Source organism: Microchirus variegatus (genome assembly GCF_963457635.1).
Source record: "Microchirus variegatus genome assembly, chromosome: 20".
NCBI lineage: Eukaryota > Metazoa > Chordata > Actinopteri > Pleuronectiformes > Soleidae > Microchirus > Microchirus variegatus.
In genome coordinates this window covers 5,910,123-5,972,820 of record NC_139821.1, presented here as the reverse complement: position 1 = coordinate 5,972,820, position 62,698 = coordinate 5,910,123, and the positions used below count along the sequence as shown (strand labels likewise).

General features: G+C 43.6%; 1 protein-coding gene across 1 annotated transcript; it reads left to right on the top strand.

Moving 5' to 3' along the window:
* The first annotated feature begins 11,040 nt into the window (after positions 1–11,040).
* btg1 (B-cell translocation gene 1, anti-proliferative) lies at positions 11,041–16,146 on the top strand. The gene is made up of 2 exons (XM_083906992.1): positions 11,041–11,465; positions 15,340–16,146. The coding sequence occupies exons 1-2, from the start codon at positions 11,321–11,323 to the stop codon at positions 15,747–15,749; spliced, it is 555 nt and encodes a 184-aa protein (XP_083763118.1). The 5' UTR covers positions 11,041–11,320; the 3' UTR covers positions 15,750–16,146.
* Positions 16,147–62,698: the final 46,552 nt, after the last annotated feature.

Here is a 62,698-nt window from a genome sequence, read left to right as displayed (position 1 = left end):
AGGAGTGTAAACACGCCCCCGCCGTATGGACGGAATTGACCTTCCTGATGGCAGGAGCGCAGATTCCTCATGGAAAATCCAGCTAACGTGTGAATCCCAGTGCGGCTTTCTCAACCTCGCTGCTCTGCTGTATCTCTGCAGGTCTGAGGGCGATGGCCGTGAACTCGAGGTCTTTAACCTCGTGGTCATCGCCCATCACTTTGTCCTGTGAAGACACAGCTTGTGTCATAAATGGCAGCTTGCAGTGAAATGACAGCCCGCTCTGACCGCGGCTGGTGTTGACCCCCCCAGCTGTTTGAGACTGTTTAACATGTGAGTCATATTCAGGGTTTAAGTTGCACAGTCAGTGACTGTTACTCACACATGCTTCTCTCTCTCTGGCTCGCTCTGAGGCCCAGTGGATCCAGGGTGACTGTACAGTCAGCACGTTTATATAATGTTTGAATAAATCAAATTATCGTTTTAATGGTCAAACCAAAACAGGACTTTAAAAGTACATATAAATATGTTACTTCACGTTAAATTTTAAATAAATTGAATTTCTTAAAGTTGCCAGCTCGAAGAATTTAATCTTTCAAAAGTTACTGGTTACAAACTGGCTGTTTTTATGTCTGTGACGTACAAAGGCCGACCAGAAAATGTTGTAGGCTATGCTAACAAGCTAAAAGATGTGTAGTGTAAGGCAGAAACGCTTCATCCAATAAATCGATTCTGTTTTGGTACTGGGACAAGGACAGTAGTCTAATTACACGTCAAACTTGAGCTAAAACTAAGTGTAGTTCGAGCTACAACATATCATGGGAAGTTTTTGAGGTTTTTATGCTAGGAACTGAAAAATTAGCATGGGGGATTGTGAATTTAGTAGGTGTGTGCACACTGTCTTAATTCTGTAAAAAATAACAAGTAACATTATTGGAATGAGGTGTCAAAGGAAATAGTTTAACATGTTCAGAATAGACAGCTAGCAGGCGGACAGTTAGCATAGCTTAGCACAAAGAAGAGAAATGGGGACTCCATAAAACTAACTGCCACTGCCACAATGTAAGATGTTTATTTGACCGAGAGCCGTTTTTCAAGAAGTAGTTTCACATTTTCAGGATTTTAAAGCGACGACTGCTACATTAGCTGATGCGTTAGCTTAGCGCAAAGACCAACAACAGGGAGAAACAGCTAGCCTGGCTCTGAATGGATGAAAATAACTCACATAAATGTGGTCTTCTACTGTTCTACTTTAAGCCCTGACCTAAAAAACTAAAAATACAGACACACGTTAACACCCTTGAATAATGCGTGTCAACATTCAAAATGTTTACATGCTTCGTCTGTTCGTTTCCATTTCAGCAAAACTATAATTAACGGCCTCTTGTCGAGCAGCAGAATGAAATATCCGCGTAGGCGCATAATACGATATGCCTTTAAGCTGCATCACAGGGAGGAGGAGCCTGCAGTCTCCCCGTCCTCGCACAGCACCAGAAACTCTCAGTATGTGTGAAAACACTGTCCCAGATCGAGCGAGAGGAACACGTAACATGTAATATTCATGGAGATGCTACATATTTATATGTCGCACAAATGTGCTGCAGTCAAACACACCATTCTGTGTGTGTCTGTGTGTGTGTGTGTGTGTGAGAGAGTGCAGAGTGTGGGTGTGTGTAATGACTCAGCCGCAGGGCTTGAAACTTGGACATTCCACCAGGGAAAGTCAGCAAGTCACTTAGAAGAGCGAGAGCAACAACGTGCAACACGCCACGAATTGATGAATTTACATCGGACATTCGATGCGCCGGTTCGAACACGACATGCAACATTTACAAGATGATACAACCTTTAAATTGGGGGGATCGCATGTGCGTTTACAGGCTGCTACAATTACACAAATGCTATCATATGACAACGATGAGCGTATAATAAACCCCACCAATTTCGCCAACTTAATGTAGCATGTTAGCACACGCCAACACAGTCATTTCCTGAGGCTGAGTCAGAACCAACAGCTGGAGTGAATACTGTTTTAGAAATGTCTGGTTTACTTGTTCATAATAATAATAATAATAATATTAGGTGTTATAGAAATACACACAGATGTGTTGGGTCACAATGGTTTGACACCAACACTCTTAGAAATAAGGGTTCCAAAAGGGTCCTTCTACAAGGGTTGAGGTTCAACCTGGAACCAATTTTTCAACAGCTCTTGGTATCACTAATGGATCCAGAAAGAACCATTTTGATCCAGAGAACCCTTTAAAAGCCCTTTCCTGAATAAAGGGTTTTAAAAGGGTTCTTGGTGGAACCCTCCAAAAGGGTTCCAGGTGGAACCATTGTAAAAAGGTTCTACCTGGAGCCAAAAAGGGTTCCAAATATGGTTCTACGTGTACACTACAGTTCAAGAGTTTGGGGTCACTTAGAAATGTGCTTATTTTTGAAGGAAAATCACTTTTCTTCAATGAATATAACATTAAATGAATCAATAATACACTCTATACATTGTTAAATGCTAGAAGGCTATTGGATGATTAGAAAACCCTTGTGCAATGATGTTAGCACAGCTGAAAACAGTTTTGCTGGTTCCTTGGTCAACGTCTTGACTCTGTTTTCTATTCGTTTTGCAACTCTTTTGATGAATAAAAGTGTGACTTTTAATGGAAAACACCCAAAAAATTGTATAGGTGACCCCAAAACACTGCTCTGAAACACAAAGCACATGTGATGTCATCAGCGCTGCATCGTTTAGTTAGTTTGGTAGGTACCATCATACGGCTTCCACTATTATGCAAGGGCCCTTCGCTGACCATCCTTAAAAGGCCACGGGCGTCATCAGCCCAATAGGTTATATGCAGCTAAGCGGGTTTATCTTACATCACCGTCTCGCCGGGTTTTGGAGCCCAGACGTCTTGAGCAAAGAGTGTGCGTTACGCCGCGTGACACCGCGCCGTTTAAACACACGCGGACTCTATTATAAGGTTCGACGTTTGAATTTTGGTGGATTTAAAGTAACGAAAGTGCGCCCGCTTAAACGTCTAATTTCACACCTGTGATTTAGAGCCACATAAAGGTGCTGAAGGGAACATTCAAAACTGTGCTTGACGGCTCTTGGCAGGGAACCTCGCCGTCTCAGATGTCACCGCTATAATTACACACACAGGAGCAAACACACACACTGACACACACACACACACACCTATATGTGGTTCATATTGTTCAACTCAGTCTTTCCTGCAGCTCCTTCAGCATTGGAGAACTTTCCAAGTACGAGTGGAAAAGAGGGAAGTGAATAATTTGTGCATCCCCGTGCACAGCTGTGGCCACGCTCCCTCTTTCCAGAACCCCGAGCTGAGTTTATGTGCGTTCTGTCTTGCCGAGCACGGAGCGCACGAACAAGTCGACCGTGCTCGTGGACAAAGAATGATGGGAAATCTGTGTCGCGACGGGGTTTTATCGTCGCTCTGCTGCAGAGGATGCATCTGGTCTTATAGAGCTCAAAATACACTCAGTGAATACAAGGGAAAAACGCACTTCAGGAAAGGAGGACGAAGGCGCTCTGTGAGCACGTTTTTGTGGAGCGAGTCAAGGCCAAGCGGCGGCTCGCACAGAGCGTACATCCAGTAGAGAGAGGAAGAGGAGTGGAGGAGGAGGAGGAAGAGGAGGAGGAAGAGGAGGAGGAGGAGACGGAGAGCATCATGGAAAGTTTGTGGCTTTCACACAGATGAGTCTGTTCCTGTTGACCGTGGATCAAAGAGGGCAGGGCGTGGAGTGTCTCAGTGACTTGTTTGTCTGAAAAAGGTGATTACTCTGTGTGAGCCACACACCCACACACACACACACACACACACACACACACACACACACACACACACACACACACACACACACACACACACACACACACACACACACACACACATTCACAACACACAAAAAAGTGACAGACATTTACTTTTTTTTTTTTTTTTTTTTAATCCACAGGTTGTTCGGCGTGTTCTGTGTTGACTTTAGTGACAACGTTCAGTGTTGAGCTCATCATCATCATCATCATCATCATCATCACCACCAGACTTCTGCTTGTTTGCTCAAACAAAAACAAACATTGACATGTTCTGTCTCGGTGATGTCACGATTATCTCAAAACGCAGTGTGAGTTTCGTAAGGTGAAGGACTTTGACATCGAGAGAATGAAAAAACAAAATTCTTAAAGCTGTAGTACGTAACTTTTATGGGCCTGGACGCAGTTAAGGAGAATCCGCGAGAGTTTTGAGTCGTTTTAACTTTTAATTAGTGCTGGGCATCTTCAGAATGGAAAAAGTATTACTTTACTAGAAATACAGCTAGCAGGCAGCCAGTTACCAGTTAGCATTAGCATAGCTTAGTACAAAGAAGAGCATTAGCGTTGACGCCATTTGCTCCGTTAATGGCGTCAACGTTAACCCATGCCATGTTTCCAAGATGCGCGGAAAGTTATGTTTACGCGACTCCCAATTGTTAGTCTGTAAAGTAACGCTAAACTTTAAAAACACACATACGCAGTACACAGGTACGCCGGTTATTGTAGCGCTGCTCTTTTTTCGTTTCATAAACAGACCGCTCCAGTTCGACTGCCGGCACGCTAACCGGCGCTAACGGAGCTAACTGGTAAATGGTGCATGGACTCCGGTGCCGCGGCACGTAAACAAGACGTCACATGCGCCTTTTTCTGGTCAGTAACGCTAACGCCGTTAGCGCCGTTAACATGCCCAGCACTACTTTTTATAAATGCACAAAACTGGCTTTTTCGGACACCCTTGTGGTTTTATGTGTACAACCTGTTGGGGAGTTTTCTGTTACCAAGGCTTTAAGCAGTACTACATATATATATATATATGCATATATATGCATAGTGAAACAAAACTTTAAGACCTAAAAAGTAATAGGGCATCTTTATAAATAAGTGTTTTAACATACTTAACATTATTACTGAGGCTTTGCAGAGTCGATGGTTTAATTTCAGTCCTGGTTTCATGTTTCCATACCTGGTTAAGTGGGTCACATATGGGCTACGTGTTATGTCACTGCGCATAAGAACATTTGACTGACACTGAAATGATGATCTGGATCACGTCCAAAGAGACTGATAATTATCTGCCAAACGCTGACAGTGTGTTTTTCCAGATCGAGCCTGTGTTTACACGAGGAGCGGCCGTCGCCGCCGCCGCCGCCGTTGTTTTGTCTCTGGTGTGGAATCGTACAACTCCTTGTTAGTTTTCCCCTTTGTGTGACCCACATGGAGGTGTGTGTGTGTGTGTGTGTGTGTGTCTCCGTGCCCTCAGGATGTGCACATACAGTACACGACGTGTGTGTTCACAGAGAGGGAGTTGCAGAAAGAACATGTTTGGAAAACTTTTGCCCACACGCAGCCAAGGTCTCTCTCTCTGTCTTCATTCCTGACCTGACATTCTTTCCCCTCCACTGTAGTTCACGTGTGGCTTCTTTGAGATAAAAGCCTCCATTCACTAGTCTATAACTCAGGGCCCAACATAACGACAGGATACCCCACCCTTGTCTGGCAACCAGAGCCATATTTTTACCCAGTGCCAGTGTGGCCCTCACATTTGAAAACAACCATTAGAGTTGTTAGAGGACACACTCTGCAGCGCGTGAGTGTGTTCCAGGTGTCCACAGAGTCCACGGAGCAGGGAGGTCAGGGGACTTCCATCTCTGTTCTGTTCTTTCTCTTTCTCTTTTATAACATTTAACTTTTATCTAACCCCCGCCCCCCCCCCCCCCCACACACACACACACAGAGCTGCCAAAATACAACCACACACCCCAACACGGTCTGTCAGTAATGAGGCATTTGTCTCTCCGCAGCTGTGTGTGTGTGTGTGTGTGTGTGTGTGTGTGTGTGTGTGTGTGTGTGTGTGTGTGTGCTGCAGATGCTGTTGCTGCAATAATCCAACAGGAAGAACAGGTACAGATGATTTCCACCTCGGCAGCAACGAGTCCACAAGCAGTACAGCTGCTCTTTTGTCTGTCAGCTGTGAGGGGCCTTTAAATCTCATCACAACTCCATTTTTAAACAGCCCGGAAATATAATACAGAGATTAAAACAGGCAGCAAAAAAAAGAAAAAGTGAGACCTTTAAACCCGATGATGCAGCTGAGTATCGGCTGATAGAAAAGCCCCTGCACATGCACTTTCACTTTCAGCTTCACCTTGAATAAACAATAATAATATAAAATCCCTGCTGTGACTTTTCACCGTTGTTGTTCTGCAGCTTTTTCACTGTCTTAATGGTCTAAAAATGTTCATTTTTACAAAAAGAAAATGCAGATTACAAGAGTTTTAAAATGACAGCAAGACATTACACTTCCAGGCTTGTGTTTTCCTCCATTGGCCAGAACCATTTTGCTCCTTTGCTCACTAATTGGTTGGCGAGTAATTAAAATTTTAAAGGGAGCAGCTGACCCCTGGGTAACTCAGTAAAAATCAGGATAATGATACAGGACATTGCTGTGGAAATATTTAGATACTTGACACTTTTGTGTCTCAGATTTGCATATTCCATTAAAGATAATGTGCACGGTAACGTAAAATTGGCCGTAACTTATTTGTGCAGTTGTGTGAATTGATGTCAATAATAATAATAACAATAACAAGTCTGAAGGCGATCGCACGGAAGCTCGAGGACAAGTTCGTTCAACTAGCATTGGTGCGAAATCGCACAAAAATGGCCGTTCAGCCCAAAATGGCGGCCTTCCTGTAGGACTTACGGCAAAGTCGTCATTGACTTTTTGGACCGCCCTGACATGATCAACACGTGCGCCAACTTTCGTTCCCGTACGTGAAACACTGATTTTCATATTCATAAGCCCCTCCCACTTCTAAATTTTTTACGCACATTCCCCGAATTACTTTCAGACGTAAATTTTCACCAGGCCTGATGCGGTTGCAAAAGTTTCGGTATACATTCAGGCCCTCAAAAGTATAATAATAATAAGAACTACGCACCTCGGTGCTCAAACCCTAAATAATAATAATGATAAAGCACATGTGGTGCTATAAATACATGCTTTAGCAACATTTACAAAGAAAACTCCCAATCCATCCATAACTCTCACACCCGCTCGGATATCACACTACACTGGGTCAGTAATACTTTGGCTCACAGAAACGTCATTCCACAGCTACAGTGTGTGCCGACGGCGAGAGCAGGAATGTGGGAGTCATGTGAAAAATTGCAGCCCGCGTGTGCGAAAAAACAAAAATCTCCAGATGATTTTCAAGCAGACTCGACGGCGGTCACTTCATTTAAATGTGTGAAAAATGACAAATCGCAACCGCAAAAAATGGTCCTGGTCTGGAAACCAGTTTCAGTTCACAGCAGCAGGTAGGTGTGCAAATGTGGCTGAAACTGTGAGGAGGTGGGAATTTACACTTGTCTGAACTTGTTCTTACCATCATCCGAGAGAGAGAGAGAGAGTCCTCGTCTGAGTGAGAGGACACAGTTATTCAACACGACCGGGGAAGTGATTATGGAAAGTTTGGAACTCCAATACGGCAAGTTGTCTTTGTCCCAGTGCAGAGGCACGAGCAGGGAATTGGTTTATTGGATGTAGAGCCCACACAATGACTCAATTAATCGCTTTGAAGCTGATTAAAACAAGATTTGTGATCGTTTTAGCTCCTTAAATGTGAATATTTTCTTAATTTCTTTGCTCCACACAACAAAAGAAATCATTAAAAGTGACTTGTGGACAAAAACAAGACATTCGAGAACATCGTATTTTCCAGGTTTATGGTCCAAATTATTACTCGATTAATAACCGACGGATTAATCAATGAAAATAACCGTTGAATGAACTCCGCTACACTAGGTGGCGATGTGTCCCCGTTTTGGACATTCATTACTGTGACCAGCAGTGAATGGATGTCTGGACAGCCTGTGGCCAAGAGGAAATGAATTGTAACTGAAGGGTTAGCTAAAACCATGGTACGGTACGGTTTGGAACGGTAAAGGCCTCGGGTCAGGATTGCGTTTGCGACTAAGGGTGCTTTCACACCTGCAGCATTTGGTGCGCACCCAAATGCTGTGGTTTGGTTCGTTTACGTAGGTGTGAATGTAATCTCGGTCCTTTGGTGCGCACCAAGTCAACTGGTCAAGGTGGTCTCGGACCGCTTTATCTGCCCTACTTTGGTACGGTTCCTCTGGTGTGAAAGCAACCAAATGGGATGAAACGGTCTAGTTTAATGCATTATGGGTATGAGATACCCCTGGAGATAACCCTGGATTTCCACCGGGCGCTCAGTTTTGCACCGTTCTCTGCCCAGCTACTGGCCTTGCGAGCCAGCCGTAATCACACAAGAAGCCGTGGTGTCCCCGGTGGAAATGCTCACATTGATTTAGAGTGGCAGCGATCAGCTCCGGTGACCGTGTCGCTAACGTTCCCGTGCCTGGTGGAAATCGGGGGTTAGTCCGGTTCTGGTGCCGATGATCTTCGCGGTCTATTTTGGTTAGTTTAGAGCTCTGCATATGTGAAAGCAAACCGTATCCACGTCTGTTTGCTATATTGTAACATTTTTCCTGACTGGTGCAGAACAAAGCAATCAAACTATAGGTGTAAAAGCGCCCTAAGAACAGCACTTATACTTGGTAGGAGGGGCCTGAGTTGTGCCGACTGACGACGACGTAGAACTAGACACAGCTCATGACAACATTTTGGTTTTTTTTTCCTGTGCTCGGTTTGTGGCTGTTTTTCCTCAACAAGACGCTTTTCTGTCGCCCAATCAGCGGACTGTCGTGGGTCTAGCTCCACCAATATCGTACCCTAGAAGAATGGAACGGTTGTGGCCAGTTATTATGGTACGATTGCGGAAAAAAAGGCAGAACAAGGACGGGTTGAATGCAGAAAACGGGTTCACAGGAGAAATTCATCAGCTTCTTATCCACACAGAAACAGCAGCACTGAAACACTATTTTTGGAGAACATAAAAATACCACCCGTGGTGGTACAAAAACACTTTGCTACTTTGGGAAAAAACGGTGATTTCATAGCCCCGACCTCTCTGGTGCTCTTGCGTTCGCTGTCGTGGTTGTCGAAGAGTTTTTAAAAGAACAACCTAACGACGTCCTTATGAGCGCGAAGTGTTCTATTTTACATTCAGAACATCATAAAACCACACATTCGTCTCTCGGGGCCGATTAAATCACATCTCGGCGTCGTTATCGCACACAGCCACTTTAGAATTTTATAAGTTGACGGTGCTAAAGCGTAAGATTAACGCGCGCTAATGTAACACGGCGAGCTCTCGAGCGGCTGCCGCGCGTGATCGGACTCTTTGCTGCAGATTTGTGTTGCTGTGTGTAGCACGTCTTGTGTGACCTTGTTCGACACAGCGAGGAGGCAACGGCGTGCCGGGGTTCTTTTGAGAGGTCAGCCTCGCTACGTGCTCATTAAAATCAGTGGAAAAGTACGAGCCGCTGTGCTTTGTGTGTTGCAGACACACACACACACACACACACACACACACACACACACACTGGTGTCCCGCCGAGTGCTCCAATCATGATGCAATCAAACAGGCGAGCGGCCCACTCACCGACTGCCTCAACAAATGGACCTAAAGGATGTAAACAGAATGCATCCGTGTGCGTGTTTTTCCCCCTTCTTTGCTACAGCGGCGTGATGCCGCGCTGCGTATTTTGTGCACAAAAAAACGTCGTAGCAACATAAACATCGACAACGATATGTGTACGACTGATTTTAGAGTGCAATTATTAATAAAAGAAGCTTCTAGGTGAGTGTGAGTGTCTTTATTCTCTTCATTAGAGCTGAAACAATGACTCGTTTGAAGCGTTTTTAATGATTTCGGATTGTTTTAGCGTCGTAAATGTGACTATTTCCTTCGTTTCTTTGCTCCGTATAGACAAGGAAATCATCGAAATGCAATCATTTTGACATTCGAGAACGCCACGATTTTCCAGGATTACTCGATTAATCGACTGCAAATAATCGTAGTTAAAATAATAATACATAGTTCTGTCGACTAACATAGAGCTGGGAATGGAACCCACAACCTCCGAGTTGAAAGACCACTTTCCGAGGTGGGAATTTTCCGATAAAGAACTTGGAAATTCAGACTTTCAACGACTTTTTAGTGTATGGAAATGTTCTTAAATCCCTATCCTTTTGTGTTCTACTCAATCAGTTCAACAGATTCTTTATGTAAAATCAACAGATTAGACTTGAATTATTTGAAGTAACTAACATTCGGTTGCGACTAACGATTATTTTCACGATTAATCGTTTGGTCTGTAAACCAAAACGATTCACTCTTGATGAGTTCTTTGTTCTGTGGAGCAAACAAACAAAGAAAATAGTCACATTTAAGAAGCTGAAACGATCAGAAATCTCGCTGTAATCATGAAAAATAGTTGACGATTCATTTAGTAATCGATTAGGGCCTCTTCTCTGTCTAGTTTTAAAATTCTTCTAAAAAACGAATTTTTTCTTTGGCTTTTAACACCACATAGAGTGTTGATCGTATGTGTTTTTATGTGTACACGTGCTTATATATATATATATATATATTTTTTTTTATCTCTATCTTTTATTTTTATCTCTGTTTTTCCATATTATGCAGCACTTTGGAAACCTTGTGTTTGTTAAACTTGTGCTATATAAATAAAGTGGATTGGATTGATAATCGATTAATCGCTTCAGCTCTAAACTAACGTAAAAAAAACAGTCCCCCCCTCCCCCCCTTGCTTTTGTTTCCTTGTTTTTTCCACAGTTGCAGTTTGTCCCACGGCCAGTGAAGGCAGCAGCAGCAGCTTCACGCTGTGTGTTCCCTTGTTTATTTTCAGCGGTGACGCGCTTCGCTCGCACTCCTCCCTATATGAGGCTCGTCAGACGCGGTGCGCGCTCCTGATTGGTTGGCCGTTGTTGCTGTAGCAGCTTGTGACGTTGCTGTGGGAAGAGGAGGAGGAGGAAGAGGAGGAGGAGGAGGAGGGGGCGCTATAAAAGCTCTCTCTCAGGCTGACGGAGCTTCACTCTGGAAGGTGGACAGTTGAGTCACAGGGCCGGCTAACGTGGCGACAAGGGACACTCCGCCCCCTCAAAACCCCCCCTGTATTTACCAACAACAGGCGTCTGTGAGCAACACGGAAGAAAAACTTCCCTTCTACCTCGACTAAATAAATGCAAAGATCAACAACAACAACACAATCAGCTACGGATCGCTGCTCGGACGCGGAGACGAACACGTAGACGAAGAAAAACAACAACAACGCAAAAGGAAAAAGCGCACGAATCGTCGCCGTTGCTCCCCCCCCATCTTTTTTTTCTCAATGCATACCCTTTGTGCCCGGGGAACGATGAAACCAGAGATCACCGCCGCCGTCGGATTTCTGACGAGATTTCTGCGGGTGAAAGGACACGTAAACGATCGGCAGGTCCAGACGTTCAGCCAGAGCTTACAGGACATTTTGTCAGGTAAGGACGAACACAAACGCACCACGAACGCGTCGTTTTTAGACCCCTTAAAAACTGCCGATGTGTGATCGGATGGTCTCGTTGTGTTAGATTGTGATTAAATGTGTTGTGTTGTGTGTTTGAGGAGGATCTGTAGAAGCGTTTCTTTGTTCTCGACTATCACTATCAGGCGCGACCAGCGCGCACCACGGTTTGCGCACGTCAGAGAGGTGGGGGTGGGAAAAAAAACACGCGCACACACACACGACAAAGTATCAATACAGTGGATCGTTTACGACGATTTCGTCGACAGATTAGCGCGTTTTGATCGTTTTTACGCATGAGATTGTTCGATTTGAGTCGTGAATTTCGACGCAGGAACGGAACAGGCGTCGCTGAAAACAAGGAAGTGCGCCTCGCTCGGTAAAAAGCGCTCAAAGAATGGAGCAAAAAAAAAAAAAAGCAGCCCCCACTGAGTTGGTCGGCTGCTCAATTACGTAATGCATCAGCGCAAATACGTTTATAACGAAAACGTCAAACTGGATTAGGCGCGCGACATATGGAACAGTGTTGTTTTTAAAGCGAGTGGTGCGTCTTTACGCACAGATCCGCGAGTATACTCGTATATTATGGTGCCATTTTGAAGGTTTATACCCTTTTAATGTTTTATTATATAAATAAAACAAATATTTTTCTATTGATTTCAATAAACCAAACACAAACTACTGGTTATCAGAGGAAAACATTATTTGTATACGTCATTGCGTGTGTTTATGGGTTTTTTCCTTTGTCTCTTTGGCTGTAAACACATTCATTCCCCTGAGCTCAGAGCCATAAGCTGCCATACATCTGCTTCAATCCAACAGCAGATGACCTACATTTCTTATACAACGACCTCAACACGCTTTACTTGTGTTTTCCCCTCTCTCAAAATGGTAAAATATCCAAAATAAGCAGGAGTAAATACATTAAAACGCTTAGGGAACCATTTAGCTCATTAGAATGGGTCAAAAGAACAATGGAGTAAAGTCAGGAGCCATTTTGTTTGTATGGAAAACATTGAATAAACGGACGGATTTTGTTGCGTTTAACCACATGTTTCCTTATATAATGTGGTCATAAAGGAATAATGCGGTGTGAGCTCTCTGTGCAGAGGCTGGTGTTTGTAAACAGACAAAAGTTAATGGAGTTTGTGAGTGTGTGTGTGGGGGAGGGGATGTTCTGATTGGTGGGCGCCCTATAGGAGGAGGAGGAGGACGACGTTAAAGATGAAGGCAGGAAATGAAGGGGAAATCCTACGTTTACTGGACACAGAGAGGAAAGTTTAGTTTGAAAATCACACGTGTGGAAAAATATAGGCTCATTCCCGTCAAAGTAAACAAAAGCTCTATTGTAAACACGACACTTCCTGCTTCTTGTTGTTGTGGAGAATCTCAGTGCCACAGGGCAGCAGCAGCAGATTAGACTGAAACTGTCCCAGTTGTGTAATTGCAGCTAATCTTGATTCTCTTCCCAGATTAGGAAAAAACATAAAGCATTTAGGCCGAATACATCGAGGTCAGCGACCACAAATAAACATAGCTTGTGTGTGTGTGTGTGTCTCGTCTGTGCCCTGGTTTTTTTTTTTAAAGAGCTGATCCCTGCGTGCCGCTCCAGGGTTCGTAGATGGTTTGTTCCGTGTCTTCTTTGTGGCTCAGTCCGAGAATATCCAGTGCCAGCTCGTCCATTAGCTCAGAAGAAGCACACAGCTGTCTGCTATAAGACACACGAGTAGGGGGAGGTGCTATTATTCCATGGATGCATACAGGTGGCCTTCGGGGGGGGGGGAGCCTTTCCTGGCCTACTTCATTTACCCCTTTATGCAGCCACCATCAATGGAAACTCAAGATGGACGTGGGTGAATTTGAAGGGGGGTTAGGTTTGTTTTTGTCAATGAATGGAATGGAACTTATTTATTATTGTTCGGTCAAATATGAAAAAAAACCGAAATGATTCGGGTTATAAGGATTTCTTTGTTGCGTGGAGCAAAGGAACAAAGAGAATATTCACATTTTAAGAAGCTAAAATGATCAGAAATGCACATTAACTGCAAACAAAAGCACCTTTTGGACAATTATTTTGAGCGAAAAACAAAGCTTCCTGGTTTTCTTTAAAAACAGAACGCCGAAATGTTTCCCCCTCGTCGCTGAAATGCCCTGAATCGTATCGCGAGTGGCGTCACCGTGAGTCACTAGTTTCACTGCTCTTCCAAAACTTCCACTCAGACGACGGCGGTGAGGAAGAGGAAGAGGGGGAGGGTGAAGGGGAAAAACACCAGGCTGTTTTCCCTTTAAGAGGCGGAGCTGTGCGTCTCAGATGGCCGGGCCCAGGACTTTCGACACTTGTGGTGTTTTTGTTCTGGCAGTCATGGGAGATTTCAGGGAGGGGAGGGGGGGTTGGTCTTTTTCTCTTCTTTCTTTTTTTTTTTTGTCACGTAGGCCCACGGTGCCGCAGGCCGCCTGTTTACAGCCTGCTTATCAGGCCTGGAACAGGTGGTGGATGTTTTTCTTTTCCCCTCCCCGAGTACAGTGACACCCTGTTCTCCAGTGTTTGAGTTCTTAAAAGTCAGACCGACTTAATCGATTAGGAAAATAATGGTTAGCTGCAGCTCGACGCTGAAAAGGAATATGATGTCCTGAGGTATAGAGATTATACAACAGATACTTTTATTACACACACACTCTCTGATAAGTCGACTTTATGGCCGTTTTAATTTACTGCCTGGCACTTAAAAAAAAAACCCCGACAAGATTAAAGAAGATGTACTTCTGTTAATTTACTGCGTCCTTGCTTTTAGTCAAATACTTGGAAACGAGCCGAAAGTACAAGTGAAGGTGATTTATTCAACCTTTAAGGTACATTTTAAATGTGTATAATGGGGATTTATCACACATGGTTATCCATTTGTATGCACTCGTGTTACAGTGTTGACTGACTCAGGTGTTATCTGTAGGACAGTCTGTGTTCCCGACCTTTGCACCCGCCTCGAGTTTCCACATCGCTATCACGTAGGAGATCGTCTGAGCTTTTATTTGCGCGTTATATGTCTGATTTTGATGGTTATCACTCCAGAGCAGTGTGTGAAAATATAATTGTAAAGGACAATAAAATATGGTAAATAACTTTAAAAAAAACATTACATTCTAAATAACTAGCATTATAAAAGTAGTTTAGTATAGAAGTTAAATAGCTTTCTTGGGTGTACTAAACCAACAGCAGGCAATTCCTCATTAGCACCTTTTCGCCACTGCATCTACTAGCGTTAGCATTAGCTAGCGTTCTGACGCTAATGTTAGCTGCTGTTCAAGTCTTCTACTAGTGAGTGTTCTGACAATAATGTTATCTGATGCTCCACACCTCTAGTAGTTAGCGTCAGCTAGCATTCTGATGCTATTATTATCTGCTGTTCAAGTCTTCTACTAGTTAGCCTCAGCTAGCTATCTGCTGTTCATGTCCTCTACTAGTTAGCGTCAGCTAGCATTCTGGCACCAATGTTAGCTGCTGTTCACGTCTTACTAGTTGGCGTTCTGACGCTAATGTTATCTGCTGTTCACGTCTTATACTAGTTAGCATTAGCGTCAGCTAGCGTTCTGACGCTAGTGTTAGCTGCGGTTCGAGTCTGTGTCCCCATTAGTTTGACAAAGTAACAGTTCAATAACAGCCGTCATTTACTGTTAATGTTATGATTATATCATTATCTGCACCAGCAGCGCCACTTGGCACTTTCTTTCTTCCTTTTCTCAATTCCTGATTGATATCTCGTCTTTATTTCCAACTTGCAGAATGATCATTTCACACATTGCGAATCTGAGTCTGAGCTTAACCCCCTCTCTCCTCTTTGTGTCCTCTCCCACAGAGCAATACAAGCACCACTGGTTCCCAGACAGACCCTGCAAGGGCTCCGGCTACCGCTGCATCCGCATCAACCACAAGATGGACCCTCTGGTGTGGCAGGCGGGCCAGCGCATCGGCCTCACCATCCAGCAACTCTACATGCTACTGCCCAGCGAGCTCACGCTCTGGGTGGACCCCTTCGAGGTGTCGTACCGCATCGGCGAGGACGGCTCCATCTGCGTCTTGTACGAGTCCAAGCCGGGCCCCATCGGGATGCCGATGAGCCCCGCCGGCGCCATGGGCTCGCCCTCGGGAAGCGGCGGCTCAATGAACCCCATGATGGACAGTCGCATCAGCTGCAAGGAGGAGATGATGGTGTTGGCCAGAACCAGCCCGTCCAAAGCCTACAATATGATGACTGTGTCCGGTTAAAGCGACGCACCGCCGTCAAAACACACATACACACAACCCCCCCTACAGCCTATTTTTGTTTTCATGGTCACGCCCACCACCCCTCACCCCCCGACCAGCTCAGGGCGAGCCTTTTTAAAAAAAAAAAAGAAGCTAAGAATATGAAATGAAAGAAGAGAAAATAAAAAAGAAGAAGCAGAGGATGTGGCCTATCAGAGCCAGGTGATGGAAACCTTGTCGGTTTTGATTTTTTTTTTTTTTACCCCCTTCCACCCCCCCTCACCCACCACCACCCCTCCTCCTCCTGTTATCATGTGTTCCATCGTGTCATTGGATGAGCCGGGCGAGGCTTTTGTGGAGATGGAACTGTGTCTGTGGGCAGCTACAACAACAACAACAACAACAACAACAACAACAAATCGACCATTCAAACAGGAAAACCCAACGGAGACTTTGCACTTTTCTTACTCGTGGTTACTATGGGTACACGCTCAACCGCAAAAAAACCCCCCAAAAACAAAACAAAAATAAATAACACGGATTACTTTGACTAGGAATTTACCCCCGCCCCCCCCTGCTTTATGAATTTTAAATTTCTTTTGGAGGAGGTGAGGTTCAGACTTCAGCTCAAGGTAAAGTAAACAAACCCCCCAAACAACATCTCTATTTTCTATATAGATATATATTCAAAAAAAAAGAAAGAAAAACACCTTTATGGACCACAGGGGAGTTAGAAAGTCTTCCTTATCTTTTAAAAGTCTCAACTTCTCCTCCTTTTCCACCAGTTTTCCTGGAAACATCATCTCATCAGCGTTTTTCAGGCCCCGTGTGTGTGTGAGTGTGTGTGTGTGACACCTGTTACCTATGGATACCAGCGTGTCCTCGTCGTCACCCATGCTTTATTCCACTTAAAAAAAAAAAAAAAGAATGTTGAAATGAAATTCACAATCGAAAGTTTCTTTCCCACGTCACCAAAAGTAGCAGAGGAAAAGAGGGAGGGGCCTAACTTTTCCGACTAACGTTGAACGCACTTTTTGACGTGAGATTGTGGGGGTTTTCACGAGCAAACGCGAAAGGAAGAAAAAAATTAAATAAATATCGCCTACCATTCCATGTCACGTTTCCATCATGACCCTTTTATGAACCAATCGCCCGCCTACATATCCTCTCCTATCCCTTGGCCCCGCCCCTTTCGCCGTTGAGTCATACTGTAGCTGACTGAGTGTTCTCTCTCTCTGGTTTTAAACACTGTATTCGTGGTCATTTCAGAGCTGTTTTTGTTGTCGTCGTTGTTTTTATGATTTTTTTATAGAACATAAAATGTCATCCGTTCACATGGCACTGTTTTGCCCCGCCCCCCCCCACCCCCTCACACACACACACGCACACACATAAAGATGATTTGTGTTGCTGATGGAGTGATGATGACTGTGAGACTTTGGCCTGAGGGGAGGTTCTGCAGCGCTCGATTCATTTCGACTTGAATTCTAAACTAAGACCAGGCCTCGTCAGCCTCCTGTTTTCCATTTATTTTGTTTAAAATCGTGAATTATGAGCCATATTTGTTCTTTTTTAAACCAGTATCAGGCGTATGTGAGCCAGCCTGGTGTCTTTTTTTTTTTTTTTTTTTACTGCCTCTTTTCCACCTCTGGCAGATTTTAGCCCCTCCCTCTCCTGGTGTTGGGGGCGGGGCCTCAAGTGCCACATATAGAAGCTCAGACCTCCTGTTTCGGGCCAAAAGCAAGCCAGCACATGCTGTGACGTCAGCGCGACACATATCGTCATCCGTTACTGTGCGGAGCTGGGTAAGGAAGGCAGGGGTTTGTGTGTGTGGGGGGTGGGGGGTTTGGTGTGTGAGAGAGCGAGAAGGAGGGGGCCCAGGGCCGGACTCTTTATTGTCCAGGGCAGCTAAAATCCCTCCAGCCCCCTCTTTCTGGACTTATTCAACAACACCCACCCACCCCCTGCTTCTTCAACCCCTTGACCAGAAGCCCTCAATCCTCCCGCGGCAGTAATGGAACAAGAAACCAGCACACACACACACACACACACACGCGCGCACACATGCTGCACTAGAGAGGGAGGGGAGGGGAGGGGGCGGGGCTAGTGAGAGACAAGGAAAACATGGAAGACGGAGATGATGAAGAAGGGGTACTAGGTCTTTCTGTTTTCATCTCAGTGGATTTTTGCTCTGCACTTGATTACGGAGTTCTTTTTGGAGTAGCAACTGTTTACATGCATATGTAAGGACGTGACGGCGATTGGCCGCCTCCCACTTTGTGCCCCCCCCAAAGCTCTGTGGCGGATCCTCACTCCTCGTTCAAAAGACCTATGGGTGTTGAAGGCGGTTAATAGAGCGATCGCCGTTGAGGCACTGCAATCCCCCCCCCATGTTCTCTGCTGATGGTCCGGCCCACTCTCAGCAGTCTGTGAAAAAGCAGTGGTTCCCCTCTCGGTTTCCATGGCGAACACCAGTTTTCAAACCACACTGCTACGTGACAGCATTTTTATGTCTTTTTGAGATTCGGTCGTCTCGTCTCGCATGTATTTTACGGTCACACTGGTAGATTTGTTCACTTTTTTGACATCCAAATTTTCCTTTTCCCCCTTTTTTTTTTTTAGCGAACTTTTATTTCGAAACAAAACTTAAAAAAAACGACTCGGAATCTCCCCCTTCAACACCTTCTCAAAATGGTTTCCAGTGCTCAACAATATTGATCATTTCAATGGCATCCATTCAGCTTGTGCACACATAGGTTACAGGAGTTATCGTGAGAGTGCTCGGAGGCGAAAATAGCACAAAATGCACTAAATATATCAAGTTGAAGTCGTGTGACTCTTGTTTTTTTTTTGTTTTTTTTTGCGTTTTTGAGACGTGAGAGAAGTCTCTCCTGGAATGTATTGCCAAACTCAGGCCTCGGACATTCAATAAAAACCCTTATGGAAAACGTCGTGCATGTTTTTAAAGACATGCTTACGGGAAGGGAACAGCAGTTTTGTTGTCGTCGTCGTCGAATATTGTCATCGGTTAGTAGAATTATTGCCACTTTCACATCGGACGGTGTTTTACATATTGTAGAATGTATTGTAACTGTACAAGAAACTGGTAGAGTGCATAACATTACACATGGGAAGTGCCAATAATTGCTATTCGGAGGTGTTTTTAGGTGTTTTTTTGACTTTGTAATTCATCTTTTTAACACGGATGACGCTTTTTTTTCCCGTAAGTGAAGCCATTTGTGACGGGAGTGTTGGCAAGGACCAAAGTTGTTTTGGTAAAAAAAAAAAGAAAAAAAATTAGTTTCCATGATCTGTAAGTGTAGACGTATCCTTTGTTTGTTTTATTTTTCTTTCTTTTTCAGTTTTTTTTCTTTCTTTTTTTCTATTTACTTACAAAAAACCCAGAAAAAAAAATAGACAAAAAAACCCTGAGCTTACCCAAGAAGAACAGCTGTCTATCTTGTGATCTCATGTCAGTACATCTTTATCGTGTTCAGTTTATTTTCCCTTGGGTATGTCGTGATGAACTGCTGTAAATTTGTACAGTTCATGTAAATTGATTGTGCGGAAGTTGTACAGATTTCTATATTTTGGAAGAAAAAGTTCTTTTTTTCTCTGTAATAAAAGATTTCCTATCTTGGCATCATATTCCCCTTGAAGCTGTGTGTTTATTTACCTCAGGTTTAGCCCAAATATGTTCCACATTTACATTTTGTAGTCCAGAAGAATGTTCACACAATATATCTTGTACACAAAGAGCAACACAAACCAAAGAGCCTTGGTGTTGTGGCTGAAAATGGAATTTGACTCAGTTTGTGTGCCCTAAAGTAGACTTAAAGACTTCTTCCTATCTTACACTAGCTAGCTCCTTGCTAGCTCGCTTGTTCCTAGCTAGCTCCTAGCTCACTTGTTCCTTAACTCCCATAGTTCATATTAAAGGCAGAAGAGTTCCATTTATTTTTTCAGTGGAAACAAAATGGTGTAAAAAGAAGTTTAATATCTCAGAAAGTCAATAAAGCAGTGAAAACAATTATCAGTACAAGTTGCTGTTGTTTTTATGATTTTATGGAATCGTCCTGGCTAGCTCACTCGTTAGCTAGCTCGCTAGAAAGGTAGACGTTTTATTCATTTTCAGTGGAAATAAAATGGTTTAAAAAGAAGTTTAACATCTCAGAAAGTCAATAAAGCAGTGTGAAACAATGGTTAGTATAAAAGATATTTGTTATGTTTTTATTCTGGCTTTTATTTAGAATCGATTAATCTGTCAATTGATTACTCGATTAACACTCGAGTTCTTTATATTCTTAATATTAAATATTAGTTAAAGTGTTTGTTGTTGACCAAACTTGGAAATCATGCTCTGTTTTTGTCAAATGGAGCAAAGAAACCAGGACATATTCACATTTAAGCAGCTGAACAATCCAAAAACTTTTATTGTTCATTTATTGTTCAAAAAAAACTTTATTAACCATCGAACAATCATTGCAGCCCTATAGCTTTTATGTTTAACTTTAAATCCTTGAAATCAACCTAGAAACTCAAGATGGGAATTGCACACTCGGCATATTTCCAACTAATATAACACTCAAACTGCAAAAAACATGGAAATCTTAAAGACCAGAAGACGTTTAAGTAACAGTAACAGGAAGTAACTTCATATTCAAAACGGTCACACAGGGTGTTTTTGGACACTTGGAGTAAATAAGTGATGGGATGTGACACAGTGCTGTTAGCAAGCAACAAAAATAAAGTGCAAACTCAGCCAGGACTTTTGAAAAACACACAAAGCTGCTGCTGCTGCTGTCACCGCCGCCTCAGCGGGAACGAGCTGACTGCAAAAAAACAGATTCTGAATTTCCCCAGGTTTCTTACAGTCGAAGAAAGAAGAAGAAGACGACGACATTTGGCTCTTTTTGTGACACACAAACAAAAAGTCGGTTTAGGAGGAGGCGAGGGGAGCTAGTTAGTGTGTGTGTGTGTGTGTGTGTGTTTATTGCAGTGTCACATTTGCCTCTGAAAGGCCACGGGCAGCTGTTTTCTTGTGCACATTCTTCCCTGCACACTGTGAAATTTCCCCCAGTTCAGTCTCTGTGGAAACAGGCCGAAGACAAAGAGTACTGAGCCAAAATAGTTTTGTTGAAAAGTGTCACCTTGTGTGTGATTATGAAGAAAGTTGCAGAGGAGAGGGTGTGGCAGATTACCACAGAAAGATAAGGTGAGGATACTCGAGATTAAGATTAAGATAAGGCACGGGCACGGGACACTTAACAAGTCGGGCCGGTCGATGTGAGGTCACTGACCTCGGCTACGGTTTCCTCGCGAACCTGTTTTTCACGCTAAAATTAGCAGGTGTTCGCAGGAATTTTACACAAAGGAGTTATTTGACGTGGGAGTAAACACACACACATAAAAAAAACCCATCACATTTATTATACCCATTCCAAGTGGGAATAAGCTGTTTATTTTGACTAATTGCTGTCCTTTTAATCCCGTAAGCAACGATTCGTCCGCACGATATCTCCTCTTTGTGTGTTATTGTACAAGATATAGTAAATATGTTTGCTGTGTGAGAACAAAGGCAGTGTGTGTGTGTGTGTGTGTGTGTGTGTGTGTGTGTCTGCCAAACAGAGAGGCAGACATCTGGGACCCACTTTAGTGCCAGTAAGAAGACAGGGGAGCTCTCCTGCAGTGTGTGTGTGTGTGTGTGTGTGTGTGTGTGTGTGTGTGTGTGTGGACAAAAGCTTCACTGCAGCTGCACAACGTCACAACAGCCTCCTGCGAATGTGTGTCACAGCTTCATTTTTTTTTACGTGTATAACAGACAACAAAGAGTCTTTTCTATCGGATCGGTGTTTAACTCGGACGTGGGACGATCATCGTCGTCGTCGTCGAGTCTTATTCTGTTATCATTTATCCGGCTCACTTCGAAAAGCCCTGTCTTTGTAGAGCATTTGTCGCGTGAGTGCGTCGAGTCGTTATCGGTTAAAAAAAACAAAAAAAAAAACAGCCATAGACCTTTAATGAAAAGCACTCAGTCTCTGAACAGAAGTCTATGGGAGAAATTCGCAATTATATGATCGATAACATCGTTCAAACATTTTGCCGAGGAGTTAATGGTCTCAGTCGTTATAGTTTGGGGTCTTCTTCAACCAGATTGGGCGGGAAAAAAATGAGTGCTGGGCACGTTAGCGCGCGTTGACGTCATGTTTACGTGACTCCCGATTGTTAAAACGAGTCTCTAACGTAACTCTTTACTTTAAAAACAGAGGCCCACATACGCAGTTACACAGGTACGCTGGTTATTTGTAGCGCTGCTCTTTCCGTTTGATAATAATAAACAAACGGCTGCAGTTCGCAGGCACGCTAACCGGCGCTAAAGGAGCTAACGCAGCTAACTGGTAAACGGTGCCTGGACTCCCGTGCCGCGGCACGTAAATAAAGTAGTCACACTCGTCTTTTACTGGTCAGTCGTCAGGTGTTAACGTGCGTTAATGTTGACGCCATTAGCATGTTAACGTGCCCAGCGCTAACAAAAAAAACCACATTGGGGCGGGCAATTTGAATTTGGGCTGTTTTTGTCCACATTTGGCAAGTTTTTGTCATCCTGATACAGGTAATTTGTGATGTAAATAATAACATTAATTAGGCCTACACAGCTTAAAGGTGCACATTTTTACGTTCAGCTATCGTACCATTTGTGTAGCCTATGGCTGATGGCTCTTGTTGGTTGCTTTTTGCAAAAACCTTTGATTTAATGCAGATATGAAGCTCTGGATGTGTTTTTTCTATTGCATGTGTTATGATTTTATGGATTTTACACACGTGTCTGGCAACTTCGTGGGTTTGGGCTTGGTTTTTAATTGGATTGGGCGGGTTCTAAGATGGGATTGAGACTGGAAACTGTGTCAAGCTGATCTGGCATGTAAGTCATATATAGACCAAAAATTGTGGAGGAGGCGTGACATAAATATGAACCCAAACAAGAAATGTTTTACTGTAAGTCTGCACGCTTTTGCACATTCTGTGCCCACAGAGAAGTATTTTAATGATCCGTGTGAAGTGAAAATCACAGCTGTGCGAGACTTTATTATCTGAGAGTGAGTCACTCGTGGTTCGTCTTTGAAACAGATCCTGGCCTTGGGTCTCCCGGGGCTATATAGAGACGACACCAGCTAAACCCCCCCCCCCCCACACACACACACACACTCCCCCTCGAGGTCCACCGATCATCCTCTGAGCTGACATCTGCTTTGCCTGAGAACGCTCACGCCCTTCCCCACCAGCAGCAGCAGCAGCAGCAGCGTCCAAACAGGGACAATGAGTAGAAATGGGAGACGGTGTGCGGAGACAAAGACATTCTGTCACGTCACTAAAGTCTGTGTGCATTAACTGAGGGAGGGGCTTCCTATGATATAGGGAAGTGGAAATTGAGGAGGTGTGAAGACGCTGTTTTTGTGCCAAAGACAAACAAAGAGTGTATTTTCTTACAACGCAGGCGTGTTTTTGTGTCTGTTTTCCAAGTATTTGCTCACGTTTTAGTACACACGTGTCTCCTTACATTGTCCTCAAGATGGAGATCTTTGTGCGAGATAAGTGTTGTCTTTTTTATGGCAAAGCAAGATATACACGTGACGACTCCGATCCGTATCTCGGTCTGTCTTCTGCAGCCGGTCGACCTCCTCGTTGCCCTCCCTCTCGTTTCCCTTCACTACAAAAATAATCTCAATCTCATTTATTCAACATCTCCCAGATCTCAGGTTATGTCGGACTCCTTTGACCCCCGTCAACACCTCTGTCTATCTTTATCCCGCACAAGTTCTGCAGACTGACGGTGTCACCAGTCAGCTCGCACTCACACAGCAGAGGAATTCATGCCTGAGTCTGCCATCAGGCCTTATACGGGTATAAGGTTGGGGGGGGGGGGGGGGTATGTGTGTAGTAGTAGTCCACCAGCTTTTCTGTTTCCACGACTTAAATCTGAAAGAAACCAAACCTAAACAATAGTGGATGGAGTTGGCTCATGGGAATCGTAATGTTTGAAATAAGTCATTAAAAAGTATTTAAATCGTGTGATTTCTAATCATTAAAACGTGGTTTAAATAGCCTCTTCTTCACTCTTTCTTTTGTGGGGCTCAGAGGAAGCTGTAAACACAACCTTGACACGTTATTATTACCTTGTAAAGAGTCTCTGTTGTCTCAACTGTCTCTTTTTTGTTTTCTTTTACAGATTCAGCAAACGCGGAGCAACACTGGCATAATGCTGAATCACCCAGTACTTAGTCTCACTCTATTATGTTTTTTTACAAAGTTAGTGTTAATCAAACAGATGTTTGCTGTCGCTGAAAACTTAGACCAAGTCGTCCAATTTCCTTAATGAAGCCAACCAGGAAGTAAGAATATATCGCCTAGCCGCTAAGGGGCAAAAAGGACTGCATTTGAATGGAAGTAAATCAGAAAATGAGTCCACTTCTTAGTTTTTCTTGCAGACTTAATGGTCTCAGTCACTAATTTTTGACAACTCATGACTCTTATTTATATCAGTGTGATTGACAGTTGACATACAATAGCTTCCTTGTCCATCGCTTCTGCTGCCTTCAAAATGGGAGCCCATGCTCTCTCATGTGAGGACGTCACAAGCCATTTGGCTGTAAACAAAACCGTCAGCAGCGACCAAACCAAAACACGGCCTTTTGCACGCTCGGTGCACCATTAAGGAAAAAGAATTAGATCTGAAGAAATGATGTGAGGAGTCCGATCCCACGTTACGTCGTATCTGCACAGCCCAAACGGAGCTCTCTGCGTCCTAATGATAACCCAAGCAGGCTAACCACCGCTGATGTCTTCATCTGTTTGTATTCTCCCACATATGGTTATCTGAAAGTCGGCGGTGAGACATGGAGGCAGCATATTCCTGTGGTCGGCCTCACCCAATCAGTAGGCACCGCTCATAACCACTCAAGAGGGAGAGAGACCAGCTGCCTAAATATAGCCTGGCTTTGGGGCTCAGCGAGAGGCCCTGGATCTGCATGAGGTCCGGCCACACACACGGAGGAGGTGCGAGTATGTATACATTCATACATCACATTTATGTACTTTGAACCTTCCGTATGAAACAGGACAAAGGCACTCAAAGTGATAGCATACATGTCTTTGGCTCAGTCCCATTTCTAAATTTACCCCCCTTAGAAGTGTGTTACAAACAGTGGTGGTTATATCTGGACCTGCAGAGTCGGACACCCCTTCAGGAACGTGCCATATCGTTACGCAAACATGTTTTTGCAGGAGAATAATGCGGTATTGTGGTGTTCTGTCGGCATCATTAAGCACTTCAAATTCACAGAAGTCACCTTCAACCTGGTGGCTAACTGCTACGTCCGTCCTAAAGCCTCGGCCTCACTGTCCAGAAATTAAGATTAAGTCCTTTTAAACATGTCAGAAAATGCCTTCAATACCTGGTAATGCTAAAATAAATTTCAGTTTATGGTATGTATGACTGACTGCAAACAAGCTTTGTTGAGGTTAGCGTAGCTATGCCGCATGCTAACAAATGCTAGCTTGTTAAAAGTTGGATTTCAGTCAGACTAAGACTATAAAGTTTTCTTAATGTCATTTAGACACGTTAGTCCGATTAAAATCAAGCTAGCCTTAGTCAGACTAACATACCTGGATAATGTGATTAATAGTCTGATTACTGTAGATACTCCACAAGAACTTTGTTCTTAAGGTGGAAAGAAAAAGTACATGGTTAGTTCTGGTAAAATACGGCGGCGGCGGCTTTTTTCGTCGGACAACACAGAAACCCCGGCGCGAGCCATGTCGCTGTCCATCTTGCCGTTCGCCGTTTGTTTTTCTGTGACCCAAAGGTCAACAGGAATCAATACGGGCTAGCTTATGGAGAGACACAGCGCCACCTACGGAGGCGGAGTCAGGCGTACACGGACTCAGTTGAGATTGAACTGTGTCTGGCCCTGAATAACCTCCTTTTGAAGGGTTTGTAGCAGTGGGTTCACATGAACAGACATGGTGGGCATGGCTGTGCTCACTTCAGTAAACACACACACACACATGAACTGAAGGTCACTTGCATCACTTCGCCATTGACTTTCTGCTGACGAGAGGATAAAATCCCCCACCCCCTCCCCCCCTGCTGAGAGGCGTTGTGATTTCACAATAACAACAACATTCTTGTACTTCTCTTAAACTCCGAGCTGTTGCTGCAACACAACGTACAACGGGGTCAATTCTGAATACTGTAAGTTGGATGTTGATCACCATCCATTTAAAGGGATTTCGGCAAAAGTGAAACCTAAACCCCATCGTACCCGACAGCACATGCTCGCCGACGTGAACATCACGTGGCCGTTGGCTTTGTTGTCATGGGTTTTGCTTTTCTGAGAAACTGAGCGGAAAAAAACACACACACGAGCGAACACATAACACCTCAGCTGTTTCCTGTTCATAGTGACGGGGGAAGATGTCATTTGCAAGCGAGAGTTTTGCAGCAAGAGATGCAATTCGGAAGATAGCGGACGCGATTCGTTGAACTGAACCCCGGCCGGGACGGATGCCGGATCAGGAATGACGGTTTATTAGAGATAAGACGGGGAAAAATAAAGTGAGAGATTGAGGAACGGAGGGGAAGTGAGACTGAAGAATAGTCAGAGGGACGGGGGTTTAGTGAGAAGTTAGAAAAAACAGCTGAACAGGAAGTTCTGCACCTTTGCTTCACCACTTCCACAGATGTGTAAGAACACACACACACACACACACACACATATAGACAGACACGTGTGTTGTCAAAAGCCTTCAAAAACACCCAGAGTGAAGACACAGGAGTCAGCAGTGTCCAACACACCCGTGTGAACATGTACAGAACACACTGTGCACCGAACACACACACACACACACACACACACACACACACACACACATAGATGGAACAAAAACATCAATATAACCTCGGTTCTTGTACAAAATGTTTCTGTGTTAAATCTTTTATCAGCCCTGGACTTAAAAATAGAAACTTTTCCCAGAAATGTTGACAGCAACACCTAAGAACAACCGAGACTAATGGGCTTTTTTTTCCTTCTTCCCCTTTTCCACAACTTTACTTCGGTCCAAGTCTCTGGGTGATGATGTTCTGGCTCTGGATGATGTGTTATGTTATGTTATGTTATGAAAACAACACATCCGTGACCTACATACGAGTGTCAGCTTAATGAGTAACGGTAACAAACTAATTTCCCTGTGAGACTAACGTGTTACTCATTACCCACAAACCACCACGACAGGCCAGATATAGGAAGATAATGGAAGTGTCACAGATCACAGATCCCTGGTGCACTAGAGGCAGATTTAATGCCATGATGACGACAGAGAGCAGCTTTCGAATACACTATAGATAGATAGATAGATAGATAGATAGATAGATAGATAGATAGATAGACAGATAGATAAAGTCCTCTACAGTTCCCCCCCCGATGCACTTGGGAAACAGAGCGGATGAGTGGAGTCCTATTTGAAGTCACTAATTCTTCCACACTGTGGCCCCTAATATGTGTTGGTAGAATCCATTCATCCGTTATCTACTGCTTATCCTTTGAGAATTGTGGCGGGGGGGGGGGGGGGGGGGAAACCAATCCCGGCTGACAGCGGTCGATGGGTAGAATCAATGTGGGATAATAGATTCACCTCATCGTTCCGTGCACAGCAGTAAGGAGTGGGTGTTGAAAGGGAATCATTTATCAAGTTAACAGAAACCGAAGTTCTGAAACAGAATTCAAAGACATACATACAGTACGTCGTCACACCTCAACAATGGTGTTCTATTCCTTTGTTTTGCTAAAAGTGATTTTACCATCCGTTATCTAACAATTAAACACTTTTTTTTGGTTTAAAACATGCCCGTTGTACTAGCACTAGTAAAAAAAATACTTATGGCTAGTTTAACACAAAGCCAAGCTTTGTTGAGGTTAGTGTAGCTATGCCGCATGCTAACCAATGCTCAAAGTTACGATAATCCTCAATAACATCTCATAGTGCATGTTAAAAGTTGGATTTTAGTCAGACGAAGATCGGTTTTCTTAATGTCATGTAAACACGTTAGTCCGACTAAACACAAGCTAGCCTTAGTCAGACTAACATACCTGGATAATGCGATTAATAGTCTGATTACTGTACATACTCCACAAGAAATTTGTTCTTAAGGTGGTTCTGGTCATACTCATACGGCGACACACACACACACACACACACACACACACACACACATACTGTTGGCCCCGCCTCCTCTACAGCTGTTGGGGAGTGGTTGTGTGTTGAGATATGTGCTACAACCCCCGGCTCCGTCTGCATTTGGACCACTCCGCTGGAATGGATTGGACCCTTGCCACGCATTCCAGCGCTGCCATGTGTTCTCGGTTTGGCCTACTTATGTCACAGAGGGGGGGGGGGACGGCACACACACATAAGCAGAAGAAGCCATCTTGCTGTGAATTTAAGGCTAAGTTGTGCAAACACATGGTACGTGCAGGCACACATGCACAGAGCAGAGTGTAACAGCACAGCAGCACATACTCCCTTAAACGTAAGCAAATGCATTTTTTGTTTTTTTTAACGACGTGCTCCACTGCCCCACTTCACAGCGGACATGAAAGCACGTTACGGAGCGCGTGGGTAGACGGATTGGACTCTTTTATATATATATACGTCTCATAAGGGAAACATCTGCTACCACCTCTCATCCGAGTCCTAACTCGTCTTCTTCTTTTCCTGTGAAGTTGTTTCACGTCCAAAACAACCGTCTGTGAAAAGCCACTCCGCTCCACCCCCTGGAACACGGAATATTCTGGCCTCTCTTTCCGAAAAGTCAACAACTGTAGACATGCTCTCTGTGTTTTTTTTATGACTATGCACAGTGGTCTATAAAAACAGCTGCGGCCCAAATCCTACATCCTGCCATAGTTCTCGTTGCCAAACCCCGCCCCCCCCCCCCCTCCAAAAAAAAAGAGTTCCAGGGCCGCACCGAAATCACAAAAGAATGCAGCCATTTTTGGTTTTTCCCTCGGAAACGTCTGACAAACCGAGTCGATTATTCTTCGAACCTTGGACTGAATTTGACCCGTTGTGTCTTATTGAAAACATTAGCCGCCGTTATTAAATTATCCGTTCGTGCGACTTGGCTGCAGCTTGACGTAGACGGTTCCTGTTTTGGTTTATTCCTGCTCGTCTACGCCCCCCCCCCCCCCTCTCGTTCGTCTGTAAGGATGGGGTCGTTACATCTGTGGTGTAAACTGCAGTTGCTCGCTACAACATGAAAGCAGCCTTTGATTGTGACTGCGTGCATATGGCCGACTTCTTGATTCCATTAAATTGTTGGGTGAGTGGGAGGGAAAAGCTGTGCTTTAAGTAGTTCCAAACTGGACGTCAGATGGCGAACGAGTGAGTGAGCCACGTGGACGACAAACACACACACAATCAGTAAAACTGTTGTTGATTTGTGCTGGACAACAGCATAACGTGTATTTGTTATAGATACTATAGATAACTCACCAACAACAACAGTACAGACAAAATATTTGCATTAAAAAAAAATATTTTGCAGACTGCAAATCATGTTTATGTTTTGAAATCATGTTTTGGCATGTGGCGCCACCTACCGCCGTCTACCAATCATTGCGGTCAGTAGAGTCTCAGCTGCCAAGCAACCACGGGTTGCCAGTTACGTCAGAAAACAAAACCTAAAAGACCTCGGTGTTTTGAATTTGAATGTAGTAACCGTTTTTGGCCACATTCTTACATATGGCGCCTTTAATCTAGTAATCGGTCCATAAAACGTTGAAATGGCGATGTTCTCAAATGTCTTGTTTTGAAAAAATTCAGTTTTAATGATTTCTTTGTGACATGGAGCAAAGAAACCAAGAAAAAATTCACATTTAAGAAGCTAAAACCGATAAATCGATGATCAAAATAGTTGACGATTCATTTCGTGAATCGACTATTCGAGCCTTAATAGCGATGCATCGCGATATCTGTCCAACTGAAGAACACAGAGCGTCCGTGAAAACTCAAAAAGTGCAGGATTTCTCTATTTGTTCACAACATAGAGAACAAAGTGCATAAAGTCTAAATGTATTAAACGTAGCATTCTCCGCCTAGCATTTTCCCCGCTGTAACCTCTCTTTAGGTCAGGTAACTTCGGCCCAAGATTCAAGATTCCCGGACAAGGACCGTTTACTTTCTGTTAATTAGTATATATCGATATTTGCTTTTTATTTGTATTTTAAACCCACTCCTGGCTGGGAAAACACATGCTAAATCACGATATGTGTGCTCAGAGTGCAAATCAGAGCAAGGACATCAGACGTCGACTTATTATTATTCAAACTCGCTCGAGTAAAAGATTAGAAGCAGTGAAACCAGTGAGCGACGACGTGGTCTGGCAATGAGTGACGGCGCCCGTGGGTCAGGGACGGCCGTTAAAGAGTGCTCGCGTTCTACGATTTGCATTTTTTCCATCGGTTCGACCGACATTTGTGGCAAATATGCAAATGTGTTTCGCACGCGTCATAATTTGCCGAGGCAGGTTAATCGCTGGATAATGAGTCGGTGAAAAGTGTTCTTTAAGGTTTAATAATATACTATAATGGTGCTTTTGCTCACTCGTCGTCTTACATCTCACTTAGTTCCAACGCTGCCGCCTCCAGCGATGACCGATGCGGTTGAATAATGTACACAAAGAGGTGAAAGTGCAGTGTTTAAGACTCGGTTGGTGACATTTGGACACTTTTAGTTCCATTTTTGCTTATTTCACAACGGCCTTGTGTGTTAGAGTGTTTTTAGAAGTTTTTCCTTGAAGCCCAAACACAGAAGGAGAATTCCCGATCCGAGTTCCAGCCGTCTTTTTACGTCTTTTTATGAAAACAAACTCATTTACGGCGTCTAACGCCACATTTAGCAGCAGATGCTCGTGTTCCGCGCGGACGACCGAGCGCACATGTGTGAACAATGCCACCAGTTGCCATTTGGGTGGAAGCTCCCTGGTCGTCTGCCAGTATGCAATGAAGGAGAGGCAGAACAAAGTATAATGGAGGGTGTGTGCCGACTCCAGCGGGGGTGGAGGAGGAGGAGCAGGAAGGAGGAGGTGTGGGGGTAAAGTAGAGATAAAGCCAGACGGATGGGGGGGGGGGGGGGCAGACAATGAGGCATGGACATGTCAACAACACCCTTCAGCCTCCTTTAAAACTAATTCTTTGTGCCAGAGTTTTCTTTACATTCTCACTTTTGTGCCAAAGTTTTCCCCCCACAACCTAAAGCCCAATTTATACTCCTGCGTAAAGTGCTCTGCGTAGCTACGCAGAGTCCTCTGCGTCGACGCAGAACCTGTCGAAGAGCCTCTGCGTCGTCTCCGGGTGCACGGAATATTTTTTAAGTGTCCGTCACTCCGTCAAGGGACTACGGAGACGGCAAGAGCTGCGATTGGTCCTCAGGACAGGCCGAGCTAAGCTGCTCTGTGCCGGCTCTCAGTGCGCTCCGGGCGTCCTGACAGAGGCGGAGCTGATCCCCGCCGATAACGCCGCTGCCGAACTATAAATACGTCATATCTTAACACACACAGCACATGTTTAGACTCTAAATGGCCAATTTCTCGCCTCAAATTATCTTAAAACTGCGTTCCGTGACACAGAAAAGTGAGAAACGGCCACTGTTTCAACAACAACAGTCTTTCTCTCTCTTTCTTTCTCGGACGCCATTGCTCACTGTAGCCAGAAGCACAACAACCTTGCGCAGCGACCCCTACTGATCGGGCGGGAAATTGCAGCGAGTGTCCGTCACCACGACGCAGAAGTATAAATGCTCGAGGCGTCTCCGTGGTGACGCAGACGGATAACGCATACGCAGTCGGAGAAGTATAATGTGGCCTTAAGTTCAATTATCCCTACTTTTTGTGACATTTAGTCCACATTTCAGGAAAACCCTGACACTGCAGCTGCACAGGCAGATAGTCAGATAGCACGGTCGGGCAAAGCCGTCACCTGTTGTTGCCCCCGAAAAAAGCCCCGACCCCGTCTCCGGTTTCTCTCGGGGTGTCCACAAAAACGGCCTCAGCTGTCAAGAGAGTCCCAGCGAGCGCTCTCTCTCTCCGTCTGTCAAACCACAAAGAAAGGTCGACTTTCATGGGTTTGTTTCGGCCTCGCCGGCTTTGAACGACCTCCCCCTGGGTGAATGTTTTCAGCTTAGACATCTGTGCCGTGTTGGATATAGGAGTCGCGACATGAACCGGTAATAATGATAATAATAATTCCACCATTTATTTGCTCTGTATCTGTACGTTTTCTGAGGGAGTCTCAGGGTCTTGGTGCTTTCTGGCGAAACCAGAACAAGGAAACCAAATCGGGAGGACGTTAATCTGTGTTACACAGGCAGACGTAAACCCAAACTGGTGAAAACACGGTTCACGAGCCTTTTTGTTAGGTTCAGTAAGCCAAACCAGCACGGAGCCCTGCTGGTGTGAAAGGGCTAAATATGGCATTTAACCCTTTAAGGTGCAACTCAACCATTTGGTCGACCACACTTTAAGTCACTATATGTCATTGAAACAATGCATCAAGCTGAACTCACTAACGCTAAATTAATGTGACTTGTTCTGTAATGTTGTATTTTATGAATTACGCAAACCAGGTTTATTATGAACAGACGTCTCAACCGTTTGGTAGAGACCTGTATCTGAAATACTGTAGGGTCTAATTAAAAAATAAAATAAAATAATTGATTGTCATTATTGTTATCATAAGTAAATCAAATAAAAATAATAATTAATAAAAAATGCGAATAAATAATTTTCCCTTGGCTTTTTTCTCCTTAAAGGGTTAATCACTAGGACTGTACACTGGCATAATAGACAAACATTTGCATGTCACGTTGCCTGAAACATTCCCAGATTCACCACAAGCCGCACTAATATTGTTTATTGTCACATCCTGACCCTGAACACGGCCTCTAACTAAAAAAAAAGTATAAAATACCATATTAAAGAAACTGCGGCTAAATTTGAGGTGATTACAGTCACATGAGACTGCGAAAGGTGGCCGCTCTGGACCATCTGTGGAGAGGTCACACTCTGTGGGACTCTGGAGGTGGAGACAGGAAGCCCACGGTGGCGTTCACACTCTCAGTCCACATGAATGAGCCACTGATCTCAGAGGGCACAGGGGTCATGTGAGACCTTTTGTCTGGAAACGATGACCTCTGACCTGCCGGCCTGCAGGAGAAAAGCCACTGTATGAGTGTGTGTGTGTGAGTGTGTCATTTTGTCGCAATCCTTACTTTTTACAACTCGGGACAGCGTTTATCATTACGTGGGTGAACGGAAAGTTTGGTCGAAAGCTACGATGAAAGCTACAATGAAAGCTATGATGAAAGCTATGATGAAAGCTACGATGAACACCCACTTCTATGTTTATAACTGTGACACTTTACCCTACAAAAAGAGTACACACACACACACATAGTGGATTTTATTAGTATTAGTGATTTTTAAGTGGTTTATATAGAAATCCTGCCCCTTTTGTAGTTTTTATACAACGTATAAAGTACCCGCGTGTGACGTAGACTACGCCACTTGACTCTCTACACGGACTAGTGTCCTCTTTCCAGTCCAGTTGGTGGTTGTGCTCTTGTTTTTGGTCAATTGTGTAATCACGGAAATGTGCTTGTGTCACCCACACTTGTGTATTTCAGCGCAACAAAGAAAACACAAATGAGAGGGAGATTCCCCCCCTTGAGCTACGAGAGCTAGCACGAACGGCGCTAGCATGTAACACAAAGCTTTACTTTTAAAACACATTTCTTGTTTTATAAAACACAATTTAAAGTGTTTTGTTTTGTTCCCGTCTTTGTCATGACAACCGTGCGTCACGCCTCGGGGCCTCATGGTGTAACTTTTCATGCGTTAAACACATGACTCATGTCCACTCATATCCTGCTAACGCCTCTGGACAGGCAGAAAACTGATTTTCTTCTTCAGTTATTGCGTTTATTACATTTACTTTGAGTTGTTTTCCGTTTTGTCTGTTAGTGGAAAGTGTTTGTATGCAGTTGTTTGACACCTGTTTAGTATGACCTTTATACATGTGTGTGTGTGTGTGTGCGCCACAACAACACTTAACCATGTATGATAATATGGCAAAGTCTCCGTTCAGTGATTTTATGTGTGATATATCAATTTTCTTAGTTTCTTAGTTCATTTATTCTGCAATAAAGTGCTGTAGAAAACAACTTTGATAGCTCCCCTAGTGTCCCAGTGTCGTCACTGCGAGCAGAAATGTTTTAATCCACTTTCCCGATGAGAGAAAACACAGCGAACGCTTCAATTTTTTAGGTTTTTCGGGGATATTGTGAACTTTTATTGCATTTGTGCGCTGGAATAATAATAATAATAATAATAATAAAGAAGTCATTATCACTGCAGTAAAGATCGATGTTATTTCAGTGCTCGAGTCAATATTTTTGAAGCGTTTATTGTCGTCTTTTCCTGCTAATAGTGCAGAAAGAGGACTGCAAATCGAACCTGACTGGAACAGATGTGTGTCTGCACAGAGAGGATTCAAGAAACTATAGATCCGCCATCTTCCTCAGCAATCAACACACTCCAAACTCAATAATCAAAATTTAATGATCGCCTTGAAATGAAAGTGTTGTTTTTGTGTGTGTGCGCGACTCATCCAATAATCCTGCAGCTCTTCTGTTCACCCTCTCCCTCCCTAGCTACTTGCGAGCAGCGTGCATTTACAATAATCACCGCTCGTCCACATCCCAGGGCGATTATCTGTCATTACAGGCCAATTTTCAAAAATAAAGACAGACGCGCATCAGCGGAGGTGCAGCAAGTCGCGGCGTCCTGTGGCGTTTTTTGTTTTTTTTAAAACCGACCACGTGAGGGCGAGGCGGTCGCACAGAGGTCAGAGGAAAAACAGTGTTAAAGTAATGATAGAAAATTTGTTTGCAAGAGGAGGGGCACTTCATTGCTGCTGAATATCATCCATCCTTTATCTGTTTTTGTCTTTTAATTATACCGTTTATATATCGACACAGTGTGTCATACTGCGCGTGTCATACTGTGAACTCCATTATTTCTCCATTCTTAATAAGAGTAGCAGTATTTTTGGGGAGAAAACACATAATTATGTAAAATATCAGTACCTTTATTGCATCTTTCGCGGAGATAATGTATGTTAAAATAAAACTGAATTAGTCATGGTCTGATGGGACTAATGTATCGTTAAAAACTTAACTTGGAGCCAACTTTAAAAAGTATAATGCTAAAGGAGGGTTAAGCGTGTTCGAGTGTGCGTTCCGTGTGTGTGTGTGTGTGTGTGTGTGTGTGTGTGTGTGTGTGTGTGTAGTAGTGTAAAAAACCTCATCCTGAGTTCTAACCCATGGCAGGGAAACGTTTGTGTTGCAAAAAGAATTGGTGGAAGTACACAATGCACTCCCTACAGACACACACACGCACGCTGATTTAGTGTGAGAAGATTATGCACACACACAAACACACACAGGTTTAGCAGCTGTCCACTATACGCCCCTGACAAGTAGAATCATAACACTTGTCAGTCAGAACCAGAACCAGAACACACACACACACAAAGTAGGCCAAGCTGCAGTCGTCATCACTCAAAAGGCGTCACACGGAGAGGGAAAGCGTTCGCTGAAAAGTGCTGTGCAATTACTGGAAAAAGGTCCACTCTCTGTCTTCCGGTGTGTGTGTGCGTGTGTGTGTGTGTGTGTGTGTGTGTGTGTGTGTGTGTGTGTGTGTGTGTGTGCGTCCACTGAAGGGTCGTTACCGGTGCTTGAACGTAAATGACGTCAGTCCGTGACAGTGAAGGTTTGAACACTTTTTATTGCATTTGGTCAAATGTGTGTCACTGTACAGGGCTACAGAAATAAAGTAGAGTATAAAGTATTTACATTTTACACAGCGTGTCATACTGCGTAAAATATTCATATTGTATATTCTTTGTGTTCTTCTCTTTATCAAGCTTTTACAGTTTCGCTATTCTTAATAAGAGTAGCAGTAGTTCTCATTCTGATAAGTCTCAACATACTGTGACACACACACACACAGTGTCATACTGCGTGTGTCATACTGCGACACACATATTATTTGTGTTCTTCTCTTTATTACGCTCTAGTTTTTACAGTTATTGCACCATTCTTAATAAAAGTAGTAGTATTTATTGGAGTAAATATGTAATTAAATAATTATGTAAAACATCAGTACCTTTATTGCATCTTTTTGGAGATAAATGCTTTTATTTTGTACAACACTTTTGTCAAATGTAGGTCATTGTAAAGGACTATTGAAATAAAGTACAATACGTTTAGATTTATTCAGTTTTGTCTTAACATACTGTGACGCACACAGTGTGTCATACTGCGTAAAATATGTATATTGTATGTCCTTTGTTCTCTCTCTTTATCAAAACGCATAATTATGCAAAACATCAGTACCTTTATTGCATCTTTTTGGAGATAAACAGATTTCCCGCTCTCATATTCTAGTACAGTCAGTACAGTTTTGGTCGATTTTATGTTTTTCTTCATGCCCCGACGTCTTCTGACTTGGGCTTTTCAGGCTGCCAAAGACAAAAGAAGCACAAAAAACAACAACAACAACAACAACAAAGAGGAGAAACAGTGTGTGCGGGAGGATAACCAACACCTGCGCTTCTGTGCCTTTGGAAAGCACCCCCTCCTACACACACACACACATGTGAATACACACTTTTTCTCTCTCATCACCATAGACACCCAGGAGAAGCTCTCTCTCCAAAAAAAGAGCCCTCACCACCTCACAAAAGTAGCCAAAAAGCCCCGGCATTCTGCGTAACCGCCGGCAACAATACACACACTTGTTTGTGCCGATTCATTCTCGAGGACCTCCCTTTGTTTATGGGGATGAGGAGAGCCAGGCTGGGGCTTTTAGACACAGACTGAGGGCAAAGACGGGAGGGAACAAGGAATAGAGTCTGTGTGTTTTTAATGTCTGTACCTGTGTGTGCGTGTGTGTGTGTGTGTTTGTTCAGGTTTCCATTCAGAGCCTCTCCAGCACTGGCCCTTTTATTTCACTTCTTTTTTTTTTTCCCTCCCCCAGAATCACTTGTCCTTCTCCCTTTGGCCTGACCTATAATCTCCCCCCCTCCCCCTCCTCCTCCTCCTCCTCCTCCTCCTCCTCCTCCTCCTCATATCCTTCAAAGCTCCACTGGCCCATTGTCCCAGATGCCACACACACACACACACACACACACACACAGCCTTGCAGCCTGCTCCATTGTCCTGCTCCTGCTTGGCCGTCGTCCTAATGCCGCCGTGGACCCGTGCCCGTGTAAACAAGCCCCCCCCCCCCCCCCGTCCGCGCGTCTGTATTTCTGTCCGTCCGTCCGTCTTCACTCGCTTTTGTATCCGTCCATGTCACTGTGACCACTCTTTTCATTTCATCATCCCTCCATCCCTCCTACTCTCCCACTCTTCTCTCTCTCTCTCTTGTCGATGCCGAGCCGCGCTGAGCAATTAGTTAATGTACCCTCCACCCCAGGGGTGATTCTGGCACCATCCCAGTGCTTGGCTGTGTCTGTGAAGTCTGTGTGTGTGTGTGTGGTTTTGGCACAGCTACTGTGAGCGGGGGCTTCTGGGCCGAACGGCAGTCTATCCACAGTGTTTTTTTGGCACTGGCAGAGTCTCCTGGACAGCCCTCACCTCTACACGTCCACTCAACCAGAATAGGCAGAACTCCCCCATCTCTGTCCTGAGCTCGAGTAAACAGCCTTCTAATTACCGCGAGCCAAACACCTAAGAGATCAATGCATTACAATTTTTATTAGCGATTTGATCGGTTGTACCGCTTCTGTTTTGGCCATTCATTTGAAATATTGTTTCTCTGGCTTCCTGAGGTTTATCACATTTAAAACATCTTTAATTCAAAGCTGCAGAACGGTGATAGAATGACATAAGACCACGTTGTAAAAACCTTTGTGTAAATAACATCGTAAAATAATTTTATATATTATATTATAACTTTCTATTGCTCTGTGAGATCTAGAATGTTACTTTTAAAGGCCGGCTTTTCAACAAATACATATTGGTATTTATCCTTGTGTGTTTTTCAAATTGGTATTTTCATGCTTTGAGCTACATTTCATGAAGTCTGCTTTTAATGCCTGTGTGTCTGTGATGCTTTTATTTTGTAAAGCCCTTTGGTCAACTGTGGAGCGACAGAAATAAAGTACATTACATTCAGATTGACATTTTACACAGTGTGTGTCATACTGTGACACACACTGCAAATATTTATATTGCAAATTATGGCTTCTCAACAAAATAGTGGTAATCTATTGATTTGTGAATGCTTTATATTATGACCTGACACTGTGAAAAACTGATTGCTATCCGGTTGCAATCCGATCACAAAAAAACTTATTTTAATGTCAGGTGTTAAGGGGGGCCTTATAGTTATCGGATACATAAATGGTGTGTTCCATTTACATTGAAGGTCGGAAGCTGGACGCATCTTGGGCGAGCCGTTGTTAGCGTTATCAGTCGATAACAGTAAAAAACGTCCACGGATAAAGATTTTACCGACTGGCAGCCATCTTAGAATCCCATGTTGGCTTATTGGAGGTTTCTTCGCTTCCTTAACTTGGAAATTCTGACTTCCGACTGCAACTGGAATGCACCAATCGTTGAATATTCCTCTAAAATCCCAGGTTTAAATGATTTTTTTTTTTCCACTCTTTTTCTTTGAAATCCTCTGACTCATATCGTTCCAGGTGCTTCTGCGACGTAACCGTCGACACCACAGGACAGAACAACCACGGGCAACAGGGGAACGGCGCTTGTCTTTAGTTTTTGGTGTCATAACAGCATAAGTGAGTTATGACCTTTTCTCGCTCAGTTGCTCAGAGTGTTGGATTTAGCCCCGTTTCTTTGTTTACATTATGTCAGCGCTGGACTCCATGCACGCGGACAGCTAATGGCCAATGGCTAGGTCAAGATGGGGGATGATGAAGCTCTTCTCGTGGGTGTGTGTGTGTGTGTGTGTGCGGCATAATGATTAGCGCGCGCTTGTTTGTCTGAAGCGTAATGCGACCGAGCATCGCCAGAAGGACAAAAGACGAGACAGCGGCTTGACCTTTCACCTCCCAACCCCCCCCCTCGCATGTAAACACACGCAGAAAATGTTTACTCGTCAGCGCTCTCCAATCTCATGAAATTGAGCAATCTTGTCCGTGGGCTGAAGACAGCGCTGTGTATTCCAAACCCTCTCGCTGTGTAATTACATTTGTGCAGACAGATAAACAGCAGGACACAGTTATATACTTGTACATTTCTGTTGTTACTCTCCTGCCCCACAGAGATATGACCCACTTCCACTGATCGGCTGCTACCGCGTCCTCCTTTAGGTAAAGACATACTGTAAATCAAGCGAGAAGCTTCTGGATATTTAAAGAATATTATGCTATTGTTCTATCTTTTGTCTGCCTTTGGGGTTTGTTTCAGCTCAGTGCAGATACGGCATCTGCTGTGTTCCAGGCGGTGACGGAGAGGTATCGGCAACCTGAGCCAGGTCTGGCCGTCTCTGTGCCCATATGCCTCGCTCTGAAGTTCCTGGCAGGACGTGCTGCCATTCACTGGCTGCTTCGTTGCCTCTCGCGGAAACTGCTGTTGATCACTCGTAAAAAACAAACTAGTGAAGATACACCTCGTGTGGCCGCCACATCATCATCATCATCATCCTCATCATCAGTGCCGGAGCGTGAAAGGGAAAGAAAGGGGAAGCAGCAGCAGTAACGGAGCGAGTGTGTGCGCGCTGCCAAATCACCACATAATGGACCGTTCCTGGACCGACCCACCAACCAACCAACCTGCTGACCATATGCGCTCAACACGTCAGCGGAGCAGTGAACCCAACACACACAAGAACGTATACAGCAGCAAACACATGTCAAGATGAGTGCATTTTGGTAAGTACATCAGCATAATGACGTACTGGAGCCATGTGGACCTTTAATGTATGTGCATATAAAGCATATTGACCGTCTTGTGTCATGTCTTTTTTAGTACCTCAGACTCGAGCACTCGCACAGTGGTGGTAACAAATGGCACATAAGTCAGAACTGGCGAAAGATTCTAAGGGAAATGGTACAATGGTGCACAATGGCTCAGTGGCGCCCTCTAAGGACGAAGCACGGATGGCGGAAGACGAAACTAAGTGGCACCAAATTTCATGAAACTTGGTGAAAACAGTCGTCGCAGGCCAGAATCGACTGGAACCATGGCCTCAACTCAACAGGAAGTCGGCCATTTTTAATTTGAACGTCCACCTTCTCAATCTGCAAGTTTCGTAAATGAACAAACGCGTCAGTTTGTACGAGACGCATCAAAAGGTGAAAAGGTCTCGCAGATTCGAAAAGGGCGTTGCCATGGCAACCATCAAAACAGGAAGTGCCCTGTAACGTTGGCCGATCCACACTAAACGCCACGCGAGAGATGAGCGACATAGCCTGAAAACATCCACACATCAGTCAAGGGCATTAGCGCCACCTGCTGGCTGCGAGTACGCCCTTGCACCTCAACAAATGCTCTTTTGTAGCACAGTGTTATTACTCGACCAACAACTGAGTTGAAGGAGAGATTCAAGATCTAATACACAACACGATTAAGCCGTACCTTTGAAATTCAATATTCCAGAAATGGCAAACTCATTATCCTTCCTTTAACGTAATGAATGGTTTTGGACGCAGCTCTTTTTTGGACACACTGAAGAGTTTTCTCCTCATTTGTTTTTTTTTTTTATTTAGATGCACACTGCGGTGGAAACAGGTGTTCCTGTGATTGTCCTTTCATCGCCGGCAGCCTTTGTTCTGTGGGAGCGGCATCATCTGCGAGAGGAGAGCGTTGCATCCTCCCCGTGATGCATTTCATCAGCTACAGCTGTATCGGACGCCCTCCATTGGTGTGGAAATGAGGGTCGTCAAGTCTCCAAGTAGCTACTTCATCCATATTAGAGACAGACAGTGAGGACGAGGTGGTGGTGGTGGTGGGGGGGAGGAGCTCTCACTCATTTATTCTCACACAGGTGTGAATGTGTGTGTGGGGGACACACACACACAGAGAGTGCAGAGCATCAAGTTCTCTTTTCTTTTTTTTCCCCAAAGTTCCACGATGAGGATTGATGGCCCCATTACTGAGGGTTTTTAACCCCTGACAGAGAGATTGAACCGTCACGGTGCAGAGTTGCCATAGAGACGTGAGGAAATACACCATCGTGTTCAGAGACTGCATGGTGGCGGTGGCACGGAAATGTAAATGTGATTTTTTTAAATCATCATAAATCACCTTATTAGGTCAGCGGAAGCGTCTGCCACACAGAAATTAAAGTATATCCAGGATCTATAAGCACTAAAAAAATACAATTTTTGTATGATTTTCTTTGGTTTCAATCAACATTTCAATTGATCTGGATAATGAAATGAATATTGAGCACTGTTGAGATGGGCGATGGGGAAAAAAAATCCTTTAATTTACGCTGGGTTCTATCTGCATTTACTCTGAAGAAGAAAGACGGTCAAAAACCTCACAGTTCAACGCGATATTGATCTTTTTACACTTTTTAAATCAGCACGTTAAAAAAGTCACAATATAATATATTATTTTTTGAGTGTATTCTGGCTAAATTAGCGCGCGGTCGCGGACAGAAAACAGTGAGCTTTGAGATCTGTCAAGCTGCTGCTGCTGCTGCTGCCGTTTTCCAGCTGACTCTTCACAATCTGTAAGCTTTTAATACTGAATACAAGATTAAATGATTTAGATTTATTTCCCAATCCTTCAACCTGGTTTCACACACACAAACAGTGGCGCTGGAATAGATTAGGTTAGCAACACTTGTCTCGTTGTCTTGTTTTTGGTTAAAGGACTCATATTATACCCTATTTCCACAAATTAGCCTAGTTCCCTGGTGTCCTAATGAACATGTCTGTGACATTGCTTTGACGGCCCTGTTCAGAACGCTCGCTTTTGAGTGCCTGTCTCTTTAAATATGCAAATGAGACACAGGAAACTACGTCAGAGTCACTGAGGCTAACGGCAGCTAACAGCAGTTAGCATTTTGAAAAGCTACCTTTATTGCCATCATATATAAAATGTATCCACTGGATGCGCAAATCCTCTGAGGCCGGACGTTTGTGTAGAACTCTGTGCTGCACTGTGCAGCCAAGAATAGAACACTTTGCGGACTTCCGCTCTTCCGTATACTATTGAACCTCGTCTGCACTCTCGCGCATTTTTTTTAGATTCCAACAATTCCAGGAATGTCTCGTTGTGACGTAGCGATGAGTGCGTAAGTCAATATCGCGTGTTTTATTTCCTGTACTTAGACTGAGGCGAACCACAAGAACATGACTTTTTTTCCACACTGCCGACTCATAGGGCGTCCAGAGTCCTAAATATAAGTATTAAAATGATTAAAAAGGTTGATTTTGCATAATAATGGCCCTTTTATCAACAACAGTCCATATAACGGAGAGTTGATATCCAACCTGTTTTTCATAACAAACCCTCCTCTGACTGGCGTTATCGGGGCCCACAAATAGATCAAAAGATATTATTTAAATGTCCTTTATACATAATCATAATGCAAATTCAAGTGCGATAGATGTTCTTTTCCACACACACACACACACACACAGTGACAGTATAAGCTAGCGTAAGTATAAGCTAGCAGAACACAAATCCCTTCAGGATTTGCCACAACAAAATGAATTCAGCGGCAGGAAATTGTAAAAGGCAGATAATGGAATATCATAAATATGAAGCGATTCTTTTTTGCCTCGTCCTGTTGATTCACGTTCAAAGGGGAGAACGAGCTATTGTTCGTTAATGAAGACACTGACGACCTTGTCTTTCTGCTGCCGTGTCTTCACCACCTATAGAAATATAAATCTTTCAGCACATACATGAACTCTAACATGTTTTATCTTAATGGCTCTTATGATTAATGATGAATGCATCCTTTAATTATTCCGTCCTATAATTACTCGGTGTCAGTCGGTGCAGTTATCTCTGAGCGCGTCTTTGCCCCCTGACGCTGGGGAAGCGTTGGAACTGAAGGGAATTCACTCCAGGTTGGTAAACGAGATGGAAAAATGGAGGAACGATGGAGCTTTTAGCATTGTGTGTACTCATGTCCTGAAGATGCAGTCGAAAGATCCCGCAGGGTTTGAACTGGGGGAGGTGATAAATCCAGAACCCATCGCGACAACAGAAATATCACAGCGTCGTCAACGTGGATTAGAAGCAAATTGTTCCAGGTAGAACCTCAACCCTTGTAGAAGAACCCTTATTTCTAATAGAGACCAGACTCCTATGTTGAATATTGACATTTTCTTTGCTAATTGTTGGAGATTAACGCACATTTTCATGGATTTTTGAAGTCTTTTTAACTGATCTACAGTTCGGCATTGTTAAGTTTGATTCCCGAGTCGGACGTCGCGCTCATGACTCTTGCAGTGACGACCGATCTCAAGTCTCCAGTTTGTTGACGTCACATTTCAGTATGAGCTCATTTCGCTTGGAACCTCAACAGAGCAGGTACTGAAAAAGCATTACGTACCAGATACTATCGCTCATGGAAAAGCATGAAAAAATGCGCCAAGAGTAGAACTTTGGACAACACTCAGTATTATTTATTTCATCATAAACCATTGGTTTTCAAAGTAATGAATTACAGTTGATGGTTTTAATCCAGGAGCTACTAAGCTTGTTAAATGTTTATTGGACTTTACTGGATACAGACCAATAAGTGTAAACTATAGAACTGCAATCTGGTCATTAAAACGATTACCAATCGTTTTTTTTTTTCCTTTGGTGGCTCTCAGTCCAATGTTGGGTTCCTAAATTGGCCCTCAGGTATCAAAACTTTGAGAAGCCCTGGTCTAAACATTCATGTACATACGTGACATCACAATTCACAAGTTTTAACAGCTTCATCCACGTTTGTGCGTGGCTTATTTTGTTATAATAATGCACCTTTTAATCATTTTCTTTTCCCAAAAGAGACACATGTCCATGATAAAGTGAGTTGTTGACACAAAACACAGAAACCCCAGAAGCAAATCTGCACCTGGGCCAGTTCACACACACACGAATGGAAACTCTTCTCTAATCTCAAAAAGTGAAAAGGTTTGCACGTGGTACGCTCCTAAACCATGTGTCCCTAAATGTAAATAATGCCTGTGTTGAAATTGTTGTTGAGAATCTTCACTTGAATACGTTTGGAGTCGTATAAAAGCAGCTCCTGCTCAACGGGAGTGATCGTTAATAACAATGCAGTTCCCCCCGGTGAGCGTCAACGTTTGCCAGCTTTGTTTCATGTTAGCACACGAAACAAATAAAAATAACCCCACCTGACTGGGGTGTGACTCTTCTCTTTATGTGAGCCACCATACCTTGAAAAGCCACTCTTTGCCCAAGGCGTTAATTCATCCAAGGCCCCTCCACCCCTCCATACATGCAAATCCTCTCTGTGACCTCAGCTTCAGGACGTGTTAGGGACAAACGAAGGAACCTGGAGACAAAATAAAAGCCGCGCGTTTGTCTTTACTGTTGAAGAATTAGATTCTTGTCCCTCAAAAACCACCAAAATCGAGCGTCTTTGTCACGTTACGGTCACAAATGCGGATTTACCCGAGGTCGCCGCTGCGATCGTCGTGACATAAGAAGAAATAGCACATGGACACGTCGCCGCCCACAAAGCACAGGTTTGAGCAGTGAGTCAGTGCAAGAGCAGCAGGAGAGAGAGCTGTTTACATAAGTCTGCGTACAATGGAAGCCTCCACACACACACACAGGAGTGTGTTATTGCATAATAATGCTGAACACACTGAGGCACTTCACTTCGCTTCAAAACTGTAAATAACAGAGAGACAATAAAGAGGTGGTGCTGAAGAGTCCACTTTAAAGTCTATTATAATAATAATAATACAAAAGAATTATATAACACAAAGGGTTAAATCAGCGTGGATGAATGAAACGACCTCGTGTTACATAAACGTTCTGTTTTTTTACATTTTAAACCTGATACATTTAGGTATAAATGTTCACAATTTTCAAAATAAAAGACAAACGAGAACAGATTCCTTTGCTTTATCTGACAACGTGGTGAATAAACCTGCATTGTGGCGACTTTCTTAGTCGCTAAAGTGACACTAAGGTCGTTTTCAGACCCTAATAGTCCCCCCACCAGACGACTGGGTTCAATTGGGGGTTGCAACGTTCAGCCGTTCAGCGTGTTCCCCTCCTCGCCTGAGGGTGGCGCTGCGTCAGGAGTTACCGAAGGAGAGGACGAGACAAACGACGAACAAGAAAACTTGCGAAATATTTGCACTGCAACGATGGGCTCAGACATTTCTCCCGGCTATCGCTCTACGCGCTTGTATGTTTTGGTTGCGTTTGTACCCACAATGCCCTGCGTTGTAGTCCACTTCCTGCATTTGGTTCTCTGGAAGTGATCCTATGTTTTTAGTGCGGAGGAAAGGTCGAGAAAACACAAACTCCAAACAGAAAGGCCCAGACTCTTCTAGCTGCTAGCAACCTATGCTAGCCACATGCTCCACCATGCTGCGTCCATGTTCTGATATGATCTTCAATGATGTCAGCAGCCATTTTGTGGAGGATGCTGCTGCGCGCGCGTGTGTGTGTGTGTGTGTACGGTCAGACAAGCCACAGATGTCACTGTTGTGCAGTTGTGCTAATTGCTTTAATTACCGCCTGCTGCACACACACACACACACACTGCGACTAAACACACTGCCACTGATTAGCTCTGCTCATATTACAGAGCCCGAATGGAATCATCTTTAAATCGCCTTCTTCCTGAAGACACACACACACACACACACACACACACACACACACAGTGTGTAAGTGACAGCGCTGTGTTACAGCAGATTACATCATTCAGCTGTTTATGCCTCACTCTACATTCATAGACGTCCACACATATTCTTAAACAGTCACAGCCTGTCAGATGATATCCACAGCTACTAAGAGCCCACTTTTCTTTTCTAGTCACAGAATCGTCATACTGATGGTATCTACCACCTTTAAAATACCAAATCAAATAGAGAGTGTATTTTTGAGGAATGATAAGTTGATAAGATCCACTGAGCGGACGTTTCCTTCAGTCAGAGAGAAAAATATGTTGTTTTTTTACGTGAAATTTCCGAGGACGACCACAGGAAGTGGTCGAAACATGCAAGGTCATCAAAAACATTTGTTTTCTTGGTTAAAAAACCATGTTTGCTTGCCATAATGCCATTTAAAAATAATGTTAAAACATCAGGCCGTGTGTTAGCTTAGCTCTTAGCATTGTCTAGCAGCTACTGTAAAGCGAAACAATAATAAAAAGGTGACTTTAAAGGTTAAAAAATGTAGGAAAATGTAAAATAAAATCTCAAATATCTCGCAAACTGGCCCTCAGCAAGAAGTACAAACATTTTCTCAAGGCTTCTATGCTACATGCTACATGCTACTGTGTCACCAACTGTCCACAGAAATACAATTTTAGCCTCCATCCCAACAAAACCTCACGTTGTCACGACGAACGAGCGAACGGCTGAAGCCGTTTTCCATCACAATACAGTCGCGGAGGTGAAGCGCTGCATTGTCCGTGCCTTTGCGTCCTGAAGTTGCCGAGCAGACGGACAGACGGACGACACCGAGCGGCGGTCGATCGTTGCATTATTCATGCGATGGGCCCCCGAAGCTCGGCACGTATGGTAAGCGAGGTCGCGCCACTCTCTTTGTTAAAAAGGTGGCTATAATTGTTGAGGTAAAACAACAACAACAACAACAACTTTAGAACACAAACACCTTCAAACCAGCCTCAATTCAGCAACCTTTATTTTCTTACATCACTGCCTCCCACTCATGTCCTCGTCTTCTAACCCCCCCTCTTTTTCCCCCTCCTTCACTCCACTGAGCTTTTGAAGCACTTTGACTTTTCATACCTCCCTCCTCACCCTCTCTCTTCCTCCCTCCCCAGCTCCTGAAAGGTTGAACTGTTAAGCGAGAGCTTGTCGCATCTTTTATCGTCGTCTCGCAGCGGTGCGGTGGACAAAGGGCAGCTGAAATGCCATGATGTCTCTATAGTCTAACCCCCACGCGCAGACGCAAAGACGGTGGCATTCAGTCATCTGCTCTGGATACAGTTAAAGGGGATGGACGGACGCAGACAAAGAGGAGGAGTGTGAAGGAAAAGGAGGGGGTTTGTAATTGATTATGCTAAATCTGCGACCCAGGAGCTATTAGCGAGAGGCTAGACAGCAGATAACCGAGGAAAAGCCCCAGTGGGGTGTTTTACTCAGTCTTTGTTTTGGTTTTTTATTCATTTGTTTCCGTCCATATGATGAAGAAATGACCCATATCCCAGTATTCCAGTGGTAGTTGCTGGTCGTGCAGAAGCCCAGCGTCCGCTCTATCATCCACTCTCGTGGAAGCCGAGCTTCACTGGAAGTGATGTTTTTGCCCCATTTTTTCAATCACTCTCATGAACAAAAGACTATTTTCTGTGCCGTTCCGTAGAGAATTTAGCATCTCAAAAGGGCAAAGGTCAGATCGCCACCACCGTCTTGAGTGTGCCGTTAATCCTATATCCGTATCTTCTTAATCCGTCCCCGATCGCCTGTCTGATCCCTGACTCCCCACATGTTTTTTTTTAAATCTTGCCGTTAAATCTTCTGCCAACCAAATGCTCACTGTGTACGTCTGCGTTGTGTGTTCATGGATTAAAACCCTCCAAAAATAGGTCTTCGGTGTTGTCGGAACAGAGTTTCTGTTCCCTGCGACGCTCTCGACTTTTAACCAGGATCATTTTTTAAAAGCACGAATCAATGCGTCAGACGAGTCTCAGAGGACACTGGACCTTACTGTAAACTCACCATAGACCACATACCTATGTTTCACGCCGAGAGGAAGGTCGCTTTGAAACGGAAAAAAAATCAATAAACTCAAGCCGTCTTGACTCAAAGGAAATCATGTCTTTGCGTCGGTTCTATAATTTCACACTTTTACCTTAAATATGTTTTATTGACATTTTCATGTTGCACATGTTGCAGCATTGCAGTGAACTCCATTGTGCAGTGCCAACAGGAAAGCTGCGTCACTACTGCCAGGATCAATCAGAATCTGGGAGGAAATATGTAAATGTAAATTGAGAATTTAGTTCCACTATATGAAACAATGAGGTTTCATGTATTTTAATGTGCGACTAATTGGAATATCATTGGCTTTAAAGGTGCCATATGTAAGAATGTGGCCAAAAACGGGTACTACATTCAAATTCAAAATACCGAGGTCTTTTAGGTTTGGTTTTCTGACGTAACTGGCAACTCGTGGTTGCTCGGCAGCTGAGACTCTAGTGACTGCAATGATTGGTAGACAGCGGTAGGTGGCGGCACATGCCAAAACATGATTTGCAGTCTGCAAAATATTTTTTTTAATGCAAATATTTTGTCTGTATTGTTGTTGTTGGTGTTTGTTATATGAACATTATTCCTGAGTCTCTGTGACATATTAGGAGGATTTTATGGCCAGTTGCTTTAGATTTATTACATAATGCAACTTTAAATGTATTTTATACTGGACGTCATGGTTTTTTTAAACCTCAAAATGCACTAAAGCTAAAATATTGTTTCAGCCTTGCAAATAATGGACATCAGTTGGAGACATTTGCTGTAGTACTGAACATTAATACTACCAAACAAAACCTCATCTTTCAACATTGTTTTTTCTTATTACTCAGACAAACTCATTAAACCTCAGTTTTTTTCCTTTTATGTCATCTTTTTTCCACATTCATCTACATATCTTAATATTTTATAATCAAAGCGCTCTCCCTGCTTTCCAATCGGGGGGTGTTTTGGAATAAACGTGAGGCGCAAAAATCAATCAGCGGGGCTTTGATTAAGCCGCTTTTCTAGTTCAGCAAGTGTTAATAAAAAAAACAAAAAAACAAATCTGCCTGCTCGCTGCTATGGAAACCGAAGGGCATCTGAAGGTCGCATCACTTTAAGGAAGCTTTAATAACATGCATGTGGTGGGGCTGTAGTGGGCCCACCTGGAGATGAAAGGAGGCAAACGGAGCAGGAGGAGGAGACGATGCTGATGGGGCAGATGGATACAGTACGCTCACTCACACAAACCCCCCCCGAGAGGCTCACAGCTCCTGTGTTTGTGGATTCAGTGTGTCCTGAAAGACAATTCCATCTTTAGCCTGACTGCACACACACACACACACACACACCTCTGCTCATCCTGTGTCTGGAGGAAAAGAAGATTTGAATATTTTCAACTCGGCATGCTGGGATTCCACTTCTTAATGCCACGCGACACCCATGAGAAGCCAGATATACCAAAGGACAAAAGAAGTGTCTAAAATAAAGGTCAAATGACGCTATGTGACTGTTTAATGTACACAAATACATGCTATACGTTTCATCCCAATCAGGAGCCAAGTGTAAAGTTAAATATTTTAGAAAATAGCCAAAAATAGTCCAACATCGCTGTCCGAACCCTTCCACCACGTACCCAACGTGAATTGTGTTAACGCGCAACATGTAGCTTAGATGTTTTTTTCCCCCAGACTTCTACCGCCACCCGATGGTGAAGTGGGAAACTACAGTACCGCGAGTATACCATGCGTTTACCCCAGCTAGCTTGATCCACGCCCTCTGTTTTTGGTGCATTTGTGTGGCAGCATTACAGCGCCGCATACAGGCCCGGCATATGCACTACACTGTTAACGGCTGTTTGTGGGGAGGATTTTGTGTGTATGAAGACATTTCTTCAAAACAAAAGAGTAAAAACACTTTAAAGGGAAACTTCTTTTTCCTTGTGGATATGGCCCAAAAAGTTGAAACCTTTCATCCGTGGAACATAAACTACATCCTCCAGAGAATTCCATCCAGGTCTGATCTCTACTTTCACGTTATATTTGAGTTATGCTGCTCACAGAGAGACACAATCATCCGAAAACAAAAAGCCTCCTCGGTGGAGATAAAATAAATCACATGTACTGTGTGTGTGTGCAGGGTTAAGGCTAGCTTTACACGACAACGTTGCGTTCCCACTTTTTATTTCGCGTTTAGACGAGCGTCTTTGGGTGGGAATCTGCATGCACGCGGTGACGCAAAAGTGTGCGAAATTTGATGTAGTATGCATGCCGGGTGGCTAGGTGGCACTGTGAAGCACTGCCATACAACAACACTAGGAGCGCGCGCATGCTTTGAAACTTCCTTCTACTTCACTCTGGTAGCGCTAAGTAGCAGCTAAGGCAACTGATGGATATAATCCGACATGTTTGTTGTTGTTTGGCTGTACTACATCGATCCGACGTCAACGCGTACGGGAGGGTTTTTGCGTTTTTTTAGCCCCAAAAATGCCTTTATTGTCTAAAAGAAAGGCACATCTCATAAAATATTTTATCGGTTTCACCCCGGGAGTGTTGCCATGTAAAGCCAGACCCCCCTCTCCATCACCATCACCATGAATATTGAAGAGAAGCGCTTTGCCCATTCAATACGTTCCAGAAATTCAGTGGCGTGAACCACTTTATGAAGATGTATATGGTCGCCCTCTGTGCTCATATGTGTGTGTGTCTTATTACGAGGCTCATAGGTGCTGTACCTTTGCTGTTGTTTATGCACGTTATCAGAGCACTGAATCAATCTCTCTGTGTGCATCGTGCCGCCGCGTACGAACAAAACGCGATGTACAAATGAAAATGGATCTGACCCTCAGGTCCATTGTCCCAGCGCTGGCTTTTACACGCCCTTGACTTGAAATGGTTCACTAAATCACAAGCGCAGCAACGTGAGGGAAGCAATAGAGCTACTAAGAGGGGGAGGTAAATGTGAATATTTGAGAAAATTGTGCATTTTACATCAAGCTATCATAGTACATATGACGTTCATGTCATCATTGGCCCGTGTTTGTGCAAATATGTGTGGATATATATATAAACAAAAACCTGAACCTTGGTTCAAGTCATTTGAAAAAAAGATGGTGGTTGACTTCCCAGGAACGACCCAAAAAAAAGACCCATTTCCCAAACAAACCCAACATATTCATTCAAAACACACACACAAACCCCACAGAGAACCAGCTGAAGGTGCTGACTCTCCAGAGTCGCGACGCTAACGTCCTCCTGCTTATGAATCTCCTCCCAACACACACTGATTGTCCTCAGCTGTGGGAAAACACAGGTGGCTCCAATAGCAGCTGATTAACAAAGAAACCTGTGACCTAGATACTGGATCTGTGACCTTTTCTGGTTTTTTTCCTTGACAAAAAGCACATTCTTATATAAAGATAGATTTTTTTTTTGTCACTTTATATTTGATGTTTGATTGTGTATTGTATAAATTAAATGGAGACTTTATTTGACTAATTGTTCCACAGGATAAAGTTTTATATAGTTCTTTTTTTTTGTTTTGGTTCATAAAAGCTCAGAAAACGTTGATCCATGTTTCTCAAATCTGCAAAGGACGATGTTCACAAATGTTTAGTCTAAACCCACAATATTTTCAATTTGAATGATTTCTTTGCTTTATGGAGCATAGAAACCAGAAAGTATTCACATTTAAGAAGCTGAGAAATCAGAAAATGTGCTTTAATTCCTTAAAAACACTCTCATCGAGTCATTGTTTCAGCCCCAATTCATACTGTATGTATTCTGGTAACTTAATGTCTTATATAATATTTCTTTATGTCTTACATATATGTCTTATATAATATTTTACACAACATATGTGGAAATGCACGTTTATTATTTAAAGGTGCCATATGTAAGAATGTGGCCAAAAACGGTTACTACATTCAAATTCAAAATAAAGAGGTCTTTTAGGTTTCGTTTTCCTGACGTAACTGGCAACCCGTGGTTGCTCTGCAGCTGAGACTCTACTGACTGCAATGATTGGTAGACGGCGGTAGGTGGCGCCACATGACGCCAAAACATGATTTCAAAACATAAACATGATTTGCAGTCTGCAAAATATATATATTTTAATGCAAATATTTTGTCTGTACTGTTGTTGTTGGTGAGTTCAGTTTGTTATATGAACATTATTCCCTTTGTCTCTGTGACACATTAGGAGGATTTTATGGCCAGTTGCTTTATATTTATTACATAATGCACCTTTAACACCTTGATTTTATCTTATCTCAGGATGGCTTCTCACTTAAAAAATAAACATGTGTGCCTGATAAGTGAAATGTTGGTGCCAGTTGGACAGCAAAGCATTTTTTTGGTTGGGCTAATTTCCTAAATGTTTGCCAGACATTGTGGACGTTTAATTAAATGTTTGACACTGAATCATATTTTCTCTGATATGAAACTCTCAGACGACAGTTTCTGACAAAGACGAGCCGTCCCGTTCTCCCACGACACCAGACTTAATTACTCTTAAGCTCGTCTCCGTCTCTTTCTAAGACGCCTCTTCTCCTGTCTCTGCTCCACCAGACAAGGACGGACAAGGTCGACGGGATCCTGTGGTCCACTCTCTGGGGGGGGGATTTCATTCTGGCTTCCATCCAGAAGAAGAGAGAGAGAAAAAAAAAAAGACAAGTAAACAAGGTTTCACACACAGGGCAAACATCACAACGGGAGTTTTTTCACGCTGTATTTTCTCAAGGTGGCGAGCGTATCCTGCGTTTTACCCTGACACGACTGTGCTCGGTGGAATAGCTTTTAGAGTGCGCCGTTTGAGAGAGCTCCATCACTAATGTATGTCTGTCTACAGCCCCTCCCCCTCCCCCCCCCCCCCCCGCCATTACTTCAGACGCACACTTTCATACACACACTCGAAAATTAGGTCAGACAGGGTCGTGCGTGTGTCTCTGCTGCGTGTCCCGCAGCACTTCATCTACCGCCTGGTTGTCCGCATCCAGTCATGTGGAAGAACAAGAAAGACGTTGTTGACTTTTCCCCGACGTATTTGAACCGGAAAGACACTCAAGGTACAACCTCAGAATAAACTGCTGACCCGGTGATAACACCTCGTGAGGTGTTTCGGAATCATCCTCCGTGCTCTGACATTTACAGAAATGTTAAAAAAACGTTGACCGCTCTTTCGTACAAAGCCTGTCTGTTGTTGCATGTTCTCGCTTCTCCGCTGCACTTTAATTTCCTACTTAAACGTAAACGTAAACACTGGCTTCAGTGGTAACAGTGAGCAGCTATGATAACCCCCTCAAAAACCCCAGAACCCCTCTCAAAAACGTCTTGACCTGGACTGTTCCTTGGGCTACGGCGGAGATACATTCAAATACAGACAGAAAAAAAAAATATTGCAAAGACCTGTATCTAACCCAGTCCTGGAGGCAGTATAAGGAAACTCCACACCGATAACATTTTTGTCTGCCAACCCTTCTCCTGAAAAGCTGTCATTAATCTGTGCCAAACACGTCTAAAGTTCCCCGTGTCCAAATATAACTTGTATTTATTCACACATTAATTCCACAAGGACATGGTTCTTTGCCTCCACGTGTTCTTTGGCAAAATCTAGCCCTTTAAAAAAAATGTTGTTCTTTTTGGGCTGAAAAGGCTTTTTTTGTTCTCTTTCAGATTGCCGTATACACAGAAACCCTCACACATATAGTTTAGTAGAATAGTTCACACCAGAGTTCCCCAATCCTGGTCTTTGGAGAACCTTGTTCTACATATTTTAGACGTTTCCCCTGCTCCAGCACACCTGATTCAGATGAACGGCTCGTTGTCAGGCTCTTGATGACGAGTATTTGGATCAGGTGTGTTGGAGCAGACCATGCGGGGGAAACATCTCAAACAGGGTTTCCCCAGTCCTGATCCTGTGGGGAACTTACTCCCCTGCATGTTTTAGATGTTTCCCTGCTCCAGCACACCAAATGGTCAGCAATCACCAAGCAAGGAGCAAACGAAACTTGGACCTCAAATAAAGTGATTCAAAGTGATTATACACTTGCACAAACTTACATATGGGGAGTAAATTCAATTTCTGCCAATAAATTATCTCTGTTTTTATGGATTTTAACACTTATTGTATGGATGGATGGATTTGCAGGAATTTCTGCAGTGACACTAAAAGGGTTTATTTTGATGATAGGACTATATTTCACTTCTGCTTCCACTTCTGCTCTGGAGGTTTCACCCAGTTGCGCCTCCAGGAATAAGGTGGAAACAGTCAGTCTGTGCTCATGTGACTCTATTAAAAACAATCTGGAAGCTAAAATGCTAATTTCACTGGTTATTTGTTCCAAGTGTTCCACCTTGGGGGCGTACGTCAGTGTTCACATGACTATCTATCAAGAGTGTTTCAGTGTGTGTGTGTGTTGGTGAGGTCACTGTCAGGGCATGGGTGGTCACCATAGCGTGCTCTCTGATTGGCTGACAGGCGCCGCTGTTTACATTGTATCTTCCTGCCCAGTGAAGAGGAACAGACCCCCTGCAGTGCAGATAGACCACTGCACCAGGCCATCACACACACACAAACACACACATATACACTGGTTTTCATCACTTCAGAGGACATTGCGTTGACTTACATTCATTTCCTGGAGGCCTTAATCTTAACTTAACTTTAAAAAAAACTGTCTTCACCTGAAAATGTAGTAGTCTATGTTATGGGGGACTTGATTTTTGTCCCCATAAGGAAGACATGTCCCCATAATGTGACTGTGTATACAGATTTAGGTCCCCACAATGATTTCCCATGCAGACACATCCTGCAAACTCACATCCTGGACAAAAATATGGTTTTCCTACAGATGTAGGACAGAACTGTTATGGAGGTGTTTTTTTCCCCCATTTCATTAACTTCCACCGATGATTTTAAATCTAACTTTTCTTGCTCAGTTCACACATGCAAAAATCAGCTTTCACTTAATTACTTTCACATTATCATAACTATGAAGAAAGTTTTTTTTTTTTTTTTTTAAAGAAACAAGGACACGCACATTTTAAATGTGTTTTTTATGACAATTATACTGATGTAGTTTGACCTTGCGTGCGTGTGTGTCGTTCGCGAGTATTTATTTGCATCTTGTTTGTTTAACTTTCATGTTTTGCTTTTCCTCATGTTTTCCCTTGAAAAATGAGACGGCAACTCACGAGGGGGTTTCAGGTTTTCCTCGTACATTTCCAAATAAATAAATGAAAACCTTTGACAAAAATGTAAATGTGCTAAAGGGCAAACATGAGCTCCAAAAAAACAAAAACACACTCTTTAACCATGTGGAGAAACACAGCACGAGAGTGAACAACACATGCATGAATATTCCTGTTGGAGGGACCAAAGTGGCATCATCATTATTCATTATACAGTATCTGGGCAGAGTAATGTGTGTATGCATGTGTGTGCGTGTGGACAATGTGGCCTCGTGTGAATGCATGCATGTAAATAAGCGTTAGAGTGTCCTTGTGCATACGGGACGAGGAGGAGGCTGCTGCTTGTGCACAAAACAAAATTTTCCGATCACGCGAGCACGCACAAACGTCTTCTCTGTGTGCGCAGTGTAACGAGTAGTTGTGACACGAGCTAAATAGCGTGAGCATTAAAAAGGACGTAGTTCTCCCAAAGATGTGAATGCACAAGTGAAAATATGTTTTGTGTGTTTATATAGGCTTCATAAACCCCGAGAACTCTAGAAGTTGTAATTAACTAAATACCCTAAGCGTTAGCATGCTAGCCCCTAGCTTTAGCATGTTACCACATTCGCGTGTAAGCTTGCTAAGCCTAGCTTGGCCTGTTTATTTTATCTCATAAAGACAATGTTTTAGTCAACGTTTTGTTAATATGTTGCTGACAGAATTGTATTTCTTTAATATTTCTCTGTGCCAGGTGAAATAAAGTTGTACTATAACATTCACATGTTAGCAATGGAACTAGCTCTAGAACTTTACAAGTAGTAATTAGCTAAATACCCTAAGCATTTACGTGCTAGCCCCTAGCGTTACCACATTTGATTGTTAGCTTGCTAAGCCTAGCTTGGTCTGTTTGTGTTATCTAATAAAGACAATGTTTTAGTGAACATTTTGTTAATACGTTGCTGATAGAATTAGCGTGCTGGCCCCTAGACGTAGCATGTTAGCACATTCGGTTGTTAGCTTAATTCACAAGTAAATAAAACACTTGTGAGGAGAAATTCAATGCAAGTAAACACACAAACACATGCATGCATACTCACACACTCACACAGCAGTTGTGATGTCACATTTAATGAAAGAAAAACATATAATATGAAAGAAATTGCTTAAATGTTGGCCAGGTCAGGAAGTCAAAAGTTTGTTTTTGGCCTCATATTCGCCTCGCGGCAGCAACACGGTCGGCACAAGTGCACACAGTCTATCTTCCATTTCCATCTCCAACGACACAGAGATTGGTCACCTTGGTAACGCCACTCAAAACGCTGCTGTTGCTACCAGGATTCATTCCACTGTGACGCAGGAGGCAAACACCAGTCCGCTAACCTGTGGTAGCACGGACGGAGACCGAGGGAACGAGAGAGAGAGAAATTGTGTTTGTGCATTTGTTTCAGTCAAAATTTAGACAAATAAAATGGGGGTATTTAACAGCAAAATAGCTCTTGAATCACCTAGAAAATCCAGTTCACCTAGAGTTCCTGTTCCTCACTTGGCACAAACCTTCTAACAGTGAAGCATAACACACTTAGACAGTTTAACAATTAAGCCTTGAGGGCCTTGTTTCCGGTCCAAAACAGGATATCCTCATTTGATCACACCCAAACGTGTTTCTGTATTGACCCTCACCTTTGGACAAACCTTTCAACATTGATTGTGAAGAAGAAGAAGAACGTTTATGAACCCCACATTTGGTCAAACAGCATTCCCTCTGTGTGTGTGTGTGGATTAAGGTCGGCGGAAGTAGCTCCACGTGACTCCGACACCCACCGTTGCCATAGCAGCACCGTTCTCCCAAGGTCATCGCTAAGGTGACCCACGCACCGGTTTGGGGTGGCGTCTGCTTACGAGGGTGCAAATGAACGTTAGCACCCCAGTGTGAATCTGTCGAGCGGGAGTGTGAGAAGGAGAGTGAGGTGAGAGGACGAGTGGAGGAAGTGTGGGGGGGCAGTGAGTGACAAGCGAAATGGAGCACAAAAAGGGGGGAGGAGGTTACAGGAGGGAATCGGGGCGGAGGAAAAGTTGGTGCAGCGTGACAGGAACCGGGAGATGGGGAAGGTGAAGGTGGAAAGCAGAGCAAATCCCGGGGATTAGTTCCACACATTTTTTTTGGCATCCGGAGTCACAACTGCACCTGAGGCATGGTGACATTTGCATTCACTGATGAGATGCAACTCCTCCTGTCATGTTTATGGACTGTTTTTTCCCCCTTCCCCTGATTTCACTCCCTGAAGTGAGAGAGGATTAGGCTACAAAAGCCTGTGAGAAAGAATTTCCCCATAAACCTAATGGCTGGTGAAAAACAAAGTAAGTTGTAAAAAAAAAAAAGTGCTGTTCCTGCAGAAAAGCTGACCTTCAGATTGATGCCAGAAGGCGGTTTTGAACAGCGACAATGGAAACTTTAGTTCAGGTAGAGTTTTCCTTTCACTGTCGTCTATACGTGAGATCGACAAGGAAAACAATGGCATTTTTAAAAACTCACACTTTCCACAAGTTAACATGACGCTCTAAGCCGTTAAAATAAGAAAAACGCTGTTGCAATAGTGAGCACAAATCAAGTGTGAGGGAGTATGTGTGCTACTCAAGTCATGGAATCTTAAAGCCAGGTTTGATTTTTGTTTATGACTTTCTGTATGTGGCGTCCTTTATAGGAGCCAGAGATGGTGTCATTTCAACACACATTTGAACAATTCTGGACATCCACTTATCCATTTTTGGGGGATTTGTTAGCTTAAGCTGCTCTCAGACATAAATATTTTAGAACTTCTCCTTCGTAAGGCCCCATCGTCAAATTTCTAGATGAAAAAGCTAGATAATCCACCGTGACCAAATGTCCTGATTCAGGCATGCGTGAATGCTTAAGCCACAGGTCACACTTCACCTTCGATATTCCACACATTCTCCTGCTGTTGTGAGCAGAAAATGTCCCACTTACATCGTGAATATTCCGGTAAAATGTCCAGATTCTAGAATTCGCAGTTGAACCAACTGACATCCAAGACATCTTCTTGGATGTCTCAAAGCGAATGGCTGAGCAAAAGAACGGCAAAAGCTAACAGTTTCTCGTCCACGTTTGTTTACCCTTCGCGATCGGGTCGTGCGCGCTGGTTTACCGACCCAACTGCAGACACGTGTTGCCAACAGCCAATGAAAAAGAGAAGGTAGGAAACGGGACGTAGCGTCAGAAGACGACAGGAAGTAGCGGGAATAGATGAACAACCGATGCCGATTGTCGACTCCTCCATGACTTCGCCCATACCCGTCTTTTATTCTCTGATGTCTCAGAGCAGCTAGCTGGGCAAACAACAGCGATAGCGAACAGTTTCTCGCCCACGTTTGTTTACCCTTCGCAATGACGTTCTCGTAGACTCTCTCGCGACAGTTTAATGCGTTCAGTTGGACGCAATCGGGTCATGCGCGCTGGTTTACCGACCCAACTGCAGACACGTTATGCCAACAGCCAATGAAAAAGAGCAGGCCGTAGCGTCAGAAGACGACAGGAAGTAGCAGGAATAGATGGGCAAACAACAGCAGCAGATAACAGTTTCTCGTCCACGTTTGTTTACCCTTCGCGATCGGGTCGTGCGCGCTGGTTTACCGACCCAACTGCAGACACGTGTTGCCAACAGCCAATGAAAAAGAGAAGGTAGGAAACGGGACGTAGCGTCAGAAGACGACAGGAAGTAGCGGGAATAGATGAACAACCGATGCCGATTGTCGACTCCTCCATGACTTCGCCCATACCCGTCTTTTATTCTCTGATGTCTCAGAGCAGCTAGCTGGGCAAACAACAGCGATAGCGAACAGTTTCTCGCCCACGTTTGTTTACCCTTCGCAATGACGTTCTCGTAGACTCTCTCGCGACAGTTTAATGCGTTCAGTTGGACGCAATCGGGTCATGCGCGCTGGTTTACCGACCCAACTGCAGACACGTTATGCCAACAGCCAATGAAAAAGAGCAGGACGTAGCGTCAGAAGACGACAGGAAGTAGCAGGAATAGATGGGCAAACAACAGCAGCAGATAACAGTTTCTCGTCCACGTTTGTTTACCCTTCGCGATGACGCCTACGTAGACTCTCTCGCGAGAGTTTGATGTAAAATAAACCTGCTGAAACCAGTCGGGCAGTGAGTACTCCGAGTCTTTTCAAAATCGATAAAGACTGTGAAATCTGTGTAGTGTGCCAACATTTGAAGAGTCTGAACAATAAAAGGAAGGGAATGATGTGAACAAAGTAAGATAATCAATGCTCTTAGACTCGTGATCAGCTCTGTGCAGGGATTTAGTCCCAAGTTTTCACCTTCTTGACATAACAAAAAAAAACCGGCCGATTTGGTAACTCACTGCCTTAATTTGTCGTCAAGGTTTTTACTGATAAAACCCCCAAGACGAAGCTTCCTTTTACAAATAGCTCAACGCGTAAACGCCCGAGCCAAGACTGAGGGTCGATGGAGCAAGACAGCAGCTGATTACGGGGGCAGATTGCGCTCGGTCTGGTGAACAATGGGCCAGAAGCACATGGGCAAAGCTATTTGTTTCTCATCAGAATTGATCAACGCACCGATGTTTGCATTTGCAGCAAGAGTCAAAATAGAGTTGACACTTGTTCTAAAGAGGGTTTCGTGTGCAGCCGGTTAAACATCCATTGTTGCCCGAAGAACGCATTATGTCCCACTGAGTTTCAAAATAAAGGTTGGTATCGTTGTTGTTTTGGCTGTGTATTTGGGGACCGTACCTATGTTCCCCGGGTCCTATGTTCCCCGCTTTGTATGTGACTGGGGAACATAGGACCCTTTCTCTAACCCTAATCCTAACCCTACCCTTTTTCAAAAAAAGGGTCCTATGTTCCCCTGTCACATACAAAGTGGACCTTTTTTGGGAAAAACGGGGAACATAGGACCCGGGGAACATAGGTACGACCCCGTGGATTTGTTCCCAGGAAGTGGGCTGTGCTCAATTCTGATTTCCTGCTTTTCCCTCCTTTGTTCATAAATGTATATATTCTCTACGGATCCTGTGCTAAATATGGACTGCATATCCTCCTGTGGCGATGCATGTGTTTTTTAAAAAATCCACGAGTTGTCTTTTTAATGTGCGATTCGTGATACATTCGATCGTTGGTTGATGTTTACGTAACTTCCCTCCTTTATTCTGACATCAGGTCGCTTTCCGTTCTATTTTAGGCCACTGAAACGTGTTTATGCAACGCTCGCGATGAAATATTTACTGACAGAGACTCCTGCGATGACAGCCCAGGAATGTGGTTTGGACTCAAAGTTGGACGTTTTTATCTAAAAATGCGTCCACATGTCTTTATCATGTGGGTTTATGAAAAGTGTCTTTCTCTCCGTCAACACCCACTTACACCAGAAACCATTTTCTGTGGATTGCAGATGTCATGGCAACAACATGACAGCACCCTCTGGCTTCAGCAGACGAGGTAAACATGTTATATACTGCGCTGGGGGGGGGGGGGGGGGGGGCGTGGATGACAACACCCGTCACTGCTGCCTTTGAAGACAACGATGAAGACCAATGCTGTTCTCCTCGTAAAACAGAGTAAGCGTCACCAAAGGTAACCAACAACAATTTCAATTTCACGTGACATCTCAGGTCAAATGTCAACATGAGACAAAAAGGAACAGGATTTTCCTGAAATTAATAAGAAATGGCTAAAAAAAAAACATGGAGTCGTTTCACAAGTGAGACGTGTGAGGTGTCCTCGGGCTTAGAAGAGCGTCCTCTGACCGTCACACACACACTCCACTTTATAAATCAACACAATTACAAATATCTACTTCATGAATGACATCTATAAAGAACTACTGGGTGCAGTACCATAAAAAGTCTGCAGGTGGAGCCCCAGAGCAAAAGGGGCTTTTTTTTTCTTTTCTTTTTTTGGTCCAAAATTTGACAAACGTCATACTATACTATGTCGACCAAATTTTTTTTTTTTTTTTTTTTTGACAAATTGAGAATAGCATGTCATAGCAACCTAAGGAAGTGATTTCAATGAAGACAAAGTGAGGACCGGCCAAAATGTCCTCACTTTGTAAAAATGACCTCACTTTGTTGGTTAAAGACTCTCACTGGTCCTCAGGATGCCGCAAGTACAAGAACATACACACAGACACACACAGACACCACCCCCCCCCCCCCCCCCACACACACACACATATTGATGAACCCAAAGTTGCAAAGGTCAAAAATTGGAAAATCAAATGTCACTTGCCAGCATGAAAGAAAATAGAAAATGGGATGCAATCCAGTTTTAAGGCCGTTTGGATTGACACACACACACACGCATGCACGCACGTACACACACACCCACACACACACAGGTGGTAAACTGTGGAACATGGTGACCTTCAGCAGGACCGGTTGTTGCATAAGCTGTGATTCTTATGAATGTCAGGTCAGGTTATTCAGGTCAGTGGTGAAATGTCGTCATTTCTAAATATTTAGTCGGAATCGGGACGATGTTTTCTAAGAAATTAAACGTCGCCACAGGTGAGTCGCGCGCTTCGTTCCGCTCTCTTTGTGCAAATCATTCTTTGCACTTCTTTAAAACCAAACGTTCTGCTTGGAGCAGATGGATGTCAGACTCTTTAATAATAGAAGCCACGGCTCCATACGATATTATCTATTATCCAGAGTGCAGTCATGTTTGCTGTTTATACAGCAGGCAAACGCGAATGTTCCAGCATTTAGTCAGTGGAACCTGCCAAGCGCTCGTTTTCTCACTTTCTCTCTTTGTTTTCCATTCATCGTCACATTTTCTTTTTTGTGACACGCACGTGAACTCCCTGTCCGTCCAACTCTCCGTCAATCAAAGGGGAGTTTTTTGTTGTTGTTGCAGATAATGTGTCTCCGTCGTCGTTGTTCTGACACACTATGCTACGAGGACACGATGTTCCTGCTCTGATTACATTTAACACACGTTTTTTAATGACGCGCTTGTCACCGACAAGCGAACGCTCGCAGTCGGAGATAACTGACTCGTTTTGGCCCCGTTTATGCATAAATCTGAGGTAACTCGACAACATGTGTGGTGCGTACTTGTATTTAGGTGCTTTTCTGGAGCTAGGGTTGGTTAGAGTTAAGGTTAGGGACCAAATAAATGGAATCCTGTGTGTGTGTGAATTGGGTCACACACACACACACACACAGTAAATTAATCCTAACAAGGTTTGCCTGTGCAGCATCCAAATCTTATGAGTGCAAATAAAGATAAGATAATAGAAGGGCTTGTCATTTTGTGAGCTTGACGCACATGTAAATCACAAGCAATTATTGGATTTATTTTTAATTTTTTTATTAAATTGCACAGTTTTAGCCCTTTTATTAGACAATTTAGCATATATGTACAAATGGAACCGTACAAAACATAATATATACGGGACAAAACTGCATAGATTTAGTATAAATGAAGCAATTGTTTTGCTTTGCTTCAAGAAAAAAAAACACATATTATGCATATTATTCCATACTATACTACTATATTTACCTAAGCTATAACCATTCAGTGTCATATACTAGTGGTGGGCGGATCGATCCAAAAATACCGATATATCGATCTAACGACGTAATAATATCTGTCTGGTAATTTGTTACTTTAGCCAACTCAATAATAAAGTATAAAGTATACCAAAACCTTGAAATAATACACTTATCCCATTGAAACGTGTTATTTAAATGTAGCTTTATTTTTGTATTCTACTTCACCAAAAAAACAATTAGTT

Excerpts from the sequence above, each read along its gene's own strand:
- btg1 (XM_083906992.1), top strand. The coding sequence starts at position 11,321 with ATGCATACCCTTTGTGCCCGGGGAACGATGAAACCAGAGATCACCGCC. Across the intron at positions 11,466-15,339 it reads CTTACAGGACATTTTGTCAG|AGCAATACAAGCACCACTGG; the intron begins GTAAGGACGAAC and ends CCTCTCCCACAG.